General features: G+C 39.0%; 2 protein-coding genes and 1 long non-coding RNA gene across 9 annotated transcripts; 2 read left to right on the forward strand and 1 right to left on the reverse strand.

The window, feature by feature from the left end:
* Positions 1-10,606: 10,606 nt before the first annotated feature.
* Positions 10,607-12,462, forward strand: LOC126596897 (G-type lectin S-receptor-like serine/threonine-protein kinase At1g34300). The gene is made up of 2 exons (XM_050263583.1): positions 10,607-10,893; positions 10,991-12,462. The coding sequence occupies exons 1-2, from the start codon at positions 10,824-10,826 to the stop codon at positions 12,226-12,228; spliced, it is 1,308 nt and encodes a 435-aa protein (XP_050119540.1). The 5' UTR covers positions 10,607-10,823; the 3' UTR covers positions 12,229-12,462.
* A 9,408-nt stretch (positions 12,463-21,870) lies between these two features.
* On the forward strand, positions 21,871-47,872 carry LOC126596898 (protein NUCLEOLAR FACTOR 1-like). 7 transcript variants are annotated; one of them, XM_050263586.1, is made up of 22 exons: positions 21,871-22,020; positions 22,280-22,423; positions 22,555-22,665; positions 22,878-23,007; positions 23,679-23,776; positions 24,144-24,366; positions 24,567-24,714; positions 33,525-33,715; positions 41,490-41,562; positions 42,062-42,121; positions 42,243-42,281; positions 42,364-42,452; positions 43,204-43,268; positions 43,418-43,464; positions 43,786-43,845; positions 44,796-44,867; positions 46,246-46,275; positions 46,396-46,490; positions 46,572-46,677; positions 46,840-46,902; positions 47,074-47,145; positions 47,490-47,872. In XM_050263586.1, exons 2-22 carry the CDS (start codon positions 22,396-22,398, stop codon positions 47,562-47,564), a joined length of 1,875 nt encoding a protein of 624 aa, XP_050119543.1. In that variant the 5' UTR covers positions 21,871-22,020; positions 22,280-22,395; the 3' UTR covers positions 47,565-47,872. The 7 variants fall into 7 exon arrangements, with proteins under 7 accessions (XP_050119543.1, XP_050119548.1, XP_050119542.1 ...); XM_050263587.1 differs by having other exon boundaries at positions 21,876-22,008; positions 22,281-22,423; XM_050263591.1 differs by having other exon boundaries at positions 21,872-22,423; positions 24,171-24,366.
* LOC126596899 (uncharacterized) lies at positions 32,370-33,269 on the reverse strand. Its single transcript, XR_007614063.1, has 2 exons — positions 32,507-33,269; positions 32,370-32,469 (listed from the first exon to the last, which is right to left on the reverse strand). It is a non-coding gene; the product is annotated as an uncharacterized LOC126596899 (long non-coding RNA).
* Positions 47,873-72,089: the final 24,217 nt, after the last annotated feature.

The following is a 72,089-nucleotide window of genomic DNA, read 5'->3' on the forward strand; positions in this document are numbered from 1 at the left end:
AGGTAGTCATTTTGACCCACCTATCAGGATGAAGATTCCCCTGACTCTGCATTACACGAAAAGTCTTCTCAATATGATTGATCCATTTCTTCGCTCCTTCATGTCCTTCATTCCCCATAAAATGATTCAACTTCAGGTTATACACAGTTTCAAGAGGTGTCATTTGGGGAAGACGAAGCGAAAACTGAATGGCATTAGCAATAGCTTCCCCTAACTAAGCTATATCGGGGAAACTAGGTTCAACAGAAGGACGTGGATCTTTACGAGGATGCATAGTTCTGACATAAGACATCAAAATAATTAGAAATTCTCAAGATATGCAGGAACGCAAACCTAATGCTCTGATACCAAACTGACGCACCCCAACTTAGATCGAGGCATGCTAGCCGTCATTTGAGGGTGTGCACAGTGCGGAAGCAATAGAGATATAAGGAATTACGAATAAACAAAAGCCAAATCAACTAGAGTACTAGATAAGATAAGGTGCAAGTGCGAGATTAAGTGTGAAATACACAACTAGAGCATAACCTCCTAGATGTAGTCAACCAAGACAAGTACTAATTATAATACCCCTGAGGGTGATCCTACATGGTGATGTTCTGTCAGAACCCTTGTCAGAATCCTCGTGATCCACCAAGCATTTCTACTTAAAACCTGGAATGGTGCAAAACAAAAAGTGTGAGTGGGCAAAAACAAAGCTTTTCAAACTCATTTCATTTCTCAAAAGTTCTAACCCCTCACCATAAAACCTGTATAATTTTCCCAGAAAAATAGAATATATACGTATCTCAAAACCATGCTCAGAAAACGATATTCATAAGTATGTCATGCCAAAGTATTTCAATGCAATGCTATAGGTAAACCAGGCAAAATATATAAATATCAAATATCGCGTCAGCCAAATTTCTCTAACTCAAACTGCATTGCTGAGTATATAGCTCACAACCAATCTCAATCATATCAAATCAAATCAAATCAAATCCTGCACACTAGTCGGAACCACTTATAGTAGTCTGCATGACAAGACTAGGTGTAAAATAAATATGCTCTAGTGCTACGATCACGTGAAGGCTGTGTGAATGATCGCGGGTCACCTATGAGTCGAAACCACCTAAAGTGGTATGTATGACAAACCTATGCACCTAGCTTGGATCCAAGGTGAGCATATAGTACGGGATGTGAACATCACGTGAATGATTGTGCCCTAACTCTGAGAGCACTAACACCGAGGTATAGGTTTATGAGATCTCAATACATTACAACATATCTCACATAACCGAAACAATCTCATACCCTTGATTTATGAACTTACCTGGCACTTACCTGTGCGTCTGCAACACCAATCATGAATGTATGCAACTACTAATGCATAAATAAAATAGACAGATACTTGCATGGCATTTCCAAAACATATATGCATTTAAACATATTTTCTGGGAAAAATCTCAAGTATATAGGTATATACGGAAAACCAAAAGCCCACTCATTGGTATGTCAAAGGGTAGTAGCCCCTGAGCCTCGATTGATGGCGCTCGTCCTCAGGATAGGTCTCACCTATATGCGAAATAACTGAATGAACGTTATTTAAAGCGCATAACCAAAAGTAGGTAATAACTTCTCATACAATGCTCAAATGGGGTATTTGAATATACCACCATGATCTACTCAACCTCAGGAATATCCCCATATTTTTAGAAAAAATTTCCGACTTCCCACGCGTGGCCAACCCTGACGGAATCTTTAACCGCCGTTAGGGAATATTCCGCTAAAAATTAGAATATTCCGTTAAAACTAACCTGACACCGTTAGCTGCCGTTAGGAATATTTTGTCAATATCGGCAGAATATTCTCCTTTCTTCTCCGGTGAATCACAGGTCGCATCGCCGTCGCCGGAAACTGGAAATTCGAAAAACCTTAATATCTTCTTCATTTTTCAACCAAATTTCACAAATTTTATACCAAAATGAAGCTTAAGACAAGTAGAACAAAACCTTACCTTTCAAAAGTCCTAAAACCGATGGAACTCGCTAGAAAATCCCTCGATAATCCGGCTAAACCTGCAACTCGTCGAAACTCAACTTCCCGACGTCCAAATCACTTCATTTTTCTTCTCCAAGCTTCATGAAGACAATCTAAAGATTCCTATAACCTTTGAATCTTCCAAAAACTCCACATTTACGTGTGCATGAACAGTGCGCAAATCGGAGATTATGGTTTCTCAGGTTTTTCGAGGTTTCACATCTAAATAATAGTATCAATGGGTTTCTGGGCTCGCAAGGAACTTGAAAATGGTCTCCATAACCTCGATCTATGAAGAAATGGTTCGGTTGAGGTTCGTCCGTACGTATGGTACAAAAATAGAGAAAAACCGAGAGGGAAGATAGAGAGAGTGTGTGAGTGTGTGTAGTCCTAGTTGGGTCACCAACCAGTACAAAACCTTAAGTCCTTTAGTTCTAATTGGTCCGAAAATATTAGGGACTTAACGAATTGGTCCAAATCCAAAATTTAAATCACACAACACCACAAACGCTCAAGGGCATATTTGACATTTCACGCCTAAAAATATAATATTTCGGGACGGGTTGTCACATATATTTTCACCATTGACCTAGTTAATTATAAAAAAAATTAAAAAAATGAGGTGAACACATTACAATATATGAACCCTAGTTTTTTTTCATTGTGTGCCCAACTACTTAACTAATCAATTTGCAAGGACATAATTTTATAATGAAGCAATTCTAGTTACATTTTTTTGAAGAAAAAAAATTGGTGTCAGAATTTGAATTTTATTTGGTTAAAATGTTCAAAAAAATATTTTACTGTTGTAGGCTTATTTTATTGAACAATTATAGAGGAAATAAGGAGAGTGGGCCAGTGGCAAGGAAAGAGAGATTTAATTGTGAGATGTGTGTTATTCCATCCCATTGTGCCTTTATTTATAGAAGTAGGAAAGGTTAATTCCTTACCTTAATAGGATTACAACTCTAATAGGATAATATCTAACCCTAGAGATATGGTAAAATCTACTAAAGATATCCCAAATACTTTAGGATTTACACAATCACATTCCTAAATTATATATGACTGCAACAGTCCCCTTTGAGAGTTTAAATTCTCAAACAAAACATCGCATTAGGTCTTACGAGACGAAAGTATGCATTGGTGAAGTCATCAGCATAACTGGTGAATGCGAGTCTCAAATTAAAGAAAGTATGCATTGGTAGTAAAAACTCATAAAATCTCGCTATGGTAAGAGTAAAAGAACTTTAGCGCAATATGCTTGATGTTGTCTCCCTTGATGTATCCCTTCTTCAGCTGCTCAATACATGCTACATTGTCTTCAAAAATCGTAATACGAAGGTCAATGATGGTAGAAAAACCATTAGTGCTTTGAATATGTTCCATGATTGCTCTCAACCAAAAGCATTCATGTGAGCCTTCATGCAAGGCAAGAATCTCAGCATGGTTCGAAGAAGTCGTAACTAGCATTTGCTTGGTAGACCTTCAAGATATTATGGTGTCTCCAATAGTAAAGACATAACCTGTTTAAGAACGTGCTTTATATAGGTCAAACAGATAACTTGCGTTTGCATAACCAACAAGGTGAGAATCAACCCGAGGACCGATGGGGGTGGCGGTTCCTCTCTAAGATTCATGGGTATAAAACAAGCCCAAATTCGTCGCACCCTTGAGGTAGTAGAAGATGTCTATAACAGCATTCCAGTGTCTGCATGTAGGTGCATTGTTGTATCTTGCCAAAAGATTCATAAGGACAGAGATGTTGGGTCCAGTGCATTGAGCCACTCACAAATCCCACTTGTAGCCCACGAGCTTCACACATGGTGGAGTAAGAGCTACATGCCTAAACACTTTACGTTTCGCAAGTGAATCGAGTCCGACCTAGATTACTTGTTTCCAGTTTGACCAGTCGGTTCTAAGTCGACATTCATCAACGGAACGTGGTTCAATGTCATCGCTAAGCACGATGTCAGTAGTTACTGTGTATGCAAAGGCATCATCAATTATCATCTTATTTTGATTCCAAACCTTATCCAATACTGCGTAATGGACCAAAATCTCACAATTCTCGAGAGGCCGGTTTACCTCGTCTAGGACATCACCGTAATCTAGAATAACCTCATGCATTGGAACAAATGAGTAAGTAATGGTCAGATCATTTTCCTCTTCTGGGGTTGTGAATCCTTTTAACCAAAGGGTCTACCACGTTTCAGGGTAAGAGCAAGTGATTGGCTAGCCACCAGTGTACAAAGCCTCATAGGAGGTGCAACCGACCCTCTTTCGAAGAAGGCTCGTCCTTGTAGGGGTGATGTTATGACGTACTCTTGGTACGTCGATCATTGCAGATGCGTTTGTAATTGGTATATATGATCTCGTCACCTTTGCTAGATCAGTAAAAGCATCTGGCATGCTTTGAGCAACACTCTGAAGATCTAGAATACAACTCACGATAATTCGCGGCGTTCTACAGCAACGTTAGCGTTCTTATCTCCCCCTAACAACTGGAAGACTGTCTCATCAAAGTGAAAATTATCAAAACGTGCGATACAGAGATCTTCTATCAAGGGCTCTAAGTGGTGAATAATTTATGGCGAATCATAACCAACATAGATTCTCATTCTTCTATGAGGACCCATTTTGGTACGTAGTGGCGGTGCAATTGGCACATAGACTACATACCCAAACACACGTAAATGAGAGACGCAGGGCTCGTATCCAATGACCAACTATAAAAGTGAATGAGATTAGGTAGTGGTGGGCCTCAGGTTGACCAACATAGCTGCATGTTATATTGCATAGCCCTAGGAAGATACCGGCAATTTGGTTCGCGTAACCAAAGTTCAAGCTATTAATTGAAGGAACTTTATGAAAGCTTCTGCCAGGCCATTTTGGGTGTGAACATGGAGTATAGGATGTTCAACTTCAATCCTAATTGACATGCAATAATCATTAAAAGTATGTGAGTTAAACTCTCTAGTTTTATCCATTCGAATAGACTTGATTGGATAATCAGGGTGGTGAACCCTTAGTTTAACAATTTGAGCTAGGAGTTTCGCAAATGCAGCATTGCATGTGGATAGTAAGCAGACATATGACCAACTTGTCAATGCATCAACCAACACCATAAAGTATCTAAATGGTCTGCATGTTGGTTTGATAGGTCCATAAATATCCCCTTGAATCCTCTAAAGAAACTAAGGAGGGTTGTGAATAATCTTTGTAGATGAGGGTTGAGTATTCAACTTCCCTAAGTGACATGCTTTGCAAGGCGAGAATCCAGTATAAGGAGGTAAATGATGCCCGTGTGAAGATTTGAGGATACGGCGCATCATATCCCATCAAGGATGTCTCATACGGTCATGCCAAAGAAGCAAAGTGCTCTGGAACCCGGGCTCAAGGCTGGCCATGTGGTGGGTCTCTGTGGCTCAGATGGTTGTGATGTACAACCCATTCGGGAGACGTTCCAGCTTCTCGTGAATATGCTTCTAGCCATGCTCGTAAAAAGTGATACGAATAAATTTAGAACCATTATCTTCAATGGTTTCAATATGATATTTATTATCTCAAATATATTTAAAACTTAGCAACGTTGTTCAGGAACAGGGAGAATAGAAGGATTCTTTAATGGTTAATTTGGTACCATTAGACAACATTATACGGGCTTTTTTGTGTCCTTCAATCAGGTTGGATGAGCCTTAGAGAGTTGTTAGAGATGCATTTTTAGGAATAAATTAGTAAAATAGTGTTGCTCGTGCAAGATGTTGTACTTGGTGGCACTATCAACCAGACAACTAACTTCCCCACTAGTCATACCTAGAAATAAATTAATTGAACCAGTCACATGCATAAATATAGTTCCATTCATTCAATTAATCAATCGAGAAATAATATCCATAATTCAAAACAAACCAAACCAAACAAATTATTCCAAAAAACTTAGAAAATTAAACCATAAACCTAGAAAATAGAGGGGGTTCGGCCACTCCTAGTGGGTTTAACCACTAAGGGTAAAAACCACCCTAAAACATGTCTTAGAAAAATAAACTTTATTCTTTCGTAGGGGCTAATGCCTCCTGAAAAATCTGAAACCTCCATAGTTGTGGTAGTATCGTCAGGATGTTCCACATGTGCAAAGTTAGACTCACTAGGGGAATGATACTTGGCAATGGCTTCGGGGGTAGCTCAGCATACACGTGAAAATAATCCCTTGATCCAAAGTGGTAGCACATGTCCATTATAGTGGAATTCAATTGAACATTAGCTTTTCCCTTATTCTTGAAGTTTATGGCCATAGGAGCAAAGGGATTGTGCTTTTAGGTCAAATTTTCTCCCTTGGCAGGTGCTTTGCTCTATGGACCTTGGGCCTGGGACTGGGGTTGCTGTCCAGTTCCACAGCCACGACAATTCTTTCGTCATTTGTGGCTGCTAGAATTGGTTGCATGCACTTCAAGCATAGCGTTCGAGCCAGTGGGTCGAGCTTGATGATTTTTCATCAAAAACTGGTTCTACTTTTCAGTGAAAAATTAAACAGAGATCAAATCCAAAAATTTGGTGAACCTATGTGCCTTATATTGTTGCTGCATGACAATATTGGTGGCATTAAAGGTCTAGTAGGTATTCTCCAAGAGATCATGTTTCGTCAAGTCCTCGTTACAGAACTTGAGTAGTGATTGGATTCTACAAACTTCAAAGTTGTATTCATTAACGGACCTAAAGTCTTGGAAGCGAAGATGTTGCCAATTGTATCTTGCTTTGGGAAAGTAAATGTTTTTCTGGTGATCGAAACGATCGACTAGTGCAAGCCAGAGGGTGCATGGGTCCTCCTTAATAAGGTACTTTGTCTGCAGTGCATCATGGATGTGTCTTCAGATGAAGATCGTAGCAGTAGCTTTCTAAGCTTTGTCAACCGAGACGTCTGTAGCCTCTTTGATATCGGCTCAAAGATTCTTAGCAATAAGATGGAGCTTCATGTCTTGAACTCACTTCAGGTAATTTCTTCCAGATACCTCCAAAGCGATGAAATTGAGCTTTTTCAAGTTCGATATGTCCCTAAAATAGAGGGTACAAAAACAATGTGGTTAGTCATATGGTAAGCCATAGGCGTATAGTTTAGAACATTCAAGTTCTATAGACATGTATAGGATTAATTTAAACATGAAACTTCGGGTTTCATGGTGTAAATTTTGAATGAAAACTTCAGGTTTCAAAGGCACTAAATTTAAAACTACAGGTTCAATTTAGTTTATGAACGATTAGCTCCTAAAAGAAAGGTTCATGCAAGAACACAGAATACAATGTACTGACTTAAGTGCAGTGGATTTGAGTTGCTTTAGGAACTCGAGTGTGAGAGCTTCAGGACAACGAAAGGATGTTAATGGTTCAAATAAGAAAAATAAATTATTGAATCGTTAATGTCCCAAAGTGATCTTCAGGCCAATAATTTTGGATTTCTTTTCAGATTAATGGATTGCTGGTCACTTTTAATTAATTCAATAGTTTGAGACTATATGGGGTCGATCGTGGAAGTAAAAGAATGACAGATGGGTCATATTAGCTTTGGTTGGTGATGGGTCAAGTGACAAGGATATTGTAGCTTAATTAACATTAACCAAAACATCCCAAAAATTAAATGGGTATGGTCATAAAGCGTAAATGCCAAAACTTGGCATTGGGTCGAAAAAAATAACGAGACCTAACCACATGGGATGGCTGCAGTATGGGACAAGGCCCTGCACCATGGCTGCAGGCTATTAGGCCACGGGGAGGGCTGCAGGGGCAACCTAGATATGGCTACAGGCCATTAGGCTGAGTCTGGGATGAAGCCCAGCAATGCAAAGCTACTGGCAATAGGCTAAGTGTAAGAAGCCAAGCTAAAAGCTAGCTTCTGGATACAGGCCAAGGTGCAGTCGAGCTTAGCAGTGTAATGCTGCTGCAGGGGGCCAAGGTGCAAGGCGAGCCCAGCAAGCATCAAGCTTGCTGCAGGTGAGTCGAGGAGCAAGGCGAAGCCTAGCAAGCTTCAATCTTGTTGCAGGTAGAACGAAACTATTGGACAAGCCCAACAAGCAGCATGCTTGCTAGTTTTGGGCCAGAGGTGCGTACAGGTCCAACAAAGGCTACAGGCTTGTGAAAACCCTATATTAGGCTTAGGGTCTGGTTGTCCATGGCGTGTAGCAAGCCCAAAAGGCTGCTACAAGTGGTCCAGACGTCATCAAGCACGATGTGGCTGCAGGCTAGCGGGCATTCGTCGGTTCCAGTAGCGGCGTAACTAGGACCCGCAGCGAGGCCGCAAAAAATCCCAATTTAAAATTTTTTTCAACTATAGGGTTTTAAAAACCGTAATTACTTCTAATTTCTTTTGATCCTTTGACTCATAAATTTCACATAGCAAAAATTGCGTAATGCATAAAACATGTGTGTGTGTGTGTGTGTGTGTGTGTGTATATGCACACACTAGCATATGGGCACACACAAAGCGTGTGAGAAATTTTTTTATTTTTTTATCTTTTTTGAAATAGAAGGATAAAGGAAGAGAGTGATAGAGAATGTGGGAGTGGGAAGGTTTATTTATTTATTTATTTTTATTTAGAGATATGTTAGGATTACATGTAGGTGATGCTTTGAAAAAAAAACAGCAAAATTTGGTTGTGTGAAATTACATTTCTGCCCCATATTTCATATTCATGTTCTGTTTTAATTAGATGGTTAAACTGGTAATTTCATATGGCTTTGGTTGACAATGAATGTTTTATTAATTAGTAGAGATATATATATTGACAAATATATGAAACATATACAATATATATATATCAAAAGGTAAATATAAATGTACAGGATTCATGTATCATGGGGAATGTTTTCATGCTTTGTGGTCATTTCAAATATCTTCATTTATTTTAAGCGTACCTGATTGGTAGAAACCAAGAAAAGCCTTTGAATTTGTAGAAGAGCCTCCTCCACAATCTTTTAGTTCCTTAGTTTCTAGCAAGAATGTGCTAATAAAGTGTTGCAGACCAACTAAACAATATTTTACTGAACAATTATAGAGGAAATAGGGAGAGGGGGCCGGCGGCAAGGAGAGAGAGATGAGAGAGATTTAATTGTGAGATGTGTATTGTTCCACCCCATTGTGCCTTTATTTATAGTAGCAGGGAAGGTTAATTTCTCATGCTAATAGGATTACAACTCTAATAGGATAATATCTAACCTGGAGATATGGTTGATATGATGCCACTTGGCATCATATTATTGTGACATGTATATCATTGGGTAATTAGAAATTGTAACTGATTGTGGTTAAAGTTGTTAGTTTATTGCTTAGCTTATAAGTATGTTCATAGTTAGTATAAATAGGGGTTCTTGTAAAACAGCATGAGTCAGTTGTAAAATTATCATTTGTGTAATAAAAAGTTACTTTTACAGTGCAATTGAGAAAGACATAGTGAGGGTCTTAACAATGGTAGAATCTACTAAAGATATCTCAAATACTCCAAGATTTACACATTTACATTCATATATTAAATATGACTGCAACATTTATGAGAACATAATGTTAAATTAATTCAAAAAACGTTAACATAAAAAAAAAAATTGTCACCCACTCAAATTATCACATAAAATTGTAAAAACCTCATATTTAAGGATTTTATTATAATGACTCTCTCATTGGAGGCAGTATTCATTTAGAGATACAAAGATTCCCTTTAAGTCCTTAAATGAGTACTCAAAGGTAGTCGTGGAAGTCCCTAAATAGGGACTCCCATTGGAGATGCTAAGACATTAGTTTGTAGTGAAGAAAATGACGAGTGCTGTTTTGCAAAGAAATACTAAATTTAATCTAATGATCATATGATTTCGAATTTGGGTGTTTTTTGGTATAAACGATTGGATCGTTGAAATACATTATACAGTGGGATCCACAAAAACATATGTCAAAATGTGTGTGTTTCCGAATGCTAACCGTTAAGGTCACAGTCGGCAATGGGTGAAACATCAAAGAAAATTCTAGATTGAAACTTCCTCTCAAGCTATTGAACCAGTCCACTGCGCTAACGTGTTGGGGGACTTGTTATCTCACCATCATGGAAACCCCACACGGTTTCAATGAAGATTTGAAACTACACGACCTCTCACGGTTTCAATTAAGATTTGAAACCCCACGCGGTTTAATTGGACATTTAAAACCCTACACGGTTTCACTAAACATCAGAATAGTATGTCTGTCAAACAATTATTTTGAACTTTATCTCAGTGAACAATTTCTTTAGCACGTAGCCCTCTAGTGGTGGAAAGAAGTATTATTCTTACACTATGGCATGAATTTGAACCTTGTTGATTTTCTAATCTAACATTTAATCTAACAAATATATCGTTTGACAAAAAAAGAAAAAAAAAACAATTTCATACTTATATTATTTAATCACGTAAATATATGTGTGTTTAAACCATCACATGGTGGCTCAGTGGTTAGGGACTCCAGACCCGTATTTTATAAAACACGTCCTGAGCTTAATTCTCGACACTGTTGAATCGCAGATGGTGGCCAGAGAGATGATGAAATACCTCTACGAGTCTTCTCGGTTCCGAAATGATGGAATGCGGTGGCAACCCTTTTAAAGAAAAATATATATGTGTGTTTGTGTGGTCCTAATACCAAATTAAGGGCTGGGATTACATCAATGCTGTTGACTTAAAGTCAGCTTCAAGGGAGTGTTGAAAGAGAAGATTTCCCCCAATAAAATGAATGAGAGTAAATGAATTACATGAAGAAAGAAGAACTGCTTTTTCTCTCTATCTTCTGATCAATGTCGAGTCCAGATTCATCATCATCATCATCAAGTGGTGGAGAAACAGCAGCTATTGCTATAGCCATGGGTAAGGATCAATGTCTGTCCTCGTTACCTTTTTCTTTTCTGCATTCACTACTTTTGTTTATAATTCATTCGTCAGTAATGAGTTCTCAATTTTGCAGTGGTGATCTTAGTCAAGATCGTTATCGCAATTGCAGTGTGTCAGAAATGTAAGGAAATAGCAGAAAAGAAACGAATTCAGAATAGTAGCTTAGTGAAGATCGCAAGTCCAGACTTTCGGGCACTCACAATGGACAACTTCCTAAATGATATGGAAAGAGAGAAGCCCATCAGGTTCACTTCTCAACAGCTCCGGATTGCTACCGATAACTTCACTAATCTGTTGGGCCAAGGAGGATTTGGTGCAGTTTATAAAGGAATATTTAGCAATGGAACTCTTGTAGCAGTGAAGGTTCTATATGGAAGTTCGGATAAGAGAATCAAGGAACAATTTATGGCGGAAGTTAGTACAATCGGAAGAACCCATCACTTCAATCTGGTCCGTCTTTATGGTTTCTGCTTCGAGGAACACCTCAGAGCACTTGTTTACGAGTACATGGGAAATGGATCGCTTGACAAGTACTTATTTAGTACCAACACGGTGGCGTTAGGATTTGAAAAGCTTCATGAGATTGCTGTGGGGACAGCAAGAGGGATCGCTTACTTGCACGAAGAATGCCAACAGCGGATTGTCCATTACGACATAAAGCCTGAAAATATTCTATTGGATGCAAACTTCTTTCCAAAAGTAGCTGACTTCGGTTTGGCCAAGTTGTGTAACAGGGAAAATACTCATATAACCATGACAGGGGGGAGAGGGACTCCGGGTTATGCTGCACCGGAAGTTTGGCTGAGGTTTCCTATAACACATAAATGTGATGTCTACAGCTTTGGAATGCTATTGTTCGAGATCATAGGAAGGAGAAGGAATCTCGACGTCAATAGTCAAGATAGCCAAGATTGGTTCCCGAGGTGGGTATGGAAGAAGTTTGAACCGGGGGAATTAGGAGAGCTAATGGTAGTTTGTGGAATAGAGGAGAAAGATAAAGAGAGGGCAGAGAGAATGGTAAAGTTAGCTCTGTGGTGTGTACAGTACATGCCCGAGGCAAGGCCTTTGATGAGTATCGTTGTTAAAATGTTGGAAGGTGCAGTTGAGATTCCTACACCTTCAACTAACCCTTTCCAGCACTTGATGTCGGACACTCCGTACCCTACTGCACCTGTCTATGATACTTCAAATCCAACAGACAGTACCGCCAGTGATTTTTGTTCGGTTCCTTCTCAAACTGTAACTGGACATAGCGTCGTCAGTGGTACTCCTATCATGAAGAAATATGAGATTGAAATAGTGTCTGCCTAGGCAAACTAAATTCTCTCTCTCTCTCTCTCTCTCTCTCTCTCTCTCTAAGTGTGTAATATCTTTTTGTTTTATGACCACCGATAAAGGATGACAACGTTATTCATCATATTCTGTAGATTCCGGAGAGTAAATGTATGGCATCTCCTTTCGTCAAACTACTCCGTGAGGAGTTCCATATATCGAGTTAATGTTAAATCCTTCTGAAGTGAATAAATGTTTTGGAGGTTTGTGGAATTTACAGTTCAGATTCATGTGGTAGCTACTTATTATATCCATGCCTCGATTTACCGCATTGATTTGCGTCTAATATACACATACAACTTCGACTTGCTATTATCTTGGCTTGTTATATCACACAGCCACTTCACTATTAGGCAAGTCTATTAGATGACCTGTGACAATAACTAGAGAAACTAAGTAGTTGACCTGTGACAATAACTAGAGAAACTAAGTATGGAGTCTTTGACCAACTTAAGTCATAATATAAAATGATGGAGCATAATAATTTACCTTCGTATGGTCCTATGAGATGACAACCGTCTACCCCGATCATTGGTCTGCATCCTGCTTTGAATCCTTTCTTGCAAGCATCAAGACAAACATATAACCTCTTAAAGAATGAAGGATCTACACTCACTTTCATAGTACTTCCCACATTTGTTTGCCTTACTGCTTCACAATATTCCCAAATTTTAGCATATTGCTCATCATATGACCCTCTTAACACTTGTAGGGCTTCTGTCCTTGCTCTAAAACACTGACTAATCCCAACATCCAACTCCATGTCCCTTTTTATTACATCCTGTAAAGTTTTTGCAGTCATGCCCGGATGATCTTTAAATCGATTCAAATACTTCTCAGCAATGAACTTGTATGTCACATACTTATTTTTCCACACTCTACTGCATATATGTTTATCATTAAGAACCTTGATTTGCCAAGTGGTATCATTTTGCATTACACTTGCATGCAATCTCCAAGGATACCCTACTGCACAAACTGCAGTAACCCTACCCCTATCATTCTTCTTCATATCAATATCATAACCCCCATAAATCGAATACCTCTTGATGGCGGTTTTCAGGTGTTTAGCTTGTGCAAACCTCATCCTAATTTTGAAACTAGGTTTATCCATATCAGTTTCTGCATTAAACTCAGGATCTCTCTCAGTAGAATCTTCATCATCATCTGAATTATGAGGACTATGCAATTCCTCAGAGTTGTGCTCTTTCTCCTCAGGTAGCTCATTATCAATAATATTTTTAGGTATAACAGTCCTCTCTACAACAGGTCTCGTGTTTGTCCTTATAGATGAGATGTCCACATACTTAGCAAACAACAAATCATCATCTTCCATAGCAGCATCATTTTCAGAATCATACAACTCATAGTCAGAATCATCACTATCTGTTCCATGATTACACCAATAACCAATCTCCCCATCCTCTTGTAAAAAGGTTTCATATAGCCCTTCACTATTGACTTCATATTGCTCCCCACTTTCTTCTAAAACATTTCCATATACCCTTTTACCCTTATCTACATTAGGGTTAGGAATTTCAGTTGACCATAGGCTATTAAGAACTTCATCTTGTACCTGAGTATTGCTTTGAATGTGAGAGAACACTTTTTCTGGGACTTGAGTGGACGCATCACCCATTATCTCATGAAAAAAATCATTAAAGTTTGGTTCTGGAACTAAAATTGACATGTCCGCATCATGCTCCACATAGATTGTCATTTCCCTTGAACTAGGGATAATGTTAATCATAGCTGATATGTCATTGTCACCATCTAGTGGATGCAAAGCACATTGAGGGTCCTCTCCTGGCTTGGTGAAATGAAATCTCTTCACATGTTTGTATCCAACTTCTTCCATCATATACTTGAGTTCATGAGTTGACAACAAGTCTGGATCTACATTATCAAAATATATCATCTGCCCTCCGCATATGAACTTGAGTGTAAACAAATCAGCCCCTGCAATTTGATAGCACATGTATCTCAACCTATGTAATATAGAAAAATCACTTATGCATTGCAGTACTGGCCAACTAGGGCCTACATCAAACCACACTACCAATTAAAGACAAAATTGAAAGACATATATGCATTCGAACAAGTACAAAGTGATACAAGAATGAAAATTCAAGTAAGACGTGTTGGCATTGAAAAATAAACAATGGTTTATTAGAAGTATTAGGATTTTCAAACGAAATTAAATCATACCTAAGAAATTAGGTGCGACTTCACCTTCACCTCTTCTCCTAGCCATTGAAGTGGTTTTCCGAGTTTAATTTCACTTGGGTTTTGGTTGGTCTGCAAATTTGAGGGGTGGGATGTGTTTTTCACAATGGGTTTGGCTTGATCTGCAAGACTAGGTTAATAGGATTTGAGGTGATGGTTAACGACGATGGACGTCCACCAATGGCTATGGTGGTGGCTGGGAGCGAGATGAGATACGGGGACTGTTGAGTTTTTTTATCTTCACAAGTTTCTTTATTTGTAATTTTATTTTAATTCAATCATGTTTTTGTCCTTTTATTTTCTAAAATAAATAAACTTAATTTTGATAGTTTTTATTTAACAGAAGACTAACGGAATTTTGGATTTGGACCTTAATTACTAACAGAGCTCACCACATGGGTTTAATTAATAGCTTTTTCACCACAAGGGTCACATTGAAAGTGACGTGTCACCACAGGGACTACAAAAAAAAATTGGCCATAAATTTTTATGGATGTTGTGAAATTTATAGTTTAGATTCAAGTGGTAACTATATATTGTGTTTTGTAAGTTGAATATTCGTTATAGAAAAAGAAGTACAAGCACTACTACAAATTTTAACATACATGACGCAGTTTATAGGTCATGTTAAAAGTTTAATGACGCAAGGATTTAGCGTCATTGAATTAAGAACTTGTGTCATCTATAACCATTTAAGATGCAGATTAAGTGTCATATACAGAGAAATGAGCGTCATGGTATACTAAACATGACATCTATATAGTGTCATGTACTATAGCACTGAAACTATTTGCAACGTCATTGAATATTAGCAATGACACACAAAGCATGTCATAAACCGTTCAATACATGTCCTGAAATATGTTTGATGACATATATAATGTATTTTTAATTTGAAAGCACGACCTACATAATTCATCCCGGGAGCAAGATATTGACCTCAAATGAAACAATATTGCTTCATAAATTTGAAATTTATCCACCACCGAAGTATTACAAAAGACAATATAATGTATAGAGCTTTCCTACTAATAAAACTGTAAGTTCACTTAATTTAAAATCTGGTTATTCTCAAAATCTGGTTCAGCATAAGATCACCAACAACAAATATCCTCCTCCCTTGACGCAGGAGAGACTCCCACTTTTCTACACAAAAATTATCAACATTAATTAAAAAAATCAATAAGAATAACAATTCTTACTTTCACATGCTAAAACCAAAAAATAAACTGCAAAGGGCCATTCTGATTATCTCTAGAATCTTGGAAAATTTGAACTTAAAATCATTATTTCCGTATCCTACACAGATGAATCAGGTCAAACAAAAAGATCAACAAAAGTGCAGTGTAGTTTAAGATCACATGGAAGAAAATAAACGAACACAATAAATTCTCTCTAACCATTCTAGTATAAAACCAAAGGTTGATTTAAAGTAACCGCGCAATAAAAATAAAAAAAGGCATCCATTAATCTGTGATAATCTAGAAAATAGGACAGCTGTACATACAAGTAACAAAAGCATCTAGTAATCATATTGTTTCATAAAAAAATAGCACAAAAAATTAAAGGCAAGAAGAGAAAGAATCTCACTTGCATAGGATCTGCATGAACGGAGGATTGACTGGTAGCAGGGGCAAAGGCACTTGATTTGGATGAGGCCTCAGACTCTTTATTTGTCTGACTACTTAATGCAGAAATCTCTAAGACTAATGAGCCTTTCTTCACACGTTTTGCACCAGCAGTTGTTGAAACCTACAATTTACATAATTAAATTGCCCACCAGTGCCAACCCTAGTAAATTAACAGTTAGAATATTGGTATAGAGATATTCTCCTCGTCGACGGGTATTGAGATGAAGATGTATGAGGGTTAAGAGTCCCCAGCAAACCTATTAGTAATCTTGACTATAAAATAGATATTAAGAACTTCGGCCCACGTTGACCTGAGCTCATCGATAGAGTTTTCCATGTTATCCCATCTGAATACCGAAGCTGGAAATAGCTCATTACCCTTGAGAGGGAAGGAGTACATGGGAGGGATGCCATCGTGATCCTTGCAACCACTAACTTATTCAAGACCCAAAGTGGGTTGAGGTAAAGATTGCCAAGTTGCCCCTGGACCTAAAAACTGCTAAAGATGTGTCCAAGTTTAAGAAGAAAAAAAGGAAAAAACTGGAAGAGGTTATTACAAAAGAGGTTCAAACCAAAGTTTCCGAGAAGAGGGCTAAGCCAACGAGTAGTTCCAGCGGTTGCCAAGGAACGGTGCTAGAAACTGTTGACCTCACTTCTTCAGCTGAGGAAGGCTTTCAGCAGCCATCGACAATCAATGGCGAAGAAGGAAGAGATCCTATCCTCAATAGAGTTGGAAGCCTTGTAAGAGGTTCTTTGGAGCAAACTTCTTCTGTGGTAGCACAAAAACAGATGTCGTCCAATCAACAACAGTAACTGCAACATCAAAGTTCTCAAATTCAAACTTCCATTTTGTTCACCCGCGACTCCACCTTTGAGTTTACCCATGTCGCACTTCTAGCTAAGGAAATAACTGGTGGTTTCTCCGAAGTGCTACTTACTCAACCGGTTGGCCCTGAAGGGACATCTAGTGAACCATTGTGCTTAGTAATCAAACCTATGCATGATTTAGTGCCACTTTGCATAAACGCAAGTGGTCTCCGTGATGCCAGACATGCTCAAGCTTAGTCCGCTTAGCAGCCTCTCCTGGTGATTTTAGAGAGGTGATGGCCAAGGAAGATATCCTAGTGATTTCAAAGAGGTGATATGCGATTAGCCCTTTTGCTGTTTTTCCTCTTCTTCAATTTCTAGCATCGCTCCTCATTTTTCTTCTTTTTATAACCATACTTCCCTTAGGCTAATGCTTAGACAAAGGCTTTGGTTCGTACCCAGACGGACAAGATCTCCAAACTCAAACTGGCCAACAAGAGCAAGTTGGGCAGCAAGATCAAACTTGAAAGGGACTTGCAGAAGAAAAGTTCCAAACTTGAAGCACTTCTAGATACCATGACAACAAGACATGAAAGAAGAAATTCTATCTAGGGACAACATGCTTTGCAAATGTTCGTGCAAGAATAAATTGTATGCACCCAAGCAACCACGCCAAGCTAAACAATGCATCTAACTTAGTCTTACTCGAATATGCACCAACAAGCAATCAAGCTGGGCTATGAAACAAACACGCAACACGCATGAGAAAACAAGAAGAAAACCACAAAGGGCAAACACACAAAGGTCCAAAATCGAAGATTACTAAGGATCATGAGTTTAATTTTCCAAATGAAGGAGTTGCAACCTTGTTTATGAAGACAAAAGCCCTAGAATTTCTTAAAACGTGCAAACAAAAGAGAAAATATGGAAGCATGCTCAACTTCACCACCAAAGCCGACAGAGAAGACGAGGAAATGAAGAAAAATTCAAGAGAAAAATTAAGGGTTTTACCTTACCTAAGGAAAGTTTTGGCGCAAAGCACGGGAGTACACGAATTGGGAGCGCAATGCAAAGTAAAGGAGTAGAGGGAAGAATTTTAGAAGAAAAATAAGTTAAGAAAGAGAAGAACAGGGAAAGACAAATTAAATGCTTGTCCTAGGGAATAGAGACAATTAAAGCAGTTGTCATACATAGATGAAAGAACACCTAGCGCTATCTTGGGTGATGAGACGTGCATGAGAAACAAGGGTGCACATCCCCACGATGTCATCAGCAGCCATGCAGGAAGGGGGAAAGGTCTTTTCAGGGAACTCACATTCAAAATTTCTTTGGGCCTGGATTGATTATCTAGCCCGTTCAAAGACCTTTCACAACCCTAATAATCAAAGGGGCTCATTTTAGGGCCCAAAAATGTCATATGCAAGCCCAATCAAGTCTCAAAGCCCAATTGTCATACAAGCCCTAAACCAGTCATACAAGCCCCAAGCCAAGCCAAGCCTAAACGCATGCAAATTTGCAGAATCAAGAAACTAAGATATTGACAGTCATTGCCACGCTATAATAATTAAACCGGATATTTACATAAATCATGCCATGCCTTATCACGCTAACTACTATTCATGCTAAAATAAGCTCAAGTCATATGCTTGGGGCTTGCCAAGTGAATTGTGATGTAGATGATTACAAAAGTTTATCGGGCCTACGTGAAGTCAAGATTATGGAAGACTTTAAGCTGCTTGAGAGCCCAAAGATCTAAGCCTATAATCTTTGAAGTCAACCAATCTTGTTCCTTATTTCCCTAGCAAGCCAACCAATCTAGTTAGGAAGGAGCTAAACCCTAAGTCTTAAGTTCACGTGAAAGCCTGGCAAATCATGCATTTAATGAACAGAGATGCTAACTTTCTCTTCCTAGCTCACGCAGAAAAACGACACATGAAAGCCATGAGATGCATTACCAGAAGTAACACATGTGGAAGTTGACCTAGCAAAACAACACTTTGGGAAGGAGGTGTAGTGCAATCTTCACGAGTGCAACATTGCTAATTTGCATTATATCAATAAGGAAGGCCATAGTTATATCAAGAGAAAGAGGAAGGAAAACCTAGCCAAAATTAGAGATTCCCTAGAGAGCATGGAAAGGCATCATTCACCTACAATAGGGGCAAAATTGAGTGCATAGAGAGATCATCATCACAAGGGAGAGAGAATAATATAATAGAGAGAACATGAGAGGGGATTCAAGGTTGTATTGCACCAAGCTAGGGAAATCACTTACTAAGTTCAAATAGTCTTGGATTTTAGGGAGCATCATATTCCTGCAACCTTAGAGTTTTTCCTAACCTTCCCTCAATCCTCTCAGCTAGCAGAGGCCTCCTTAGAGCATCTCCAGTAGAGTCCTTATAGAGGGACAACCACCGTATAAAATGAGTATAAAACAAATAAGGGGACAAAATGAATCTCCAATGGATTGGAAAGTGAGTTCCTAAACTATAGGAACTTGCCGAATACTTGGTGTATGTACCCAATTATATGGACTCTATAGGGAATAAAATGATAGACCTAATAGGACAATTTAAGGAGAAAGGTAGGCGTGGGTCCCAGTAACATGGTCCTGTCTTTTTTTTTTTTCAAACGTTTAAAATGAAAGGTCCATATTGATTCTTGCTTTTCAATTTTTTTTACCATTGAAAGATAGTTCTAATTAAATAACGATTTCAATTTAGGTTACTTTGTCATGTTTGTTTTCAATTTTTTTTTCTCTTTTCATATTGCCTCCATTGAAAGATTAACAGTTTCAATTTGGGTTACTCTCTAATGTTGTTCTCTCATCATTCCTATAACTACAAAATTATCTAACCAAAACTTACCACAACTTCATCTCCTATACTCAATTCACTCGTACTCAATTCATTCATTCTAGTTACGTTTTCATGATGAACAAAATTGGTGTCAGAATTTGGATTTTTTTTGGGTTAAAATGTTCACAAAAATATTTTACGAGAACGTAATGTTAAATTAATTCAAAAAATGTGCACATAATCAAATTATGACATAAAATTGTAAAAACCTCAAATTTAAGGATTCTACTATAAGGACTCTTCCATTGGAGGCAATATTCCTTTAGGGACATAAAAATTCCCTCTAAGTCCTTAAATGAGTACTCAAAAATGGTGGTAGGAGTTCCTAAATAGGGACTCCCATTAGATATGCTCTTAGAACCCTAAGAAACCCAGACTATTCAAGCCTAGAACACCTTACAACCATGCAAACTCTGTCTTGTGCTAAACTGATAAGTTTCTAGCTTCCATACCATGGCTCACTTGAGTAAGCTATTATTTGCTTAATCATGTTATCTTTGAGTCATTGATCTAACGAGAATATTTCCTAAGGTGTGCTAATTCTTTTGAGATATTCCAAGACTTGGTATGAAAGCAAACCAAAGGAGGCAAGAAGATGTTTGCAAAGCCCAAGTTTGCCTCGACTTAAAAGTTCCCCAATAGTAATAAAAATAATTTTTTTCTTAATGGGTTACCTATGTGTAAACCCGTTAAGGATCTGTTATTAACGAGTTCTTAACGACTGCCCCAATAACAAGCTGATTAGTTATCGTATTGACTCGAAACTCATTATTTTCATGTGGTATTAACGAGTTGGGTAAGAAATTGTTAGCTTAACGAGTTGTGTAAGCTCTACCACCTAGGGCTGCGCAAACGGGTCTTGGACCCATGGGTTGGGCCGGGTCCAAAATTTCTAGACACAAAATAGGATAGGTCAGGCCGGGTATATGAAATTAGCGGGGTGGGGTGGATCTGAAAATAGGAGGGAACGGGCCCCCGGCCCGGCTCGATTCTAGCATGGAATATAGGCTATTATTGAATTTTCTTCCTCATCTCAGTCTTCTCAGATAATCACTCAGACAGAAACTAAATAATTATGTTTCCCTTTCTCCCATTTATTCACGACTCAAGCTCGAGTCGAGTAGCCGTCCATCACCAAGACCTCGATCTCTCCTCCCGACTCCTCCCCTTTCACTCAGACTTCAATCTCTCCTTCTTATTCGCTCCCGCCCTTCTCGCTCCGTCTGCCACCATCATCATCAGACCTCGGTCTCTCTTCCTGGCTCACTCTCTCAAAATCAATGTCTCTCTCTGTCGAACTCGAAGGGACGAACGATAAAGTCGAACATTCGAAATGACAATTAGTCATCTCCTCCGTCTAACTCTGACCTATATTTGCAACCCACGAGCTCTGCTGATAGTCATCTTCAGTTCTAAGGTATTACGTTTTAGGGATTTAGGATTGAAAATTAAATTAGGGTTTTCTAGATTTAAGGATTTTGTTGGGTTCTTGAACCTTGACCTCTGTTCTTTTCCAATTTCAAATTTTTATTGAAATGAATTTGAATCGATTGAATTTGAAACTTCTGTTGAATTAAATTGAATTTGAATATATGGATGTTTTGTGATAGTTTCAGACTTGTATATATTTGAATCTTTTGTTTTAGATGAGTATTTTTAATTAGATTATGTTGATTTGTGCAACGTTTCTGTAAATCTAAGTTATGTAATTAGATTATGTTCGGCTGATGAGAAAATTTACTGGATAATTCTATAATTTCAGTAAATTACGTTACCCAGCTGCATTTAGTTTCCTTGTGCCTGAAAAGTGTGCTGATAAAACATGATAGGAAAAAGACCAGTCCATTATGATAAGAAATTTTTTTGTAAAAAAAACATTGTACTTGGACCCAAATGGGCCAAATCTGATCTTAAAAAAAACAAGTAATTGGACCCGTGGACTTGGCCTGAAAAGTGCAGAGTTAGGTTCAGTTCCAAATTTAGAAATTCCATTACCTGGCCCGCCCCATCCTGATGCAATTTAAAACGGGTCTGATCCGGCCCGGGCCCACCCCTACAACCACCAACATAAACCCTCCACCCGAAACCGTAACAGTAACTAAAATAAAATAAAATAAAAATCCTTAAACCCCAAAAACTTCAACTTCCTCCTTTCGCTTTCACGTTAACCCGCAGGTCTCCTCCCAACACGATTGCAAGAGCCCGCCTTCACCACCGCGAGCATAGTTTCAGCCACCGTGAGGCACACCGGAAAGCTTCCAACTCTGAGTTTTTTTTTCCCTTTTCTGATTTGAATTTGCCGTTTTGAGTGTTCCGAACCATGGGGAAAGTGGAATTCTATACATAATTTGTCAAAAATTAATCTTATCAGAGACTGATGGTGCAAAGTTCTAGCTGAAATATTACTTAGGAAAAAATGATGAAGAAAATTAATTTCGTTTTTCGTTTCTATAGAATTAAAATTTGTTTGCTATGTTATTCTGTTTGAATCTAAATTCAACGACCTCAGGCTTCAACTCCAACAAACTCTCATCCTCCTCCGGTTGTTTAGCCGAAACCAAGTCTACACTCGAATTGAGGGATTTTTCTGGCGCGAAGTTTCCGGTTTTCTTTTTCTTCTCAACATGGGAAAACAATCAGGCAAGAACCCAGGTAAGTTTTTGTTTGGCTGCCCTACCCATGAACTGAATTAGCAGAATTCTTCGTAATTTTTGTTGAATCTGTAGCTTCCTCTTTGTTTCCATTGCAATACTTACTGGTAAGACATTTTTGTGTTCCCATAGCAGGATTTGGAAAACGCAAAATACCCAACAAGTTCAACACGAGCAAGAAAAGTCATCGTCTTGAAGAAGAAAATGTTGCACACAGCCCTGCGACTACTTCGTCAGGCATACCTTATATTTTACCTTTTTGTAGTGTTAAGTTGAACTTTAATCTAATAAAAGAGTTAGCTTTTTTTTTTTTTCCTTGCCCTTTGTACCTGTTTAGAGAGTTTCCACCCAATCGTTATCTTAGGGGATCAATATTTGGTTAATGCATTGGAGATAATGATTTAATTGCCAATGTTTTCATATTCACATTCACGATCATTCTAATACAGGGGAACTACCAAACGAAGAATCTAACTGTGTGGTTTCCGAAGAAGAAATGGTTTATAAGGAGCCATCCATGTATGATAAATTGTTAATGACGCTGGGATCATCTAGTAAATCTGTTTCTGCTGCATATAAGATGAGGTAACGGTCTTCTTAAAGTCCTGGGTTTATTTTCAGTGTTTTTTTAGCGTCTACTTGCTGCATATGGCTAAACTCTAAAAGATATTTTTGGCCTCAATTTTAAGTGTGCATAAGGCAGTATTTTTGGGTTTGTTTAAGCTTGTTTTGGTTCTTACGTGACCTCCACTGATTAGTTTCGGTGTGCTCTGTTCTGCGACGTTTAAGAGTTGCATATAAAATGCGGTTTATAAGGTTCTGAGGCGCCTCTAGGAGTCAAGTACTCCTTTCTAGGTTGCACTTGGGTTTCACATTTGTAATTTCTCCATATGTAGTGGACTTCTTTACATAGAAAAGAAAACAAAAGATTGCGCTGTCCTTTCAAATTCATTATGGACTCAATTTTGTTTGTATTGCCGAATTTTTGTTTGATGAGTTATGTCAGCACTTTGTGACTAAGAAATATATAAAGCTAAAAAAAGTTGGATTCACACCTGAGATACGTTTATGTTTAATTGATAGCAATGTAGCATTGGTGCGTTTATTATTAGGCAGTTTAATAGATAATTAAGCTCTTTTCTATCTGACCTAGGAAAAAAGGAAATCTCTTCTCTCAATGTTAGTAATTTGAAACTTGTTGATTCATTCAAGGAATTTACAACTAACATGTTATCATCCACTTCTTTTTTGTATAGAAAAAGACAAGAAGAAGGTCTAAGTGACTCAGAAAATTCTGAAGATGATGGAACTGAATCTTCTAGTGACTCAGAGGATGCGGATGATGACGAAGAAGGTAGAACATTTATGTTTTATGTTCAAATATGAGAAAACAATTTTGTTGTCTCTGCCCTCCTAATTGTTTGCATTTCCTGTTGTAACGATACTGGCCTCCAGGATCTCACAACCTTTTTCATTCTCTTTATCATAGATAAGTAACCAAAAGCCCATAGTTGAGGTTCATATAGTCATATATCAATTTATTATGGAAGGCCTACACTACTGACATTGTAGTGAGCATGAATGCTGCTTTTGCTTTTATCTTCTATATGATAATGGATTAAGGGGTAGTCTTACTTCTTCATAAGCAGAGTCAACTTGATGATTTATGTTAGATTGTGCCGCACATCATATTATTTAATTCATGTCCTATTCTTGCATAGGAGTTGATGATGAATTTCCTATGGAAGGAAAACCCAAAGACCCTGAAAAGGCAGGACTTGAGGAGCACGGTGAAGATTCTGAAAATAAGGATGACCAGGAGACCTTTGACTTGGATGACCAAGAGACCTCTAACTCAGATGACCAAGAGACTCATGATTCAGATGCAGAACAGGACCTGGGAACCAGTTCTCAATCTGCTGTTGAACCATCAATGTGCTTGAGGTGCATTTACATGAAATACCTTGTTCATTTGGCTTTTGCATTTTTATTATGTATTGGCATTATTACTTTATGCTGTGTTAAGCTTGATGTTAATCACCACTAGCTTTTATCTTTGTATGTCTTACCATTTTGGGATCTTATTAAGTCAGATTGTATGCATATATACACTTCATTCCCTCTTTATATCTTGCATTGTGCAGTTCCTTTGATATACACTTGGGGCACAAGTTAACAAAAGCTGAGGTTGAAAATCTTTCAAAAAAGATGTGGATATATGATTGGGAGGTGCCTGCTGTTGGGATGACGAAGGGCAAGTGGGCAGGAACAGGAGAGTGTTTTACAAAAGTATGTATCACATTTATGACTTGCACTATATTCGTTTTATGTCTGTGTGTAAAAGCTCTTGAAATGGTCTCTTTTGCATTGTTCTTGTCCATTGAAGCGCCTTCCAGCATAAAGGCAACATAATGCACCTTTGTTCTTCCTTATCAATCATTCTTTTTATATTTATTAGGGTGAACTGTCGATTTAGTCCCTAAATTCTTACATGAATGAAAATTAGGTCCCTAATGTATTCTTTTGGAAAAATAAGTCCTCAAACTAATAAAAATCTGCCAATTACATCCCTAATATTAGATTCGAAGTAATTCTATTTTAATTTTTCGTCAATTTAAGTCATGTGACTTGCATGTGAAACTTCAGAGAGAAGATTGGTAGTTTTTCATAGTTTAAGGACTTATTTTCTTTGAAGAAATAGGGTATGGAGTTAACTCTGGATGGTAAATTAGACGCTAGATTCGCAACCTATATGCAACATTAAGGGCTTATAGGCAAGAAAATGGTGGCAATATCCTCTAAAATATGTCATGTGACTTCAATTGACAAACAATTGGATAAAATAGCTTTGAGTATAATATTAGGGATTAAATTAGCAATTTTTTATGAAATTAGGGACTTATTTTACCAAAAAAATAATCCAGGGACCTAATTTTATCCGAGGTGATAATTCAAGGACTAAATCGGCAGTTCACCCTATTTATTAATAGTGGGAGTTGCTATTATAAAAAAAGAATGACTAAATTGCTATTAATCATTGAATTAGTACTTACTTTTTATTCCCTTAAGTAATGCTGGGAGTTGCTCTCTCCACACTCTGGAAGAACCACCTTTTAGATTGCAAATCATACTTACTCTTGTTGACAATCCACATTTGATCGGAATCTTCACAACCTTAAACCTAAGAATGCAGTATTCCTCTTATTAAGAAGCTCCCTATGGCCAACCCTTTTTCATTTTGTTTTTAGGTTTTGCAGAATGTCCTAACGAATTTTATGATCCCCATCTTCTTACCGCTCCTTTCTCTTCAAGAAATCTCTCATCAACTTTCAGTGGAAAGGAGCAGATTGTGGTGTGTTTTTGTTCTTAAACGACTGGGTTTTAGGAATATTCACTTTATTTTAATTCATCTAGAGCGCGGGGTAGTTATGAATTCATTCTAATGGTTCTCTCATACTTTCGGAAGTGTTATTTAGGCAGAGATGGATCCCTTGTGTTTCACCTTCTGGGTAATGTTTCTTGTAATTTTTTTAGATATGTGATCCATGTTGTACCTTCACATGCTAAGTATATGTATACATTACAGTCCTGGAGCTGTTTTGATTGAATTTTTTCTTGTTCAGCAGTTTGTACAATTATAATCATAATATGGCCCTTAATTTTTTGTTTTGGGTATTATGTTCAGGATGACGACCCCAATTCTTGTTATGGTCTGAAGCAAAAGTTGTATAAGCACTGGTTTGATGTTTATAACAGATCTGGAGGGAATGATTTTCATTCATCTAGACAAAGATTATTCTTCTCTCTGTGTGAGTGTGCCCAATTTGACTTGCACTGGCTACTTGTTAGTGTAATGGCTTTATCTATATCATTAAGTTCTAAATGTTCCTACTCAATTCCTACTACCATAAATAGTTGATATGATTATATATTTTTTTGGAGCTGGTGGGGTTCAATATATCTTATTTCTAAATACTTGGATTGTTTTTTGTATGGAAAAATAATTCTATAGAATCTATACATTGACATTCATTTCAATTTTCTTGGGTGGTATGAGGAGAAAGCTTCTTACAATTTATATTGGTTTGTCATTTTTGGTGACCTTACCTATGGTTTATCTTTTTTCTTTTTTCTTTATCCCGATATCAAAATGAATGGGAAAAACATATAGATTTTAGCAAGTAGTGGAATTTCGTTCCGATTTCATCATTGATGGAATTTCAGCTTCCATGAGGCTTTATTGATCTTGATCGTAAAAGATGTCCTATGTAGAGAAAGGAATATACGGGAAGAAGTGGGTATGATAGACTAATATGGAAAAATAATTCTATATATAGACATTCATTTCATTTCTTGGGTGATATGAGGAGAAAGCTTCTTACACTTTCTATTGGTTTGTCATTTTTGGTAACCTTACCTATGGTTTATCTTTTATCTTTTATCTTTATCCCGATATCAAATGCATGGGAAAAACGTATAGATTTTAACAAAGTGTCATCTGTTAGGTTTGCTGGTTTGTAGTTTATCCAGATTTTATCTTCTTTTTTTTATTTATTTATAGTTTATCCAGATTTTGTATTCTACTTTTATTTATTTATTTATTTATCTCTTTATCCTAAATTTTTGTAGTCATGAAGTTTCTTAAGTTTACAATTGTAGTATGGGTTGACTCATTTTGGGTATTTTGTGGTTATGTCAATATCTACACGTCCCTCAGTCAACAGCTATCGGGATATATTGCATTGCAACAAAAAACCCTTTTATCACAGAGCCTCTGAAGAAGACTCAAATGTCATGGGTGCATACATGATGCAGTGTGTACGTGCTTGTCCCTAGCCCTTGAAAAATATCAATATCTTTATGTTCTATTTTGGAAATTTTCTCATCTTATAATAATTAATTATTATGCAGCTGAATCATGTCTTCAAAACTAGAGATCTTGTAACGAAGAATGATGCAAAAGTGTCCAAGCTTCGAGAAACTGCTTGTAATGAAATTCTTATTGATGATAGTTTCCTTGATCATGGATTTACTCGTTCTTGTGATAAATACTGGACTTGGATTCCTTATAACAATGTATATCCATTTTATAACGTCATTCATATAATAGTATATATTCTTTTTTTGTACAAGCCATGTAGTGTATATCTTGTTTGCGGTCCTATATGGCCTCTGTGTTTTAAATTTAGGCACACTTGGTTCGGTGACTGTGAACTACTTTCTATTTATTGTAGCTGTTGCAATTTGATTTTGTGACGTTGTATACTTTTGGATCTTATCATCATTATGCTGCTTGTAAAGTTATCTCTTGGATGTGTGGGCACACGAGAAAGGATAAGATTAGGAATGAGGATATCCGGGGTAAAGTAGGAGTAGCCGAAATTGAAGGAAAGATGAGAGAAAATCGGTTACGGTGGTTTGGACATGTGCAAAGAAGGCCTACTGACGCTCCGATTAGAAGATGCGACTATGGGACAGAGGTTCAGGGCCGAAGGGGTAGAGGAAGACCTAGGAAAACTTTGGAAGAGACCCTAAGAAAATACTTAGAGTACTTGGATCTAACGGAGGACATGACACAGGACAGAACACAATGGCGTTCTAAGATTCATATAGCCGATCCCACTCAGTGACTTGGATTTTCCAAGTCTCCAACCGAGAAGTTTTCCTCACTCGGGAAATTAAGGGAACACTACCTCAACCTATATGCTCCACTCACAAAGCTTCAACATACAAGCTTCAACAAAAGAAAATTCAAAGAACTTAGCGAAGAAGGCTTTGGTGTATTTAACACAATACGTTGAAATGAAGGAAAGCTTATTTATTGATATCCCCGATAAGTTACAAATATGTACATATACTTGAGTCAAAATAAACAAACAAGAGGGAGCCTTCACAAAGGTTGCTTAGGAGAAGTCTCAGCAGTCGGTAGAGCCCCAGAAAGAGAAGGCACCGGAGGGGGATGATTCGGAGCCTCAGTACTGGACAGAACCCTAGAAGGAGGAGGCATCAGAGGTTGATCATTTGGAGCTTCATTACGCGGTACAGCCCTAGAAGACGAAGGCAATAAATGCCTTTGGAACAAACCCACAAATCTCTGATGATCAAGTAAAACCTGACCATCAGATTCCTTCATCTGGTCAAGCTTCCTCTTCATGTTTGTAGCATAGTCATATGCGAGCCGGTGCAACTGTTTATTCTCATGCTTGAGCCCTCTAATCTCCTGTTTGAGACTCATCACTTCAGCCGCCAATGATTCAACTTGGCCGGTTCGAGCAAATAGGCGTTGGGCCATATTAGACACAGAACCTGCACACTGAACACTAAGAGCCAGAGAATCCTTAACAGCCAACTCATCAGACCGTTTGGAAAGTAGTCTGTTATCTTTGGGAGTGAGAAGGTTCCTGGCCACTACCGCAGCGGTCATATCATTCTTCATCACGGAATCCCTAACGGTAAGAGGACCAGTAGGGGAGACGAAGGATGGGCGTCATATGTTGTCTGGAGAAGGCGGGGCTGCCTCTTCAACAAGGTTCAAGTCAAAACGACGGTCGGAGGGGCCAGACATTTTCAAAGGTGTTGAAGAGAGAAGAGGTCGGACAAATCAAGATCTTAGAAGTGCAAGAATGGAGCTTCTACTGGTGGATATTCAAGTGTGCTTTGGAACTTAATGTCTGCCCCTATAAAAATCTGCACTCGATGAAGCTTCAGAAATCGAAGAGGCGCCTGCTCAGAAATCGAAGAGGCGTTTGCTTTCTCAAAAGCTGGGCTGCTCAGAGACCACGAGGGTCGATCTCAGAAATCGAAGAGGCGTTTGCTTTCTCAAAAGCTGGGCTGCTTAAAGACCACGAAGGCCGATCTCAGAAATCGAAGAGGCTTGCTTTCTCAAAAGCTGGGCTGCTCAGAGACCACGAGGGCCGATCTCAGAAATCGAAGAGGCACCTACTTTTCCAGCCCTGTCAGCACCTGTCACACGCACACTCAGCTTTACGGAAATTATGGGCATTCTGTCGAAGATTTCTGGCGAAGTAGAAAGCACATGAATCGTACTGTTCAATCACCCACTTCCCACACGCAACAGTAGCTCATGGGTACCACATATAACTTTGCCAAAGTTCTCTGACAAAGTTGAGACACGTGAAGCTTGCAGCTCCCACTACATCGCTCTGACCAAAAAGGGTAAAAGATTAGCAAAGAAACAACACTAACAAAGTTTAGACACATAAATTTTGAAGGTCTAGCTACCATATTATTACCCATAAGGGTAAAGGAACAGTACCACTGCTGGATAATTGGAAAGTCCCGATGTGTCAACCTCTGTGCTTCGTGGCAAGGTAGACTAGCAAACATGCCCAACCTTTACTCACATTCGAGAAAACACTCCCAACAAGATTGCTTGCTCCAAAATCGAAGAGGCACCGCCCTCCGAATCTCGAGAGCCAGACTCCCAACATGATTACTTTCTCAAAAATCGAAGAGAGGGTAAAGGAACAGTACCACAGCTGGATAATCGGAAAGTCCCTGTGTGTCAACCTCTGTGCTTCGTGGCAAGGTAGACTAGCAAACATGCCCAACCTTTACTCACATTCGAGAAAACACTCCCAACAAGATTGCTTGCTCCAAAATCGAAGAGGCACCGCCCTCCGAATCTCGAGAGCCAGACTCCTAACATGATTACTTTCTCAAAAATCGAAGAGAGGGTAAAAGAACAGTACCACTGCTGGATAATTGGAAAGTCCCTGTGTGTCAACCTCTGTGCTTCGTGGCAAGGTAGACTAGCAAACATGCCCAACCTTTACTCACATTCGAGAAAACACTCCCAACAAGATTGTTTGCTCCAAAATCGAAGAGGCACCGCCCTCCGAATCTCGAGAGCCAGACTCCCAACATGATTACTTTCTCAAAAATCGAAGACACCGCTCTCCGAATCTCGAGAGCCAGACCCCCAGTAGGATTGCTTTCTCAAAAATCGAAGAGGCATCGTTCTCCGAATCTCGAGAGCCAGACCCCCAGTAGGATTGCTTTCTCAAAAATCGAAGAGGCATCACCGCCCTCCGAATCTCAAGAGCCAGACTCCCAACATGATTACTTTCTCAAAAATCGAAGACACCGCTCTCCGAATCTCGAGAGCCAGACCCCCAGTAGGATTGCTTTCTCAAAAATCGAAGAGGCATCGTTCTCCGAATCTCGAGAGCCAGATCCCCGACAGGATTGCTTGTTCGAAAACCGAAGAGGCACCACTTTCCCAACTTCAAGAGCTGGATCTCCTTGGATAAAGCTTGTCTGTAATCTTTACACGCAACATCAGCTTTCCAGATACCACAGACCACTTTTTCAAAGTGCTCTGACAGAGTTCAAACTTGTGAAGCTGGCAGCTCCCACTACCGTTCTATGACCAAGCAGGGTAAAGGAATAGCATTATTACTTGATGTTATGGAGACTCCTATATATGTCAACCTCCATCCCCAACGGACAGGCAGACCTGCAAAAATGCTCAACCCTTCCTCTTATCTGAGAGGGCACTCCCAACGAAGCCTTTCGAAATATTCAGCTTTCTTTCCCCCCGATAATACCTCTGTAAACAAGCTATACTAGAGCAAGAATATCTCATATCATCAGGGTTAAAAGCAAGAGTATCCCATATCATGCTTTTTCCCTGTCTTTTCTTTTGGCCTTGTTCTTACCTGCAAGACAAGGAGAAAGAGAGCAATCAGTCAGCACTTGGAATCAAGCTTCCAGCCAGGAACTGACTGCCTGGAACCCCTTACCTGATTACTTACCTGGCATTGCTCTCGAGTACTCATCTTCAACACCTTATGCTTCCAGGGAAGATCCCGCATCTGCCTGAGGAACAGATAGGGCAAGTGAGAAGGATACAAGGAAGCATGTGGAGACAAGCGTAACAGCACACGTGCCGATACATCCATTACTCTGTCAAAAGCAAAAGTATCCCATATCAGTAGGGTCGAACGTACTCTAGATTTGATGGATTTGTTTTGACCCTCAAATTCTTCAGTCGGCCTTATCTCTGGAGGAAACCAGAAAACCCTCCAGCCCAGTTCAAGAATAAGCCTGTGGAAAGTTACTTCTTCAAAAGCAAAAATATCCCATATCATCTCTTCTCATTTTTCTTCTCTTTATCCTTCATGCTGCCTGCAAGATAGGGAGAATGTGAACAATCAGCCGGAGCTCTGATTGCTTACCTTGTCTGTCACCTCTTTCAGCAGATCCCCTAGCTCGGCGACTTGGGGGACTCCTACTACATGGTTTGTATCGTGCTTGACCAAGCCTGAAACTACAAGTAAGCTTCAAGTGACATTGATACATTACCTTGTGCATCTCCATCAGTTACAGATACCACCCCTGGATGGAGGAAGAGTACTTCCAGAGAAGATGCCACATCTACCTATGAGACAGATAAGGAAAGTCAAGACGATACCACTCTCCAGTACTAAGAAGTTTCGTGGTTACGAGATCATTCTCCCACAATATTTCCTAATGTCATTTGTACTAAATCATTCACTTGTACTCACTAAAGGAGAGCTTGAACCTATGTACTTGTGTAAACCCTTCACAATTAATGAGAACTCCTCTATTCCGTGGACGTAGCCAATCTGGGTGAACCACGTACATCTTGTGTTTGCTTTCCTATCTCTATCCATTTATATACTTATCCACACTAATGACCGGAGCAATCTAGCGAAGATCACAAAAAGTGACCGTTTTCGCTACCTAGGATCTATCTTGCAAGAGAACGGAGAATTAGATGGAGATCTCAACCATAGAATACAAGCTGGATGGATGAAGTGTAAGAGTGCATCCGGTGTGTTGTGTGACCGTCGTAGGCCACTGAAGCTCAAGGGAAAATTTTATAGGACGGCAATAAGGCCAGCGATGTTGTATGGCACAGAATGTTGGGCGGTGAAGCATCAACACGTACACAAAATGGGTGTAGCGGAGATGAGGATGCTTCGTGGGATGTATGGGCACACGAGAAAGGATAAGATTGGGAATGAGGATATCCGAGGTTTGGACATGTGCAAAGAAGGCCTACTGACGCTCCGGTTCGAAAATGTGACTACGGGACAGAGGTTCAGGGCCGAAGGGGTAGAGGAAGACCTAGGAAAACTTTGGAAGAGACCCTAAGAAAAGACTTGATTTTGGATCTAACGGAGGACATGACACAAAACCGAGCGCAATGGCGTTCTAGGATTCATATAGCCGACCCCACTTAGTGGGAAAATGCTTTGTTGTTGTTGTTGTTGTAAGAAACTTTCAGTTTTATTCATTTATTTATTTAATTTCTGGCATCTCTGATACCTTTAGGAGTTATACCCACAAACATGCAATCACTAGAAAATTACGTAGACCAGTTACCCTATGGACATAGAACCTAAGAATTTAGTACTTTATGAGTTCCACTAGTTTAGGTTTGAGTCTTTTGGGTGGCTTTCACCATGCTATGAGGGTGGTTGTCCCCTTGAGTGTATACGGAGCCAGTGTTCATTCTACATGGATGTGTATTGTCCGACATATCTCATATGCAGCTCCTCTACCCGCACACACATTTAAACAGATCCTTTATTATGTAGAAGAATGCGGAGGATACAATTGTTAGTTTGTTATTATATGATGACACATGACTTCCAAGGGCACACCCTTTTATTCTTTGGATGTTGATATGTTTAGGATTGTTGAGATTGCTCTTAGTGAAGCTACATTGTTAATTTCTGTTCCTTGAAAGCTCAATTATCAAGTATTCATCTTGGTAAACTTTTTTTTTTAGAAGAAACGATAGAGATTTATTAAAACAAAAGAAGGAAATACAACAAGTGGATAAGAAATCCACCAAACTAGCTATGACCTCTCAAGTAGGAGTACTACTTTAGTTGCTAAAGAACATTCCAACCTTTATGCTAAATTTCTGCTAGAATCAATGTATGAATACATCTACATTAATATTTCTGAGTTTTACTTGCATTCTCATAATCATCTTTATCTATCAATTAATGAGGGTTTAGTTGAATCTCCATGGTTTGCTCCCATGTGGTCTGGGGTTCAATTCCTCAAGGTAGCTATTTACTATTTACTATTCACTATATGTTAATGTGGAGCACATGGATCGATTTTCTAGAGAGTTTGGAACCGATGACAACGAGGACGAAAAAGAGAAAACACCAGCTGGCCAGGACCTGGAAATTGTAAGACCTCATAAGTTGTCAAAGCCTAGTGATTTTCAAGTACTTTTTGGAGGAAATAGCAAGGATGACTTCATGGTTGGCATCAAGTTCACTAAGTAAGTTACTTAACTTATAACGATGATAACCTATTTGAGATTTTTTTATTTTTTTTATTTTTTATTTTTATAGTAAAGATGATCTAGTGAATAGTTTCTCTTATTGTTGCTTTACTAAGGGTATTGTGTAATCTTCTATGCAATGTGAAAAGTTAAAGAAAACATATTACATGTGAGATTTGACTTGCATTTATCTTGTGGCCATTTAAGTATATAGTATATCTTTGGTAGAACATGTAAGTTTTGAGCCTTAACGTAATTTAGACAATGTGAGCATCAAACAGTTGATGTTTGGTTCTGGAAATGGGTTTAGAAGAGTTATAGTGTTTTGTGATTTGGTACATTGTTCGTAAAATATACACAAGCACAAAGCTATATGTAATTAATGGCTGTAGGTATATTGTACATAACGCATATATGCATGCTGATGTATTTTATTATAGGACCTACAGTTTATCACATATGTATATATTCAAAATAATGTACCTAATCAAAGATTCAAAATTCAATTTAACACTAGGCTTCAATGTAAGAAAGAAATGAACTTATTCAATGTAAAAAATCTAACTTTTTTAAATTGGGAGACTTAATACTGAACATTGGTTATCCTCAAGGTTCTAAAAGACGCTAGGCGCTAGTCGGGCTGCGGGTTCGGGCTTAGTGCCTAGGCAGATTTGAGTAAATATATTATATATTGTATAAATAAGTGCCTATTTACCTATACTTGTCTAGAAAATTTGGAATAGATAAAATGCAAAATAGAAAGAATACAACTAATATTTTTTATTTTTTCTTAAAAAGTTGTATGGGATAAATGAGTTGTAGAGAAACAATTTTATAGGGAAAACGTTTTGACGTTGGTAGCTCTGGTGACTCCTTGAAGTGAACACCTTTTTTCCCAAAAAGAAAAAAGAAAAGTGAACCCCGCTGCCATCTTGTTCTTCCTATGAAATTCCTTCACAATCAGAACTAAAGAAAAATAACGATAAAAAAAAAATTTGCAAACCTAGTGTGGTAAGATTGTGAGAGATGCAACGCGAGATGGTGCAAAGATGTAGTGCAGGTGCGATGGAGTATGAGTCTGGTGATGCAGCAACGGCGAGAGATGCAAATGCGAACGGATGAAGATAAGCCATGTCTGCAATTCTGTAAAAATTGACAGAGAGAGTGCAGAATTGACTCTTTCAAATGTTGTACTTTTATGCGTAAACAGAAGTGAATTCTAACAAAGTACCAATATCAACGTCGTAGGTGAAAGTTAAAACAAACAATCTCAAACTAACACGAGATTTACGTGGTTCGGCGTAAAGCCTATGTCCATGAGCGAAGCACGGCGAAGAATTTCACTAAACAAACGGAGATTACAAAAGAGTGTTTAAACTCTCACAACCCAAATCCCACAAATTACAAACCCTAAACCAAACGAGTAGAGAACTCAAACAAACGGAGAAGATTCTCCCAAATTGCTCTCTAACTCACAAACTCACAAATTGACTCTCACCAAATTTGCCAAACGAATGAGCCACGAATTTGCCACACACTCATGACTGACCTCCACCCAAAACCAAAATAGAGAAAAGCTCTCTAAACCATGATGAGGCACACTAAATACACTAACCCTATAAGGTCCTATTTATAGTGCATAGGACTTAGGTTACAATAAGAATCCTAATAGGAAATAAATCCAAATCCTAATCAAATAGGTAATTAACAAAATCTCTCCACCAAAGAAACAAAGAAGGCCTACTGACGCTCCGATTAGAAGATGCGACTATGGGACAGAGGTTCAGGGCCGAAGGGGTAGAGGAAGACCTAGGAAAACTTTGGAAGAGACTCTAAGAAAAGACTTAGAGTACTTGGATCTAACGGAGGACATGACACAGGATCGAGCACAATGGCGTTCTAAGATTCATACAGCCGATCCCACTCAGTGACTTGGATTTTCCAAGTCTTCAATCGAGAAGTTTTCCTCACTCGGGAAATTAAGGGAACACTACCCCAACCTACATGCTCCACTCAGAAAGCTTCAACATACAAGCTTCAACAAAAGAAAATTCAAAGAACTTAGCGAAGAAGGCTTTGGTGTATTTAACACAATACGTTGAAATGAAGGAAAGCTTATTTATTGATATCCCCGATCAGCTACAAATATGTACATATACATGAGTCAAAATAAACACACAAGACGGAGCCTTCACAAAGGTTGCTTAGGAGAAGTCTCAGCAGTCGGTAGAGCCCCAGAAAGAGAAGGCACCGGAGGGGGATCATTTGGAGCCTCAGTACTGGACAGAACCCTAGAAGGAGGAGGCATCAGAGGTTGATCATTCGGAGCTTCATTACGCGGTACAGCCCCAGAAGACGAAGGCAATAAATGCCTTTGGAACAAACCCACAAATCTCTGATGATCAAGTAAAACCTGACCATCAGTTTCCTTCATCTGGTCAAGCTTCCTCTTCATGTTTGTAGCATAGTCATGTGCGAGCCGGTGCAACTGTTTATTCTCATGCTTGAGCCCTCTAATCTCCTGTTTGAGACTCATCACTTCAGCCGCCAAGGATTCAACTTGGCGGGTTCGAGCAAATAGGCGTTGGGCCATATTAGACACAGAACCTGCACACTGAACACTGAGAGCCAGCGAATCCTTAACAGCTAACTCATCAGACCGTTTGGAAAGTAGTCTGTTATCTTTGGGAGTGAGAAGGTTCCTGGCCACCACCGCAGCGGTCATATCATTCTTCATCACGGAATCCCCAACGGTAAGAGGACCAGTAGGGGAGACGAAGGATGGGCGCCATATGTTGTCTGGAGAAGGCGGGGCTGCCTCTTCAACAAGGTTCAAGTCAAAACGACGGTCGGAGGGGCCAGACATTTTCAAAGGTGTTGAAGAGAGAAGAGGTTTGACAAATCAAGATCTTAGAAGTGCAAGAATTAAGCTTCTACTGGTGGAGATTCAAGTGTGCTTTGGAACTTAATGTCAGCCTCTATAAAAATCTGCACTCGACGGAGCTTCGGAAATCGAAGAGGCGCCTGCTCAGAAATCGAAGAGGCGTTTGCTTTCTCAAAAGCTGGGCTGCTTAGAGATCACGAGGGTTGATCTCAAAAATCGAAGAGGCGATTGCTTTCTCAAAAGTTGGGCTGCTCAAAGACCACGAAGGCCGATCTCAGAAATCGAAGAGGCGCTCGTTTTCTCAAAAGCTGGGCTCCCCAGAGACCACGAGGGCCGATCTCAGAAATCGAAGAGGCACCTACTTTTCCAGCCTTGTCAGCACCCGTCACACGCACACTCAGCTTTGCAGAAATTATGGGCATTCTGTCGAAGACTTCTGGGGAAGTAGAAAACACATGAATCTTACTGTTCAATCACCCACTTCTCACACGCAACAATAGCTCATGGGTACCACAGATAACTTTGCCAAAGTTCTCTGCCAAAGTTGAGCACGTGAAGCTTGCAGCTCCCACTACATCGCTCTGACCAAGAAGGGTAAAAGAATAGCAAAGAAACAGCACTAACAAAGTTTAGACCCATAAATTTTGAAGGTCTAGCTACCATATTATTACCCACAAGGGTAAAGGAACAGTACCACTGCTGGATAATTGGAAAGTCCCTGTGTGTCAACCTCTGTGCTTCGTGGCAAGGTAGACTAGCAAACATGCCCAACCTTTACTCACATTCGAGAAAACACTCCCAATAAGATTGCTTGCTCCAAAATCGAAGAGGCACCGTCCTCCGAATCTCGAGAGCCAGACTCCCAACATGACTACTTTCTTAAAAATCGAAGAGAGGGTAAAGGAACAGTACCATTGCTGGATAATTGGAAAGTCCCTGTGTGTCAACCTCTGTGCTTCGTGGCAAGGTAGACTAGCAAACATGCCCAACCTTTACTCACATTCGAGAAAACACTCCCAACAAGATTGCTTGCTCCAAAATCGAAGAGGCACCGCCTTCCGAATCTCGAGAGCCAGACTCCCAACGTGATTACTTTCTCAAAAATCGAAGAGACACTGCTCCCCGAATCTTCGAGAGCCAGACCCCCAGCATGATTGCTTTCTCAAAAATCGATGAGGCATCGTTATCCGAATCAATCGAAGAGGCGCTTGCTTTCTCAAAAGCTGGGCTGCTCAGAGACCACGAGGGCCGATCTCAGAAATCGAAGAGGCACCTACTTTTCTAGCCTTGTCAGCACCTGTCACACGCACACTCAGCTTTGCAGAAATTATGGGCATTCTGTCGAAGACTTCTGGTGAAGTAGAAAGCACATGAATCTTACTGTTCAATCACCCACTTCCCACACGCAACAATAGCTCATGGGTACCACAGATAACTTTGCCAAAGTTGAGCACGTGAAGCTTGCAGCTCCCACTACATCGCTCTGACCAAGAAAGGTAAAAGAATAGCAAAGAAACATCACTAACAAAGTTTAGACACATAAATTTTGAAGGTCTAGCTACCATATTATTACCCACAAGGGTAAAGGAACAGTACCACTGCTGGATAATTGGAAAGTCCCTGTGTGTCAACCTCTGTGCTTCGTGGCAAGGTAGACTAGCAAACATGCCCAACCTTTACTCACTTTCGAGAAAACACTCCCAACAAGATTGCTTGCTCCAAAATCGAAGAGGCACCGTCCTCCGAATCTCGAGAGCCAGACTCCCAACATGACTACTTTCTCAAAAGCGAAGAGAGGGTAAAGGAACAGTACCATTGCTGGATAATTGGAAAGTCTCTGTGTGTCAACCTTTGTGCTTCGTGGCAAGGTAGACTAGCAAACATGCCCAACCTTTACTCACATTCGAGACAACACTCCCAACAGGATTGCTTACTCCAAAATCGAAGAGGCACCGCCCTCCGAATCTCGAGAGCCAGACTCCCAACATGATTACTTCCTCAAAAATCGAAGAGACACTGCTCTACGAATCTCGAGAGCCAGACCCCCAGCATGATTGCTTTCTCAAAAATCAAAGAGGCATCGTTCTCCGAATCTCGAGAGCCAGATACCACATACCACTTTTTCAAAGTGCTCTGACAGAGTTAAAACATGTGAAACTGGCAGCTCCCACTACCGTGCTATGACCAAGCAGGGTAAATGAATAGCATTACTACCTGTTGTTAGGGAGACTCCTATATATGTCGACCTCCATCCCCAACGGACAGGCAGACCTGCAAAAATGCTCAACCCTTCATCATATCTGAGAGGGCACTCCCAACGAAGCCTTTCGAAATATTCAGCTTTCTTTCCCCCCGATAATACCTCTGCAAACAAGCTATACTAGAGCAAGAATATCTCATATCATCAGGGTTAAAAGCAAGAGTATCCCATATCATGCTTTTTCCCTGTCTTTTCCTTTGGCCTTGTTTTTACCTGCAAGACAAGGAGAAAGAGAGCAATCAGTCAGCACTTGGATCAAGCTTCCAGCCAGGAACTGACTGCCTGGAACCCCTTACCTGATTACTTACCTGGCATTGCTCTCGAGTACTCATCTTCAACATCTTATGTTTCCAGGGAAGATTCCGCATCTGCTTGAGGAACAGATAGGGCAAGTGCGAAGGATACAAGGAAGCATGTGGAGACAAGCGTAACAGCACACGTGCCGATACACCCATTACTCTGTCAAAAGCAAAAGTATCCCATATCAGCAGGGTGGAACGTACTCTAGATTTGATGGACTTGTTTTGACCCTCAAATTCTTCAGTCGGCCTTATACTCTGGAGGAAACCAGAAAACCATCCAGCTCAGTTCAAGAATAAGCCTGTGGAAAGTTACTTCTTCAAAAGCAAAAGTATCTCATATCATCTCTTCTCATTTTTCTTCTCTTTATCCTTCATGCTGCTGCAAGATGGGGAGAAGGTGAACAATCAGTCGGAGCTCTGATTGCTTACCTTGTCTGTCACCTCTTTCAGCAGACCCCCTAGCTCGGCGACTTGGGGGACTCCTACTACATGGTTTGTATCGCGATTGACCAAGCCTGAGACTACAAGTAAGCTTCAAGTGAAATTGATACATTACCTTGTGCATCTCCACCAGTTAAAGATACCACCCCTGGATGGAGGAAGAGTACTTCCAGAGAAGATGCCACATCTACCTATGAGACAGATAAGGCAAGTCAAGACGACACCACACTCCGATACTTAGAAGTTTCGTGATTACGAGATCATTCTCCCACAATATTTCCTAATGTCATTTGTACTAAATCATTCACTTGTACTCACTAAAGGAGAGCTTGAACCTATGTACTTGTGTAAACCCTTCACAATTAATGAGAACTCTTCTATTCCGTGGACGTAGCCAATCTGGGTGAACCACGTACATCTTGTGTTTGCTTTCCTATCTCTATCCATTTATATACTTATCCACACTAATGACCGGAGCAATCTAGCGAAGATCACAAAAAGCGACCGTTTTCGCTACCTAGGATCTATCTTGCAAGAGAACGTAGAATTAGATGGAGATCTCAACCATAGAATACGAGCTGGATGGATGAAGTGTAAGAGTGCATCCGGCGTGTTGTGTGACCGTCGTAGGCCACTGAAGCTCAAGGGAAAATTTTATAGGACGGCAATAAGGCCAGCGATGTTGTATGGCACAGAATGTTGGGCGGTGAAGCATCAACACGTACACAAAATGGGTGTAGCGGAGATGAGGATGCTTCGTGGGATGTGTGGGCACACGAGAAAGGATAAGATTGGGAATGAGGATATCCGAGGTAAAGTAGGAGTAGCCGAAATTGTAGGAAAGATGAGAGAAAATCGGCTCCGATGATTTGGACATGTGCAAAGAAGGCCGACTGACGCTCCGGTTCGAAGATGTGACTACGGGACAGAGGTTCAGGGCCAAAGGGGTAGAGGAAGACCTAGGAAAACTTTGGAAGAGACTCTAAGAAAAGACTTAGAGTACTTGGATCTAACGGAGGACATGACACAAAACCGAGCGCAATGGCGTTCTAGGATTCATATAGCCGACCCCACTTAGTGGGAAAAGGCTTTGTTGTTGTTGTTGTTGTTGTTGTATCCAAATTTTGAGCCAAAAACCCAACATCAAAAATCATGGACCGCCTAGACTGGCCAGTGGCCACCTACCACCACCTAGAGCACCTAGATGACTGCCTAAACCCTCCACGATTTCCATCAACGTTTTGGTCTAAATCGCATTGGCCCTCCACCTCCCACCGCCCACCGCCCAGGCGCCGCCTAGGCCGACCTTTAGAACAGTGGTTACACAACATGAACTGTTCAAAAAGTCATCTGTGTAATCTGGTTTGGGTACTTCTTAAGTTAGTGCAGCATTAGTGGCCAGCAATGCAAGTGTTTCTCCCCGTCACTTGAATATTTTACCGAATCATTTTAGAAGCATTCTTCTGTGTATGTCGAACTATTGTGATATTGTGAGCACCAATTTGTCTATTAATGGTTTGGATGGCTTCATTGTATCTTGCAAAACTGTAATTGGAATTTTGAGGTTTTGGATCTTTTGGCCCTAGTGCAACATCAGCTACATATGATCCTTTCATGGCTGAAAAAGGTCTTTTTAATCAGTTTTTAATTGTGAATCACTAGTTAAAGTAACGAAGAATCATACCGGAATTTTATGAAGTCATCCTTTTATGATGTTCTTATGTTGAATGTAGAGTGAGCAATCAAAGAGTGCTAAAAGTTATATTCCCTTTTGTTGTACAATTTCATGCTATTTTTGTTCTCTTTCAAAAAATTTATTGACAGACATTTAACAGAGATGACATAGATAGGAATTTCAACTCATTTTTAATCTTTGCTTTGTAGGAGGAGCATAAAGTTGTACAGTGATTTCTATACCTCAGATATGATAGTTGCTTCTTCAGTTGGTTTGTTGAAAGTAAGTGATCAGCTTTATTTTCACTTTCAAAGTTCCTAGTCTGATTTTTCCCCTGGTGGCTTGTTATGAAATAGACGTATTACTTGCACGTTTATATTTCAGTTGGTTACCTAATTTCCCATAATTATTTGAATATATGCAGACACGCTTGTCTTCTGAAAATTACTTTCTTTTAGATCAAAGTAGTTAAGATATGTTAAAAGACACATTTAGCCTTCTCACCTCTAAATAACAACTAGAAACAGAAGGTTGCTGAGAAAGAAACTAAAAGGAATTGATAATTATATAATTGTCTCTAGTTTGTATAACCAACTTTCATACTGAAGCTACCAACTCCTTTGCAAGAATCATCTTAAAATGAATTACATTTTTCTAAATAAAGGCGTGTGGACTTTCTCTATATATTCTAAGGCTGGAGGTTGGTCATTTGTTTACGTTTGTGATTTGCTTACACTTCCTTTATATCTATTATAATGAGTCTGGGCCTCTATTTTTGCAGAAAATTGATGAGGCTAAATTAAACAAAGAAAAGGATGTCGACTATCTTTCTTCCATAGAGGTAATATATCTTACCAACCTGTCAGTGTTTGGAAGTATGTTTGTATGCTTATCATGGGGTTTTTTCCTATGCTTGAATGGTTCCCTTCCATTGATGGAGATATATTTCTTTGATGTGGCAGGTTCTAGTTATTGATCATGCAGATGTTGTAACGATGCAGGTAATAGTGTGATCAATTATCTACTAGAAATATGTGGTGCTTGCAAAATTTATATCTTCTATTTTCTGAAAAAAAAATCCAGAACTGGGACTTTTTGAAGTCTGCTGTTGAACAGTTGAACCGCATACCATCTAAGCAGCATGGGACTGATGTCATGCGGATAAGACCGTGGTATGTTTTGTTGTACATCTTTTCAAGTATTAACACTGTTTTGTGCCAGGCATGGCAATTTATCCTTAGTTTCCTCCCTCACACTATTGGTAACAAATGTTAGTGTAATTAGAATTATGCTCAGTGAATGGAAATCGAAGAAGAAAAAATATCAAAAAAAGGTCGTCGTACCCAGTGCACAAGGCTCCCGCTTTACGCAGGGTCTGGGAGAGGTGAATGTCGGCTAGCCTTACCCCCATTTATAGAGAGGCTGCTCCCAAGGAAGAAGAAAAAATATCAAAGAAATAACAAAACAGAAAATGGTTCCTTCTTTCATTCTGCAAATCACAGAGGAATATGCTCTCATTGATTGTATTTGTACCAACCATGCTCAAAATGAGCACTACATAACGGTTACAAAATCTCAGCTGCATTCTCTCTCTGCAAACTGATCTCAGCTACTCATCTAGCTAATAACTAGGATCATTACACATGGCATTCTTAGCCTTACATCTTAGGGCCTTACACTTGGCATTCTTACACTCAAGTGAATACACAATTAAACCCACATGGCTTATTCACTAATACTAATCAGCTCACTGCTTATAACTCAACAACAAAGTGCTTCCTATACAACTTAAACTGATATGAACATCTCAAGATGTAGAATACACAATGGAAACGTTGTATTCCGATGGGAAATTTGATTGTGAACATACTGGTCCATATCACATGTCATGAAGACCAACTCAACAATGTTTTTCATGGTCAGGTACCTGGATGGATGTGCACATTTCTATAGGCAAACAATACTCTTGAGTTATTATTCAAATCCGGGTAAGATTTCTCCTTTTCTTTGATGGTAACTGTGAAATCTTTTGCTTTCTTGTATATTGATGTTAATCGTGATAAAAATTCAAATTTATAAGATAATCGACAATATTCCAGTTCTTGATCAGCCTTTAACCCTATGCTTTTTACTGCAGATATAAACAATTTGTTCAGCAAGCACTGTAATAATTACAATGGGAAGGTATGTTTAAGAATAAATATTTAGAGCATAATTATCTATTCAGATAGTGCATAGATTTGGACTATAAGAAATCTATTATAGCTTTATATCTCCTCCTATAATTCTGGGCTGTCCACTGGTCTTACAATGGATTAAATGATATGAGTAGATGACATGAAATTAATGAAAAAATTATCAGTTAAATAAAATGGCTGTTTGCCAACACAGTGCAAAAGGAAAACTTCAATTTCTGTTTTCCTTAAAATATTCAGATTGGCAATGCTTATTTTATGGTTCACAGAACGCAAAAATTCTAAAATACTGAGTTTGTGATATCTATAGGTGAAGCTGGTACATGAACATAAAGGAGTTCTTCCTAAAGTGATACTTCAAGTCCGCCAGGTATACCTCATAAAACTTTCTTTTCACTTGATTTGTGGATGGTTTTGTGATATCTTTTACCCCCTCAGATGTGTTGATGCTTTTACTAATTTATTTTGCATTAAAAGATTAAAAATACAACTCTTTTCCAGTGAAAATATATGGGTCAAAGTGGTTTGTACTTGAATTATAACACAATGTAAACGAAAAATAGCTGCATATGGTCCTGTGAGCATCCCCCCACATTTATTTGGAATGTCGTCCTTCAATTGCATTTCATAGTATACCTTTTGTCTCTCATGTGACTAATGTCCAAGGGGTGTTTTGTTCTGATTAATTTAGTTTCCATGTTTGTGTTTCATTACTTGAAATTTCTAGATTCTAGTTATTCTCTCGACTCATATGACAATAGCATCAAAACTTAAGACCGTTATCATTCAAGTTGAGTTTATTTGTTTCTTGGACCTATTAACTTTTCTGATTTGGAGATCTTATCTATCTATCTTCTGATTTCCTTAGAGGCATTTGTCATCCTTTATTTGCCCTTCTTCACATAAATAGGACGCTGAATGTACTGTCTAAATAATATGTCAATTTCTGTTCTGCTCCTTTTTTATTTCTTGTTACTGATAATTGGCTTTTCAAGTGGTTAAGGTGGATTTGAAATGAAAACATGGAATTAGTGGATATGTTCTTTATTTATTTATGTTTTGGGTTCATTCATTGAGAACCTGTTGGGAATATGGCTCACACAACATTGAGACTCTCTGAAGTGTTCTTTTCTTTTCCTGGTGTGATTTGAATATTTATTATGTTAGGAGAAGTGGCTACCGAGAAAAAAAATATAATATATGTATCACAGTACTTAGTTTCTTCTTAAAGTGTAAGGAATTAGGTTGATTCCTAAATTCTGTTTCAGATCTGGATTAACTTCATCAACTAATTCACTTTGTTACTTTTCGACCTTACAGATTTATCAGCGGTTTGATGCAGATTCGATACAACATATTGATGATGCTTGTTTTGAATATTTTACTACAAAGGTTTGTTCTGTTACCCAGGAGGTTCCTTAATTGCAAGAGACTTTATAGTTTGTAGTTATTGAACAATTATAATTTGATTTCTGAATTGCTATAGTTAGACTTATTAAAGAAGGTCTCTATAACTTGTGGCTAGATAATTTGTTATTAATTTGATAGAACCATCTTGTAGAAGAATTCGTTAGGGCCTGTTTAGTATCCTCCTTGGATCCAATTTTTGTTTTCAAAAATGATGAATGTAGTTCAAGAAGGTCTCATTAGCTTCAGTAACAAAAAAAATTCAAGAAGGATAGCAAACAACCCCTTAATTTCTTAGAAAGATAAGTTTTAATTTTTAAGTTACAGTGCCGGCAGTTTTTGTGTTTTCAAATCTATGGAAATAAATAATGGATAGTGTTATTCGCACACCCATTTTTACCTCCCACACACCCTTGTTAATTTTTGGTCGTTGATATTGTTCAATTCATTTGATCCGACGGCTGAAAATTGAGAGGGGTGTGTTGTTGGGTTTTTTTCCAACCCATGATAAGTTGTCCTAAATCTATTGGGAATTAATAGTCTTAGAGGATTAAATTGTTTTCCCAATTGGAGTTGTTTACCCAATTGGAGTTAGTTTCTCAATTGGAGTAGGATTCATAACTAGATTCCAATTAGGATTAATAATCCTTATTGAAGAAGACCTTTATTATGTCTATATAAAGGGGCTATTGTACTAGTTTTGAGAAGGGAGCAAAACAATAAATTGTATACCACTCAAGGGATTAGAGTGAGAGAATATTGTAAAGTGTGCGAGAGAAAAGAAAAGAGAGGTTATTTCTTGTTCTTGTTCTTCCAGGTTTTTCGTCAAGTCCTAGTTCTAGAGATTTGGCAAGATTATTGGTTGTACTCATTATTGATATAGTGAAAGATTGTTGTTGTTGTCCCGTGGACGTAGGCACATATTGCCGAACCACGTAAATTCATGGTGTTATTTATCTTGGTTATTTGTGTTTTGATTTCCGGAGTTTGTTCTTATTTTTCCCATTCTTAAACGCGATATTCTCAACATGTGTGAGAAGTAAGATGGGTGTGCGGAAGGACTACCCTAAATAATTTTGTGCCTCGCCTTTTAGGAAGACGGGGACAAATGTTTGTATTAGCTAGAACAACTTGTACTTGAAGTTGGAAGAGAATATGAAAAGTTGCTGATATAAATTTAGTCTTTTTTGAAAGAAAAAAAAATCCCATATCTTAACCCATTTCCTACCCACATCATTGAACTTGCTGCATCTTGAGAATTTGAAATTAACACTGCGCTTGACTGTTTTTGTGTTTAGCTTTATGTTTTTTTTTCCATCTTTTTACTCAGATTTTGAGATGTTTGGTGTTTTTCTGTTTTCAGGTCTTCCCAAAGATAAAAGATTCTGTTGAGGTAATTATTTGAAGGCCTAAGAATTTTAAAATTGCAAATATCAATAAATTTTTGTTTAAATTGTCCTTGTATGATCCTTGGAATATTTCATGATATCTTTCCTTTGAAACTTTCGTTCAGGGTGGGATTATGATATTTATCAGTTCTTACTTTGAATATGTTCGAGTTCGGAACTTTTTGAAGTCACAGAGTGCGTCCTTCTGTTTACTTCATGAGTAAGAACCTGTCCTATTTATGTTGTGATGATTGTGCAGTCGTAAATGTAGTGACGCAGTAAATTTTCCATGGCTCCTTAGATATGCAGAGCAGAGTGATATTTCTCGTGCATGGGTTTGGTTCTTTGAAGGAAAGCGGAAGATAATGCTTTACACTGAGAGATCACATTTTTACCACAGATATAAGGTTCTTTAGACTGCTTTGAGCATAATTTTCTTGTCCAAATGCTGATGATTTTGTGTCCTTCCATTTTGGATATTGTTGTTTAACTTGGAAAGTATTTTGCTGAAGTTTAAAATCAGTATTTTGAGCCTCTTTGCTGACATACGATTATTCTCTTGTGAGTAGATTCGTGCCATTCAGAATTTAGTCATATATTCTCTGCCTGAGAGAAAGGAATTTTACCCTGAGGTGAGCGCGATACAAATAGTCATTCTCTTTAAGAAGCTCAACTGGAGAGCTACCAAATTAAAAAATAATAATGATGAAGCATCTGTCTTTTGATACTTTATATAATTCATTTTGAGATACAGTCATGTTCTCCTTTTCTTGAACCAAAACGCTCTTTTTATTTAATTGTAGGTTGTTAATATGCTTGATGGGTCCAATGACATGGCATGCACGGTGCTCTTTTCTCAATTTGATCTCCTTTGGGTAATATTTCTTAAAAGTGTGCTAGATCGTTGTTTGATTGTGAGGATGAGATAGGGTAGCTGTTTAACTTGCTAGGATTTTTGAATGTTTAACTTCTCAGTGATCCGTTATATTAGAAACTGGCACAGTTGATCAACTGAATAAAGAAACTGCCTAACATCATTGTGTGAGTCTGATTGATGTGATGAAATTGTGTTAATCTCCTGTTGCCTTTTTAACCCCCCCTGATGTAGTGAACATGAAGTAGATTCTCTATTTTGCTCGCTTGTTTGGTTTTCGGGCCAGTGAATAAGGAGAAACCCGTTATCTAAGTATATTTTTGTTTTTCTCTTATTGCATTTCAGCTCGAGAGAATTGTGGGATTTGCTTCAGCGAAGAGAATGTTGACATCGAAAATGAAAATGTTTTCTTTCTCTTGAAGACTTTAGAAATGCAGAACATGAGATGAGACATAACTGTGACTTCAGTTTAGCAACTCTTGCTCAAAGAAAGATAACTATGCTGGTTTTCAATACCCACTCGGCCAAGGTCATTTTGATTTTGTTTTTACCCCATGTTAACATTTTGTTCCACCCAACAGTGTTCGAAGAAATAGTGCATCGTACTATTTTTTTTTTTTTTCTTCTTGCCTCTGCTTTTAAAGCGTTAGGACAGGTTGATATGTGTAGGTTGTACCAGGAATCATTTTTGACAATGAGCAATTGGGAATTTCGGATTTTGTTTTCAATTGTCTGCTAAGATTTCGATAATTGAAGAATGATTTGATTGTTCAATACATCCGCCACCAAATTAGCTTCTCTAAACGCACCCGAAAGCATTGTAACATTCTCTTGATATCCGAATGGAGAGATCAAATGCGACACGGAGGAGGTTGATTTGATAGCAGAAGTCGAATAAAAACTTGGGAATTACTAGAGTTCAAACTGGCTTGTTCTCGTACTAACGGGGAATATGTTTGCGTGGCCAGTCGATGCCCGTATCATCAAGAGGAAGCTTGGCCTAATATGGAAACATGGTGCTTTGCCGTGGAATTCGCTGATGAGGATGAGAACTCATCAGTGAATTCCATCTCTTAGAGTCTGGGTTAGGCTCCCACGAGTTCCTATCCAATACAAGGATGTTGATATTATCAAGGGTATTACTATTACTCAAGCAATCGGGGGTCTCTATGAAAGTGGATAAGATTACTTTGAATGGTTTGAATAGGTTGTTTGTGAAGGTCTTATTGGAGATTGATTTGAGGTTCCCACTGAAGAGGGTGCGGGTTGTAAATGGAGATGATGGAAACCCTATCCTGGGTTGGCTATGAAAAGCTTTTGAATGTGTTTCTACCGTGAGAGACGAAGGCTTGAAGGGCATTCTCGCCCTGAAGATGAGCTCGGTGATGGATGTTGTTGATGCACAAAATCGGTGAGACTTTAGAACAACTTAAAGTGTCAAGTTTGTGACCTTCGCATGGTTGCTCTGGTCACTAAGGCCATCTCCAACCGAAGGGTCTAGAGGGCCAGAGGGCCGAAAATAGCCCGAAAACCGTCTCCAACCGAGGGCTAGGCTAGAGGGCTCTGGAATCTGGGAGGGGCCCACGAAATCGGAGAGGGCTGGAAGGTTGGAGGGCTGGCTGCATGTAGCCACCAGACAGCCAGCCAGCCCGGGGCTGGCCATATTTTTTTTTAATGTTTTGTTATTTCTGTCGGTTATAGCCAAGGTATTAAATATTGATGATATCAGAAATATCGGTAGTCCAAAAACACGGAAATGTCGATGGAAATATCGGGATATTATCGATATCGATAAAAATAATATGGAAACCACGGAAATTGTAAGAAAAACTTGGAAATTTTTATTGAAACTGTGCAGGATGTTTATTTAGTCAATTATCTATTAGTTTATCACAAAAAATTGGAAGGAAATGCATTGCATGATGGATTTAACTGATTTAAGTTGATTATATAGCGAGCTGGCAAATTTTTCACTCTTTGAGGTTCAAATTTTTCACTCTTTCCCTGAAATTATATATTTTCACTCTTTCCTGAAATTGAGTCCTTTATCCTAATCTAATCTGGACCCCAGATTAATTTATATTTTCACTCTTTCCCTAAAATTATATAAATTGTGCAATTGAGTCCTTTATCCTAATCTAATCTGGACCCTCCATCTTGATTCTCACTCTCCGTCACGCTGCCACATGGCAGCCCACTAACCCTCACCCTATCTCTCTCTCTCTCTTTTCCCGAGACTCTCTTGGACCCCTCACTCTCTCTCAGTTCTCAACTCTATCTCTCTCTCGAACTCTCGTTCTCTCACTCCATTTCCCCGATCGCACCCACACCCAGGCACACCCAAATTCGTCCACCCCGATGCCAGCGCAGCATCTCCACCACCCTCCTGAACTCTCCCTCCCTCTCCTCTGTCTTTGGGAAGCACGGCGACGCGCAGAGGACTCCATTTCCCTGATCGCACCCACACCCAGGCACACCCAAATTCGTCCACCCCGATGCTAGTGCAGCATCTCCACCACCCTCCTAAACTCTCCATCCCTCTCCTCCGTCTCTGGGAAGCACGGCGACGCGCAGAGCAACCCCGATGACCCCAAGAACACCCAACCCATATTCCGGCCACCTCCGGAGAAAAGAGATTGCTCATTTTGATGGGTCTGAGCGTGGATTGCAGAGAGGGGCGCAGATCTTGGCAGCTACGACAACGGAGCCTTGGCTGCCGTTGCGACAACGGAGCCTTGGCTGCCGTTGCGACAACGGAGCCTCGGCGATATTATCGATAATATCGCGATATTTTGACGAAAACCCGTGGATACCTATTAAAATATCGGTAACGTGAAAAACCGATAATATCGACGAAATATCACCGATATTATCGGCATTTCGGACATTGGTTATAGCTGACAGGAATACATTCTATTACTTAATATAAATGTATTCCTGTCAGTTAACATGATTTTTTAAGAAAGAATTCAAATGCAACGCTAGCTGACTAGCCATTGCATTTGATTTTTTTATTTTTATTTTAGAGTTTTATTATTATATTTTATTTGCAAAAATTTTCATATAACTTCTATTTTTTCCTATAACTTTTATTTTACAAAATTTGCTTCATATTTTTTTAAAATTCCATTTTTCCCTTATAACTTCTATTTCACAAAATTTGTTTCATTTTATTTTAAGTTGTAGTTTTTAAATAATAAATTATGTTTGGCCTTATGGCCCTCTGGCCCTCGGTTGGAGACGGTTTTTTGTGACAGGGCTAAAACGAGCCCTCTAGCCCTCGGTTGGAGACGGAGGCAAATATGGTCATGTACTGTTCATTAAAATATTAATATCTTGGAGGATCTTGAAGGGCCAGAGAGCTAAAACGAGCCATTTGGCCAGCCATCGGTTGAAGATGGCCTAAGTGTAGGTAAATACATAGAAATATAAAGATAGGGAAGCAAACATAGGATGTACGTGATTCACCCTAAGTTGGGCTACGATCACGAGGGTAGAGGACTTCTCATTAATAGTGGAGTTTACACAATACATAGGTTCAAGCATAATCATCGTTAGTGAGTTTTAATGATGAGTTTTAGTACAATAATTACATTAGGGTTTAACTGTAGGAAAATAATCTTGTTTTATAGTCGATGAGAGTTGCATGCTTTTATCTGCGATCGAGGTGGGACTATAGGAGCTTTATTCTAATGTTGACATGTGTCATGTGATGATTGGTCTCTTGACTAGAAAGGAACTCATATGCTTCAGTAAGGGTGCCTCAGCATGAACCTTCAGTGAGTCCCTGAAGGTATGAAGTTGATCAGTGCTCGGTAGTTTCAGGATTTGTGAAGTATGATACAAACATTGTGCTCCCATAAGTTCTCGAGTGAGAAAAGCTTCTCGGTTGGGGAATTGTAAAAACCTAGGACACTGAGTAATCACAAAACTTCAAGGTACTGAACGAAGAGAGTTGCTGAAAGAAGAGAGTTGCTGAACGAGATGCCTTAATTTTTGTCGAGTTGCCGAAGGACCAAAGTTCCACCTATTCTATTTTAAGTGGCAGCCCATGGAGTGCACAGCAAAGGTTTGTTATGGTACAAGGAACCCTTAATTTGTGTCCTAAAATGCATAGGAAATCTTCAATGTTGCTGGAACTTAAGGACATTTAGGATTTATGAAAGATCAAACCAAAATAGGAAACCTTGGCTTAACTTTCCTACTTCAAGTAGGAATCCTCATCTTTAGGTCTTCAATTTCGTCCATTCCTTTAGTTCCAAGCATGTGATATTTATTCCAAGCCCAAATTTGCTCCAAAAGGCTCCAAAATGCACATTTTTGCATACTTTGTCCTTAGAACCTGAAATTGCACAAAAATGACTTGAAACACTAAAACTACTAAGGAATAACAACATAAATGCATGAGAACAAGCTAACTCAGTCGCATAAATATGCTCCTATCATTAGGCCCACATGCCTTTTTTGTTTGATGGAAGTAATCTGCCCAAGAATTAGGACAGCTCCATTAGAAAGAGCGCATGCCTTGGGCACTCATTTTTTGTTAGGCCCAAAGTCAAATCAAGAATTGGGCACAAAGAAAAGATCCAAGTATAGCCCAAAAGGAGGGGCGAAGGCCACGCATTTTTTAACCAGTCCTTTTGTTGTTGTTTTTTTTTTAATATTTATTTCTGTTGACCGTGACCTACCCCAAGCCCCTTTTAGTTTCTGCTGACTAAAACTCAACCTCCTCCCTAGAAGTTTCAGTGCCTCTTCTCTTATTATTCTTTTTTTTTTTTGGGTAAATTACATAGAAACCTCTTAGGTTTGAGGTCTATTACTACCCTATTCAACATCTTTAAAACATTTTACTTTCATACCTTACGTACTATTTTATTTCAAAATAATACATCCATTAGATTTTTCATCCATTGGTTTATTAAATGCTGACGTGGTTGCCACATTTGTGCTAATGTGGCTGCCACGTGGCAAAAAAAATAATTTTTTATACATTAAAAATATTATAATATTAACCCTATTAAAAAAATAATAAAAAAATAAAAACCCAAACCCAGAAATCCTCCACTGCAACCCCACATCCCACCCCCTTACCCATCTCTTGCTTCCCGTCCACTCTTCCACTCCCTCCACAAAAGCTAAAACCCGCAACCTCTGCACCTCCCTTCTCTCTCCCCCGAAGAAGAAGAAGAAGAAGAAGAGGAAGGATAAAAATAAAAAATAAAAAATAAAAAACAGAGCCTAACTCACAACCCCCCTGCACCTAAATCCAACAAGCTTATTTCCCTATCCCCCACGGCAGACGGCTTCACCACACCCTCCCTTCCCCTTCCCACCGCGACACCTTCACCACACCCTCCCTTCCGCACCCCCCCTTCGCGCCCAAACCCAGCAAGCTTATTTCCCCATCCCCCGCGGCAGACCCCCCCAAATCTAGCAACCTTATTTCCCCATCCCCCCGTGGCAAACCCCACACCCCCCTCCCCACATGACCCCCACTCCTTAAATCCACACCCATTCCTCCTATTTTCACCTCACAAACCCGGTGATGGCGGCGTAGACGGGATCTGGGTTTTTTTTTTTTGGGTTGCAGGTAGGGGGAAGAAGAAGAAGATGAGGGAGAAGACAGAGGGAGGAGGAGGGTAAGACAAACTGAAGGGCTTTTTTTTTTTTTTTTTTTTGGGGGGGGGGGGTTACAAGTAGGGGGTTGGGAGATGAAGATGAAGATGAGGGAGAAGAGATGAGGAGGAGGGGACGGAGGTGCGTCTGCGTTTTCTAAGGTTTTTTTTTTTTTAATTAGAAGATTCGGGTTTTTTTTGAAATTTTTTTTTTTGCCATGTGGCACACATTTGGCAACCACGTGGCACAAATGTGACAACCACATCAGCGCTTAATGAATCAATGGATGGAAAATGTAACGAATGTATTATTTTGAAATAAAATAGTACGTGAGGTATGAAAGTGAAATATTTTAAAGATATTGTATGAGGTTGTGATAGACCTCAAACCTGTGAAGTTTCTATGTAATTTACCCATTTTTTTCTTTTCGCAGTCATTAGTTGCAATAACCCTCACCTTTCAAAAGAGAAATTATTAGCTTCAGTAGCCCTCAACCATTACCCTTTTCCGCAGCTTCCCCTTCCTTGGCTTTTCCCCCTTCTGAACAAAAAGAACCCAGAAGTGCTTCTTGTTATAACTGAATAGAATAGGGTTAGCTCATACATGGATTACATGCATTGAAATGTATAAAAATGGAACTTGTATTTCAAGAAACATTGGGTTTGTCAACAATACACACACACACACACACACACACACACACACCAATATGAACCCAGCATGGCTACGATAGAGAAGATCATAATTCACGAGACTACCCGAAGAAGACATTCTAGTTGGTGAAGACAGTGAGCTTGCAATGTTCTTTATAACACCCTAGTTCACAAGGAAAGCCTTCTATTTACTCAGAACCATATCTCCAACTAGTGATAGCCCTAGTGCCTTATGGAATGGATTCTCTAGTAAGCGGGACATCTCCTTACATGGGCAATCATCCTAATCGTATCCCAGCTAGCAGAAGATCACGTTGACACCCACAAAACTTGAGCTAAATTAGACTATTAGTAGAATACCGACAATATTTTTTAACTATTATCAATGAAGGTAATATAATATTTTCTAAGAATTAAATGGGTTGCTAACAAAAAAACCTCTCATTACTTGAGCAAGTAAAATACTATCCCAAGCTTCCGTTTTTTGTATACACACTTTCTCTTTTCTTTTGTCTTCTTTTTTGTCCTCCTCTTTTTTTTTCGCGCATTCTTTTGTCTTTTTCTCCGTATAATTCGAAATTGTAAATTTCGTGTTTTTTCACATCCAATTTCTGAAAGCTATTTTCATCCGTTCAGAAATATCAAAAAAAAAAGTTGTCTATTTGGTCCAAAAAAGAGGGGAATGCACATTTGCTTCAAAGAGTTTCCAAGTAATTGTTTTACGTTTGTTTGTACCATACTTAGGGCCTCCGTATTTAGATCTCGTATAAATACTCAGGGAACCCAAATGTAATTATGTAATAAAGGAAGGGGCAAATATGCGAGGAGCCCTTAGTCTATAAAAGGGACTCCTCACCCTCACAATAGGAGGAAGCCTCTCACCCTCACTCTCACCCTCACAACCAGAAGAGCTCTCTGACCCTCAGAAGCTCTCACCCTCTCATCCTCTCACAAATAGAGAAATACAATATCAGTGTGGACGTAGCCCAAACATTGGGGTGAACCACGATACATCTTGTGTTACTTACTTTCTTGCAGATTCACGGTCGGATTTACGTTGTTCCAAGACCCCTCTGGTTTTGTGCATCAACATTTGGCGCCGTCTGTGGGAAACAATACAAAAAGTTATGTCGGTTCTCTTTCATTTTTTTCACCTCCACCGTGAATTTGCAAAATCACAAAAAACCCAGAAATAGAAAAGATCCAAATCTCAAACATTCCCATCCTCCTCTCTCAATCTCACGCTCTCTCACTCATTCTCTCCCTCCCTCCTACCATGGCCACCACCATCAATGACCTGCCGGAGCCTATACTCTCCACCGTCATCACCTTAGTTTCCGACACTCGGACCAGGAAATCACTCTCCCTTATGTGCAAAAAGTTCTGGAGCATGGAGAGGGCCACGCGCACATCCCTCAAGCTCCGGGGCAACGCCCGAGACCTTCACAGGATCCCGATTTGCTCCACGGCAATTGCCCTCGGATTTCAAATTCTGCGATTTAGGTTTTGATCTCCTCTCCAAATCAAAAAATGGGTGCCTTGTCGACCATGCTCAAACACCTCGATGACATTTACCCACTTCTGAAGCTCAAAATTGCATCGAGGCAAATCGAAAAGCAGATCTCGGCAGAGCCCCATTGGGCTTTCTGTTACACAATGCTCTAGAAGGTCTCTCGTAGTTTCGTTCTCGTTATTCAACAGCTCGGTACAGAGCTCTGTAATGTCTGTCTATTTTACCTGGTTCTTTGAGCTGTAGACACTGTCGGATGTCGGACCTCGAAACCTTCTTGTCAACTGCACTAAACTCAAGTTCCTCTACCTCGCCGGCGACGACCTCTCTAGCAAAATTCCGTCCGAGATATCCTCCCTCTGGTGACTCCTCCGTCTCGAGGTTTACTGAAAGAACCAGAGGGGTATTTGTATACCTACATCTCAACTGGGTGTCCATTGTTTGCAAATTTTTTATTGGAGTAGAAGAAAACTGAAAGAACCCATGAGTCTTCTTCCGTTTGAGCTCGGTTTACAGCCATTTCCAGAACTGGGTTCTTCATTTCATTGAAGATTTTCAACTGGGTTGGTGGGTTTTGGTGCAAAGCTTCAAGCTTTGGAGTTTTCTGATGCCATGGATACTCCGCTGGCTGATGAGCTTCTGAAGAAGATCCAAGTGCTGGAAACAGGTCAGGCCAACCTCAAGAAGGAGATGACCAAGCTCAGGCACTCCGAGGATGTCAAATCAGAGCACCACAAGGCCCACTCCGTCTCACCGCAGCACTAAAGGTTCTCGTCTGTGCCCAGAAGGAGAGTCGCTGGGGGTGGCGGTGCTGCTGGTAATAGAGGTCATGATGTGGCAGCTTGGAAGAGATGGAGAGTCAGAGAAAGAAAGGAAGAAATCCAGCAGACAAGGAAAGGCAAGCCATCAAAAGATGCCATCAACTTTTGAAAAAGAAAACTTTCATCATGCAGGTTCCCATTTTTTGAGAAAGCCAGAGAAAAGCAAATGGGTGGTGTCGGAAAGGCTGTCCAGGCAGCTGTCACTTTAAAGAAAAACAAGAAAAGCAAGTGGGTGGTGTCAAATTTGTCCAGGCAGCTGTTACGTTTTACAGGAGAACATGCAGGAAATGGAAAAGAGAAAGAAAAAGCAAAAGCAAAAGCAGAAAGCAAAAGAAGATAAAAAGAAGCATATATAATTGGGTGGTGATGGCATGCAAGAAAAAAAAAGAATTATAGGCGTGACCCTTTGAGCAAAAGGTCGGATTTATTTTTGAATGATGTAATTTATTTTTCTTATCTTTCGGAGATATTTGTATAAACCTTATCAAAGGGTAATAATAAAAAAAAAACGGCAAGCCCAAAATAATGGGCTGCAATGTTATGTGGAGGGCCAAGACCCATATGCCCAAAAGAGCCAGGCCCTCTATAATCACCAATCAGGTGATCAAAAGTACGTCCAGTACTACAAAAAATTATTCGGCAGCCTGCCACTATTATCACCAACCAGGTGATCAAAAGTACGTCCAGTACTACAAAAATTATTCGGCAACCTGCCTCTATTATCACCAACCAGGTGATCAAAAGTACGCCCAGTACTCCAAAATTATTCGGCAGCTTGCCATTATTATCACCAACCAAGTGATCAAAAGTACGCCCAGTACTCCAAAATTATTCGGCAGCCTGCCGCTATTATCACCCACTAGGTGATCAAAAGTACGTCTAGTACTCTAAAATTATACATGAGCATCACTCATGTCAATCATACATAAACATTCATGACTATCATTTATGTCAACATTCATGAGCATCATTCATGTTAATATTCATGAGCATCACTCATGTCAACATCCATGAGCATCACTCATGTCAATCAACATAAACATTCATAAGCATCACTCATGTCAATCTAGCTTCAAAAGCTTCATTTACAGAGCTCCATCTTCGAGAGCTCCAGCTTCAAAAGCTTCATTTACAAAGCTCCAGCTTCAAAAGCTTCACTTACAAAGCTTCACCTACAAAGCTTCAGTGCAGGGTATACAAATATCGCCTCCGAACAACCGCCACTTCGGCCCATACATGGATTAAATTTGAAGTCTCCAACCAATAGACTATATTGGTTGAAAACTTGGGGGACTACATTATGTACCATATATTGGGCCTTAACTGGGCCTCATGAAAAATACTTGGGGGACTTAGCCCATTATTTATGTACTGAGGAGCGAACCCTTATTCTATAAAAGGGACTCTCTCACTTTCATTAGAGAGCATCCATTATTCATGTACTAAGGAGCGAGCGCTTATTTTATAAAGGGGACTCTCTCACCTTCATTGGAGAACATCGCCGCCTACTAAGCAACCGCCTCGCCGCGAGCATCACTCTTAACCCATCATTTATGTATTGAGGAGCGAGCCCTTATTCTATAAAGGGGACTCCCTCACCATCATTAGAGATCATCGCCGCCTGCTGAGCAACCGCCTCGCCATGAGCATCAACTCTAACCCATCATTTACGTATTGAGGAGCGAGCCCTTATTCTATAAAAGGGACTCCCCCACCGTCAACGCCACAAGCCGAGCCAACCAAAGGCAACATAAGCCACAAGCCGAGTAGCCTCGCAACATGTGCTATTTCTAGTTGAGCATCATTTCACATTGAGCACTGCCTCATATCGAGTATTCAGTTCTAGGTGACATCTAGTTACTTCAACCCACACATGGACTGAATTTCAAGTCTCCAACCAAAAGACTCTCTTGACTGAAGACTTGGGGGACTACTGTTTGTACCATACTTAGGGCCTCCGTATTTAGATCTCGTATAAATACTCAGGGGACTCAAATGTAATTATGTAATAAAAGAAGGGGCAAATATGTAATAAGTGAGGAGCTCTTAGTCTATAAAAGGGACTCATCACCCTTACAATATGAGGAAGCCTCTCACCCTCACTCTCACCCTTACAAACAGAAGAGCTCTCTGACCCTCAGAAGCTCTCACCCTCTCATCCTTTCAGAAATAGAGAAATACAATATCAGTGTAGACGTAGCCCAAACATTGGGGTGAACCACGATACATCTTGTGTTACTTACTTTCTTGTAGATTCACGGTCGGATTTACGTTATTCCAAGACCCCTCCGGTTTTGTGCATCAACAACGTCTTTGAGCGCGCATGTAGTGTGACGACCCATCCCTAATTTTCCCATGTAATTTTTTCCCCAAGTTGGTAAATTGACATTTATGCCCTTGTGGGCAAAGTGACATGGACATGGTTATTTGGCTTTAATTTTTTTTCTCGTTATTGTAATTAATTAGTACTCGTTGTTATGATAGCGTGAGCGCGAATTAGACCCGAATCGGATCTGTAACGAAAATGTTATGCATTGTTAAAGTATGTTAACAACGGGTAGAGTTGTACACGCGTGTGTTAATTTATCAGTGTTGGAAACACTGTTTTTTATAAGGTGAAGGATTTTTGTGTACGACTTACTGTACAAAATCCGAAAACCTTATCGTTTTTTTTCTTTAAAAATTGACCCGTGTACCCATTCCCCTCACCAATCAGTTCATTTCCTCAATTCCTTCAGCCAATCAGATTTTCTTTCTTTTCCACTAAACAGATCACTTTCTCTCCACGATGCCGAATCAGAAAGTTCTCTCTCTCTTTCTCACTTGCTTATTCTTTCTCCCCCTCGCCCGTGACTTTCTTGCCTCTGCAACATACGCACACCATTATCAAAACTTGCAGATCGAACCCAAAAAACCCATCACACTCATCTTGAACCCACAAACTAGGTCGTACAAGCCGATTCGAAATTGATCGAGTTTTGACTCGTCAACTAGGAAGCTTCGACTCGATAGGTTTTACTCCGATGTGTTTCCGATCGTGTTTAATGGTTTTGGGGAGTCTTAGAAGCTTCAAGGTGACTCCCCGAGGCCATTAGCCTAGTCTTGAAGTGGAGTTGACAAGGAGACCCTCGGGTTTGAGACAACGAAAGTAAGGCCAAAAGTGTCGAGTGGATTTTAATCCACTTTCGTCCAGCTTTTGGACTTTTAAGAGAAACTGTTGAGATTTCCACAGTTTCTGACCAACCAGACTACGGCACTGGCGCTGGCGGACGGCGGAGGAAGATCAGAGAAGAAGGGGAATATTTCGTTAAAGTTAATGAAATATTTAACGCCGTTAGGTGAAGATTACCTCGATGAGGTATGAGGACAAGCGAGGCTAGGAGGCTACGATTCGACCACGTATCAGTGAGTGGGCATTTGTTTTTATATATATGATATATAAAGTTTTATAGTTTCCGCAAATGCTTTTGAATTGATTTTTTGAATTGATTCATGCCTATTATGCCATGATTAAATAATGTTATAAGAAATGTTGTACTATTTTGAAATGCTAAAATAATACTACGGGATGCCTAAGCAAGTTTATTATGTTGACTAGAATTATTGAATCATTATGGCATGCTTATATTTATGTAGTCTGCTCATCATTGCTGCACCGAGTGTTAGTGCTCGCCTTGGGCTAGAGCTAGTATTTCACATGTATGTCTGCACCGCACACTCGCCTTGGATCCAAGTAAGTGTTAATCATGTCGTACAGGTTGCAATAGGCAACTCCAACTCGTATGTGACCGCGAATAGCGCCAGTCTTCACGTGATTGTAGCACTATAGCGTATATTATGATTGCACATAGTCCTGTCATACATGTTGCATTAGGCAACTTCGACTTGTGCATCATAGATTTATGAGCATCAGTTCAGTCGTACATGTTGCATTGGGCGACTTCAACTTATGTGTTAGCATAGATCGATGAACATCTAATTTTATTATGCTACCGTTGAGATATTATGATTGGCATATTTATGGAGTTATTGTTGATTTGCATTTGATTTCATATTTATACGTAGTATGATTTTCTGGAAACTATACATGTTTTACAACGAGGGTTTAGTATGTTCAGAACATAAATGTGTTTTATAAACCTTTGTTTTTGCCCACTTACCCCTATGTTTTTTTCGCCCCTCCAGGTCTTAGATAGCTGAACTCTCTGTGGCATATGACGAATCACCGACGGTTATGACATATCTATAATTAAATGTAGGAACTGTTCCTGTTGTGTATTAAGTACTTAACTAGTTTCGACTGCACACTATTTTGTCGTCTATGCTCTGAATATTTGTATTCTATGGGTTCTACCTAATACTATGCACTCACTTTATTAGTTTACATAAGTTCTAGTTTCAATTTTAATTCATTCACATTTTTTATCACTTACACTTTTGGTTACGTCACATTCGGGTGACGGCCAGCATGCCTCGACTCCGGTTGGGGTGTGTTAGTTTGGTATCAGAGCATAGGTTTTGGCAGTCCTGCATCCCTCATATGTGCTATAGGTTCTAATAATATTTGATCTCTTATGTCAGAATCATGCCACCTCGTAGAGCGCCACCTGTCATTTCTAAGACTAATTTTTCCTGATTTTGGGCAACTCGATGAGGCGATCACCAACACCATTTAGTCCACACTTCATCCTCCCAAAGGACTACCCTAGAAACAGTATCCCATCTTTAGATAAATAATTTCTTTGGTAATGAGGGACCTGAGAAATCCGAGGTTTGGATCGACCATGTTGAGAAGACTTTCTGAGTTATGCAGCGACAGGGGAATCTTTCAAAGGAGAGATGGGTCGAGATGCCATGAATTGGGATGTTTTTAGGCATATATTTGAGGCTTGATTCACACCTCCGGAGTACAAGGATTGAAATTACTCTACAGCACCACCTATCATCCTCATACAGATAGGCAATAAGAGAGAACTATTCAGACGTTGGAAGACATGATGAGATCTTTAGTCCTGCAGTTCAGAGACGCATGGTACAAACGCTTACCTTTGACAGAATTTGCCTACAACAACTTTCACTCTAGCATTGGTATGTCACCATTTGAGGCGCTTTATGAGAAACCATGTCGTACATCGTTCTGTTGGTCCGAGGTCAATGAAAAAGTTTTAGTTGGTCCTGAAATCGTAGATGAGATGACACAGAACATTCAGGTGATAAAAGCTAACCTGAAAGGAGCCTAGGATGGGCAAAAAAGTATAGTAGACAGACATTCGACTGATAGAGTATATAAGGTTGGAGATTAGGTATTCTTAAAGTTGTTGCCGTGGAAAGGCGTTGTATGATTCGGGAAGAAAGGAAAGCTAAGCCTTCTTTACATCGGGTCATACCAGATCATTGAGTAAATTGGTGAAGTTGCTTATCAACTGGATCTATCTTAAGAGTTGTAGATAGTGCATAATGTGTTCCACGTGTCCATGCTATCGAGATATGTCTCTGATCCATCACATGTGATTCCTCATTAGTCGTTAAAGATCAATCTAGATTTGACTTATGATGAGGTTCTAGTGACGATTCTTGACTGGAAAAACAAAGTTCTCAAGAACAAGACCGTTCGTATGGTGAAAGTCTTATGGAGAAATCAGTTTGTTGAGGAAGCTACTTGGGAGACAGAAGAGCGTATGTGGGATCTTTATCCACGTCTGTTCTTTAATTATGATCTTTAGTAGTGCTGAAATTTCTGGGATGAAATTTTCTTAAGGGGTAGATTGTGACGACCTGTCCCTAATTTTCCCATGTAATTTTCTTCCCAAGTGTGTAAATTGATATTTATGCCCTTGTGGGCAAAGTGACATGGACATGGTTATTCGGCTTTAATTTTTTTTTTCTCTTTATCGTAATTAATTAGTACTCATTGTTACGATCGCGTGAGCGGGAATTAGACCCAAATCGAATCTGTAATGAAAATGTTACGCACAGTTAAAGTACGTTAACAACGGGTAGAGTTGTACATGTGTGTGTTAATTTATCAATGTTGGAAACACTGTTTTTGATAAGGTGAAGGATTTTTGTGTACGACTTACAATACAAAATCTGAAAACCTTATCGTTTTTCTTCTTTAAAATTGACCCGTGTACCCATTCCTTTCACCAATCAGTTCATTTGCTCAATTCCCTCACCCAATCAGATTTTCCTTCTTTTCCACCAATCCGATCACTTTCTCTCCTCCATGCCCAATCAGAAAGCTGTCTCCCTCTTTCTCACCTTCTCCTTATCTCTCTCCCTCGCCCGTGACTCTTTCCCCTTTACAACACACACACACACCATCATCAAAACTTGCAGATCAAACCCAAAAACCGCCATCACACTCATCTGGAACCTACAAACCAGGCCATATAAGCCGATTCGAAAATGATCGAGTTTTGACTCCTTAACTCAGAAACTCCGACTCGGTGGGTTTTACTCCAACGTGTTTCTGACTGTGTTGCACGATTTTGGAAGTTTTGGAAGCTTCTAGGTGATTCCCTAAGGCCATTAGCCTAGTCTTGAAGTGGAGTTGACAGGGAAACCCTCGGGTTTGAGACAACGAAAGTAAGGTTGAGAGTGTCGAGTGGATTTTGATCCACTTTTGTCCACCTTTCGGACATTTAAGAGAAACCGACGAGATTTCCCCAGTTTCCGATGAACCAGATAGCGGCGTCGGCACCGGCAGATGACGGAGGAAGACCGGAGAAGAAGGGGAATATTCCATTAAAGTTAATGAAATATTCCAATATAGTTAGTTGAAAATTACCCCGAGGAGGTACGAGGATGAGCAAGGCTACGATCCGACCACGTATCAGTGAGTGGGCTTTTGTTTTTATATATATGATATATAAAGTTTTATGGTTTCCACAAATGCTTTTGAATTGATTCATGCCTATTATGCCATGATTAAATAATGTTATAAGAAATGTTGTACTATTGTGAAATGCAAAAATAATACTACGGGATGTGCAGGTAAGTTTATTATGTTGACTAGAATTATTGAATCGTTATGGCATGCTTATATTTATGCAGTTTGCTCATCATTGCTACACCCGATGTTAGTGCTCGCCCAGGGCTAGGGCCAGTCTTTCACGTGTATGTTTACATCCGCACCACATGCTCACCTTGGATCCAAGTAAGTGCCAGTCGTGTCATACATGTTGCAATAGGCAACTCCGACATCTTGTCGTACAAGTTGCAATAAGCAACTCCGACTCGTATGTGACCGCGAATAGCGCCAATCTTCATGCGATTGTAATACTAGAGCGTATATTATGATTACACCCAATCCTTTCATACATGTTGCATTAGGCAACTCCGAATTGTGTGCTAGCATGGATTGATGAGCATCAGTTCAGTCGTACAGGTTACATTAGGCGACTCTGACTTGTGTGCTAGCATAGATCGATGAGCATTTGATTTTATTATGCTACTGTTGAGATATTGTGATTGGCATATTTATGGAATTATTGTTGATTTGCATTTGATTTCATACTTACACATAGTATGATTTTTTGGAAACTGTACATGTTTTACAGCGAAAGGTTAGTATGTTCAGAAAATAAATGTGTTTTATAAACCTTTGTTTTTGCCCACTCACCCTTCTGGTTTTTTCGCCCCTCCAGGTCTTAGATAGTTGAACTCTCTGTGGCATACGAGAAATTTCCGACAATTCTGACATATCTATAATTAAATGTAGGAACTATTCCTATTGTGCATTAAGTACTTAACTAGGTTTGACTACACACTCTTTTGTCGTCTATGCTCTGAATATTTGTATTATATTGGTTTTACCCAATACTACGCACTCATTTTATTAGTTTACAAAAGTTCTAGTTTCGGTTTTAACTCATTCACATTTTTACATCACTTACACTTTTGGTTACGTCACATTCTGGTGACGGCCAGCATGCCTCGACTTCAGTCAGGGGGTGTCAGTAGCCTTTGATTATGTCTTGAAAAAAATCCGATTGTTGGGAATAACATATCAAAGTAACTTTGTCTTTTTGATCAGTATTATTAGTTTCGTGCAACCTTATGTCCTACTTTATAGGGATTATAGTTACCTTGAACTTGACTCCAATTCATCCAATTATAACTATAGATCATTATTCAAGAAACAAACTCCAAGTATGTGATTCAAATGATTTTTCTTCAAAATATTTACACTTTCATCATCATTGATAAAAGTGTAACTAGTCCTTACAAGCTTAGAAACGGAAATTAAACTTCTTGTTAAATAAGGTACATACAAAAAGTGTAACCAGTCCTTACAAAAAAACCTCTCATTACTTGAGCAAGTAAAATACTCTCCCAAGCTTCCGCTCTTTGTATACACACTTTCTCTTTTCTTTTGTCTTCTTCTTTTTTGTCCTCTTTTTTTTCACGCTTTCTTTTGTCTTTTTCTCCGTATAATTCGAAATTGTAAATTCTGTGTTTGTTCACATCCAATTTCTGAAAACTATTTTCATCCATTCATAAATATATATAAAGTTTTGTCTATTTGGTCCAAAAAAGAGGGGAATGCGCATTTGCTTCAAAGAATTTCCAAGTAATTGTTTTACGTCCTTGAGCACATATGTAGCCTTTGATTATGTCTCGAAAAAAATCTGATTGTTGGGAATAACGTATCAAAGCAACTTCGTCCGTTTGATCAGTATTATTAGTTTCATGCAACCTTATGTCCTACTTTATAGGGATATTAGTTACCTTGAACTTGACTCCAATTCATCCAATTATAACTATAGATCATTATTCAAGACAAACTTTAAGCATGTGATTCAAATTATTTTTCTTCAAAATATTTAGACTTTCACCATCATCGATAAAAGTGTAACTAGTCCTTACAAGCTTAGAAACAGAAATTAAACTTCTTGTTAAAGAAGGTACATACAAAAAGTGTAACCAGTCCTTACAAAACAAATAAACCTCTCATTACTTGAGTTAGTAAAATACTTTCCCAAGCTTCCGCTATACACACACTTTCTCTTTTCTTTTGTCTTCTTCTTTTTTGTCCTCCTCTTTTTTTTTTTTTTTTTTTTGCGCTTTCCTTTGTCTTTTTCTCCGTAGAATTCGAAATTGTGCATTATGTGTTTTTTCACATCCAATTTCTGAAATATCAAAAAAAAAAAAAAGTTTTGTCTATTTTGTCAAAAAAAAAGGGGAATGCGCATTTGCTTCATAGAGCTTCCAAGTAATTGTTTTACGTCTTTGAGCACGCATGTACCCTTTGATTATGTTTCGAAAAAAATATGATTGTTGGGAATAATGTATCAAAGCAACTTCGTCCGTTTGATCAGTATTAGTAGTTTTGTGCAACCTTATGTCCTACTTTATAGGGATATTAGTTACCTTGAACTTGCCTCCAATTTATCCAATTATAACTATAGATCATTATTCAAGAAACAGACTCCAAGCATGTGATTCAAATGATTTTTCTTGAAAATATTTACACCTTCATCATCATCTATAAAAGTGTAATCAGTCCTTACAAGCTTAGAAACGGAAATTAAACTTCTTGTTAACGAAGGTGCATATAAAAAGTGTAACCAATTCTTACAAAAAAACCTCTCATTACTTGAGCAAGTAAAATACTATCCCAAGCTTGCGCTATTTGTATACACACTTTCTCTTTTCTTCTGTCTTCTTCTTTTTTGTCCTCTTTTTTCGTGCTTTCTTTTGTCTTTTTCTCCGTATAATTCGAAATTGTGAATTCTGTGTTTTTTCACATCCAATTTCTGAAAAACCATTTTCATCGGTTTAGAAATATCATTCAGAAAAGGTTTTGTCTATTTGGTCCAAAAAAAGAGGGGAATGCACATTTGCTTCAAAGAGTTTCCAAGTAACTGTTTTACGTCTTTGAGTGCGCATGTAGCCTTTGATTATGTCTTGAAAAAACTTCGATTGTTGGGAATAACGTATCAAAGCAACTTCGTCCGTTTGATTAGTATTATTAGTTTCGTGCAACCTTATGTCCTACTTTATAGGGGTATTAGTTATCTTGTATTTGACTCCAATTCATCCAATTATAACTATAGATCATTATTCAAGAAACAGACTCCAATAGGGCTGGGCACGGGCCGGGCCAGGCCCATTTTTGAAGGGACCGAACCCGACCCTAAATTAAAGGAGACGGGGCGGGCCGGGTCGGGCATTACAATTCTGAAAAGAGGAACCGAACCTTACCCAGCACGATTGAAACGGGCCGGTTCGGTCCGGGTACGCTGGTCCTTTTTTTTTTTGCTGTTTAAAAATGTTTGTTGCACAGATTGCACATATTGCACAAATTGCAGTTTGAAAAAACTGCACAGATTCCAGTTACACAGATTGTAGTTTGAAAAAACTGCACAGATTGCAGTTTTTAAATTGGACAGATTGCAGTTTACAGATTACAGTTTACAAATTGTAGTTTTTAAACTGCACAGATTGCAGTTTACACAGATTGCAGTTTTTAAACTGCAACACAGAAAAAACTGCAGTTTACATAGATTGCAGTTTGAAAAAACTGCACAGATTCCAGTTTACACATATTGCAGTTTACGCAGTTTGCACAGATTGCACAGATTCCAGTTTACACATATTGCAGTTTGCACAAAACAGATTGCACAGATTGCAGTTTGTAGTGCACAGATTGAAAAAAAAAAACAGACTGCAATATTGCACATATTGCAATTGCACAAATAAAATACATCCAAAATAACATTGCATCATCCAACATCTAAAGATTAAATCAACATAAAATACATCTGAAACCGAGAGTCCAAGACCACATCCACAAAAAATTTCAAATCAACATCCAACGCCCAAGTTCCAACAACAATCCTCATTGAATCTGTAAGCAAAAATAGAATATAAACATGACATTTTTAAAGTCCAACATCATATTATCCTCATTGAAATTGAATCATTGAAATTTAAAGTTTATTCATTTGAGTTTAAAATATTACCGCAATTCCTTTTCCTTTATTCATTCAAGTTGCTTCAATTTCAAGAACACTTGATGTGGTTGAACTTGTAGATATAGTATTTGCTCTTTTTCTTTTATATTCTACAATAAAGAACAAATGTTAATTGTAAACCAATTAATATAAAGTTATAAACCAAATTATAAAAAACAAAATAATTACCTTCTTCACACTCTTGATAAAATTCAAGCTCTGCGGGACTTGCTCCATACTCAATGCTGCCAATTGGTTCATGATAAGTGAATTTTATATTATATATTTAACCCTATTCTTAGTATATTTTGGTTAGTATTTTGGAAGAATTTTGATACTTTGAATTGTATTTTCAATATAGGACTTCCGACTTCCTCTGGAGCAAAACGTGGTCAAATGGACGAATTTTGGAGTAATTCTAGTTGTAAGACGTTCGTGAGTCACTTAGCTTGGTTGTATCAAAATTTGGAATTTTTCCATCAAGTAGTTATTTTCTGGCGATAAAATAAAGGAGCGATGCGCGGTGCTGGAAAATGACGTTTCTGGGCTTAAATTGCGTTTTTGGAGCCCAAGATGACCTCGGATGGTTTCGTGGCCTTCTGGAGATGTGTTCGGAAGGTCCTTATCTTTAAAACAAGCTATCTTGGGCCGGATTTGGAGGAGATCTGAGGCTAAAACGTGGCTGGACAAGTACTTGGCAGATTCTCCTAGTGTAATTAAGGTTTTATTTTCTAAGATATTTTATTATTTTTCTTAGTTTCCTAGTTGGAATAAGAAACCTATGTCTTAGGGTTTGTGAGGGCGGAGCAAATATATTGCTTTGGCCGTCTACAATTTTTCTCTACGCTTATTATTATTCAACTTCAGAGACAAAGAACTTGGCGAGGGTTCTTGGAGATTTTATACTTTAAGGTGTTTTCATCCCTTTTCTTCGTAATAATATTTTCTATGATTTCAATTATGAATATGCGTAACTAATTCCTTTTGCTATGGCGAAACCTTGAGCCTTAGCATGAATATGTAATTTTTTATTTAATTGCTTATGATTGATTGCATGCACACTTTGAATTATTGATCACTATTTTAAACTATCTAATTATCTTGATGATTGGCCACCATTAGGATGTTTAGACAAGTAATTGGATGCAATTCGGTCGGAATATCACCGGAGGATTGAGTATTGCTTCTTGTGATTGATAATTGTAATTCCATCTAAGGCGAATATCACGTTCTTAGGGGTTGCATGGTTCTTCAAAAGGTTTTCATAAAACTTAATGAGTCTTGCATGTTCATATTTGATCTGAATATCACAGACGGAGTGCATGTTAGATATACATTCTTGCTTGAATATCACGAGGAGAATATATATTAGGAAAACCTAACCTTCGAAGTAGCATGTGTAAATCGTAAGTAATTGGTAGAAATTCATAGGATTGCTAGGTGATGGTGGAACCCTAGTGCCTTTATAAATTGGTATTTAAAACTCTTTTCTTCGATTATTTTAGTTTTTGTTTAAAATTCGTTTTTAATATTACCCATTCTCAAACTCTCTTTTCTCAAGTTTTAATTCTAAGTATTTAATTAGGAACTGTTTCTACACAAATTATCCAAATAGTCCTTGAGGAAAACGACATTGCATGAGCATCTATACTACAATATCCTTGTATTCTTGCAAGTATTTCATGTAATTTTGATCCTATTTTCATAGACGTTAAAAATCCTATCAAGAAATTGGTGCCGTTGCCGGGGACTATTTTAGATAATTTTTGTTTGAAATTTTTCTGATTATTTTTTTTTAGATTATTTTTCGTCAAAAAAAAAATCAATTTATTTTAACGCTTTTGTGTTATTGCAGATTCTGTAAACTACATGGTCCAGACCAGATCAGGAACTGCCCAGATTGCACAGTTTGATCCAGAACTCGAACGCAAACTACATAGGTAGAGGAGAGAAAATAATTTGGTTTGGGACGGTGAACTGCAAGGCACATTTCTGCAAGAATTGTTTGCTGGTTTTGTAGACGATAAAATCACAATGGCGTTGCAATTGCCTACTGCAGGCAGACCACTCAGAGAGTCATTGGTTGCCCGAGCTAATGATGTTCCTAATTGTATTGTATATCCTGCCCAGGAAGATGGCGATTCATTTGAGATCAAGCACCATATGCTTGAAATTTTACCTACTTTTTGTGGGCTGCCTAACGAGGATGCGAATTTACATGTTGCAAAATTTATCGTGGGTTGCAAAAATATCTTGGTCAGGGGTTTTTCTGCCGAGGCTATTAAGTTACGTCTTTTTCCTTTTACTTTGAAGGATAAGGCCAAAACTTGGTTATTCACTCTACCAGCTAATAGCATTACTACTTGGCAACAATTGCATACAAGATTCCTGAACAAATATTATCCGGCATCCAAGACATTGAATTACAAGCAGGAGATTATGACATTCACTCAAAAGCCAAACGAAGAATTTCATGAAGCGTTGGAGAGATATACAGAGATGTATATAAAATGTCCACATGTTAATATTGATCCAGATACACAAATGAATATTTTCTTTGATGAGCTTAATCCTACATCCAAAAGCCATGTTAATGCATCAGCTGGGGGTTCATTGTCAAATAAATCTACAAGAGAAGCATTTGAATTATTTGATACAATGGCTACAGAATCTCAACAATGGGCAACAGAACATTCACAGAAAAGGGGCATTTTTGAGTTATCAGCAGGTTCTCCTAATATGTCTGCACAAATGGAAAAAATGGAGAAGAAAATTGATGCCAAGTTTGACATTATTCTACAACAGATAGCAAATTCTACACAGCAGCAGCCACCTGCAGCAACAGTTTGCACTATCTGCAGCATGGCTACACACAACATATTGGGTTGTCCACATAAAGAATCTTACCCAGAGCTTGTGGAGCAACATGTTAATATGATGAACAGCTATCAAAGGCCTAGGAATGATGCATATGCAACTCATTACAATCCAGGATGAAGGGATCATCCTAATTTCAAATGGGGTGATAATCAGAATAATTCAAAACCATTCCAGCATATACAAAAACCTTTTATGCCATCAAAACCATCCTTGGAAGATCAACTTTCTAAACTGGCAGCTACAACACAAACATTCATAGAAGGCAGCAATCAAAGAATTCAAAATGTTGAAGCATCAATTAAAAGTTTGGAGCAACAATTTAGGCAACTAGCTGCACAGATTTCAGACAGAGAAAAAGGCAAATTTCCTAGTCAAACAGTGCCTAATCCAAGAGGACATGAAGACTGCAATGTTGTTCGGACTTTACGGTGTGGAAAAAGTTATGACAATCGTGCAAACTGTACTGAACAGAATCTGCCTGCAGTGCCAATTACTGCAGAATCTGAAATGCCAGCAGCAGAACCTGACAAATCTGCAGAAAAACAGAATCTGCACAGTACAGAAACAGTCCCAAAACAGATTTCTCAGCGTGTTTATGACCCTCCACTGCCTTACCTTGAACGTGTAATTCCTAAAGCAAGAGATCAGCAACTCAAAGATTTCATGCAGACATTATCCAAGGTTCAAATCAACATTCCATTGCTGGATGCAATCAAGAAAATACCATCATATGCCAAATTTCTGAAAGAAGTTTGTAGTAGCAAAAAGAAGCTTGCAGATTTGAACAAAGTTTTATTGACAGAACAGTGCAGTGCAGTTTTGCTACACAAACTACCACATAAAAAAAAAAGATCCAGGGAGTTTTAATATTTCTTGTACTATTGGAAATTCTGATTTTAAAAGTGCTTTAATTGATTTGGGTGCGAGTATTAATTTGATGCCTTTTTCTGTTGTCCAGCGATTGGGACAAGGAGATTTAAAGCCTACATCAATTATACTTCAACTAGCTGACCGTTCAATCACTTATCCAAGAGGTGTTATTGAAGATCTTATTATTAAGGTTGACAATCTTTATCTCCCGGCGGATTTTGTGGTTTTAGACATGGATGAGGACCTTCAAACACCTATCATTTTGGGGAAGTCGTTTATGGCAACAGCTAGGACTTTAATTGATGTGGAAGCTGGAACACTAACTTTACAAGTTCAAGACCAGTCTGTGGTATTTAATTTGTTTAAGGCAGAAAAACGTCCTGCTGAATAGCAAGATTGTATGCGCATTGATGTGTTAGACAGTATGGTTCAAGATAGTTTTTATGCCCGTTCAAATACAGATCAGTTGCTGCACGTTTTACAAGGGGAAATTGGGACAAATTCTGCAGATGAAGGTATTCTTGACTACATTCACGCATTAGATAGTCTGCCCACATAGTTGCCAAGGTTTAGAAATGTTTACGAGAGCTTAGGGGAGCCAAAACAGCCCCTTAAGCCGTCCAGATAGCAGCCACCAAAATTAGAGCTGAAACCCTTACCAGAACATTTAAAATATGCACATTTAGGGGCTGTAGAAACGCTGCCAGTTATAGTTGCAGCTGATTTAACTCCCACAGAGGAAGATAAATTGCTTCGTGTTTTGAGGAAATATCAAGACGCACTAGGATGGACAACTGCTGACATCAAGGGTATTAGCCCAGCAATCTGTATGCACATAATTTTAATGGAAGACGACGTGAAGCCAACAATTGATGCTCAACGCCGCCTTAACCCAATTGTGAAAGAGGTGGTCAGAACAGAGGTTATGAAATTACTTGATGCAGGTATGATTTATCCTATTTCAGACAGTAAATGGGTGAGTCCTACGCAGGTTGTTCCTAAACGTACTGGCATGACAGTAGTTCAAAATGACAACAATGAGCTTATTCCTACGCGCTTAACTACAGGCTGGCGTATGTGTGTGGATTATAGGAAGCCAAATGCAAGTACACGAAAAGACCATTTTCCTCTACCGTTTACTGACCAAATGTTAGAAAGATTGGCTGGCAGGGCTATTTATTGTTTCTTGGATGGCTATTCTGGGTACAATCAGATTCCAATTGCACCAGAGGATCAAGAGAAGACAACATTTACATGCCCATTTGGGACATTTGCCTATCGGAGGATGCCATTTGGATTATGCAATGCACCCGCCACTTTTCAGCGTTGTATGATGAGTATCTTTTATGGCTTGGTTGAAAGAATTGTGGAAGTTTTTATGGATGATTTTTCTGTGTTTGGAGATTCATTTGATCAGTGCCTACATAATTTGTCATTAGTTCTTGAGAGATGTTAAGAAACAAATTTAGTGCTAAATTGGGAAAAGTGTCATTTTATGGCTAAACAGGGCATTGTTTTGGGTCATTCAATTTCTAGCAAAGGCATTGAAGTTGACAAAGCTAAAATTGATGTGATTGCAAAGTTGCCACCCCCTACATCAGTAAAAGGTGTTAGATCGTTTTTGGGACATGCAG

The sequence above is a fragment of the Malus sylvestris genome, chromosome 13 (assembly GCF_916048215.2).
Source record: "Malus sylvestris chromosome 13, drMalSylv7.2, whole genome shotgun sequence".
Classification (NCBI taxonomy): Eukaryota; Viridiplantae; Streptophyta; class Magnoliopsida; order Rosales; family Rosaceae; genus Malus; species Malus sylvestris.

What these genes read in the sequence shown, in the direction of transcription:
- LOC126596897 (XM_050263583.1), top strand. Translation starts at nt 10,824, where the DNA reads ATGTCGAGTCCAGATTCATCATCATCATCATCAAGTGGTGGAGAAACA. An exon ending in AGCTATTGCTATAGCCATGG is followed by an intron (nt 10,894 to 10,990) that starts GTAAGGATCAAT and finishes TCAATTTTGCAG; the next exon opens with TGGTGATCTTAGTCAAGATC.
- LOC126596898 (XM_050263586.1), top strand. Translation starts at nt 22,396, where the DNA reads ATGGGAAAACAATCAGGCAAGAACCCAG. An exon ending in GTTGGCATCAAGTTCACTAA is followed by an intron (nt 33,716 to 41,489) that starts GTAAGTTACTTA and finishes TTTGCTTTGTAG; the next exon opens with GAGGAGCATAAAGTTGTACA. An exon ending in AGATAAAAGATTCTGTTGAG is followed by an intron (nt 46,276 to 46,395) that starts GTAATTATTTGA and finishes ACTTTCGTTCAG; the next exon opens with GGTGGGATTATGATATTTAT.